This window comes from Helobdella robusta (assembly GCF_000326865.2).
Source record: "Helobdella robusta unplaced genomic scaffold HELROscaffold_4, whole genome shotgun sequence".
Classification (NCBI taxonomy): domain Eukaryota; kingdom Metazoa; phylum Annelida; class Clitellata; order Rhynchobdellida; family Glossiphoniidae; genus Helobdella; species Helobdella robusta.
The window spans coordinates 1,890,128-1,962,216 of record NW_008704902.1 but is presented as its reverse complement, the minus strand read 5'-3'; the positions used below and the strand labels follow the sequence as shown (position 1 = coordinate 1,962,216).

The window sequence follows — 72,089 nt, the reverse complement described above, 5'->3', positions numbered from 1 at the left end:
CGATCAAAGTACTGGGATTGACGGTCTGCCACGAGTCAAACTTTTCAAAATCCAGGAACTACAAATTATCTAAACATTCTCAGAACCTCAGTAACAACTTGATTGACAATATAAAATAATTTAAAAACAATAATTAAAACTTTTGAAATTTCCTCGTTATGTTTTTTAAACATATTGATTTATCACTTGTCAATTTAAATTGATTGGATCAATTTTACAATAATTTAATCGACTCAGCGAAATCATCGTCGTATGACATTTATTGTGACCGTAAACAATATGGAAAAATGTAGCTGGTAAATGTCGTTGTTTGCTATTTATTGTCAATTTATTAACATTACGGAAACTATTATTAAATTTAACTTAGTGGAAGTTCAATTCGGGGGACAAAGGAAAAGCAAAAAATATTTTTCCATATCTTGCATTTTTTCTTTATAAAGTCGTTTTCAAAACATTTTTTGTAAAAGCCATTTAATCTCTTGGTCCTCAAAAAGATAGAAACGATTTTTTTATGAATAAATTATATTCATATATTTATGAATATATATATATTTATATATATAATATACTATAGAATATTTATATATAATATAAATATACGTTTGTATGTGTGTGTGTGTGTGTGTGTGAATGTTTGTGTGTGTGAGAATGTGTGTGTGTTTGTGGTGTGTACGTTATAATTAAATTATAATTCAAGAAAACTAAATCAAGGAAGCTTATTGATTTTTGTCATACAGTTTTACCGTTGAAAATGTTATTTAATAAGCCTTCAATTCAATGACGCCCATAATATATGCGCCGTAGTTTTAATTCGCCTAATATAATAATGCTACCATCTGCAACATCGTCATTATAATAATAATAATAATATTATTATTATTATTTTAATATTATTATCATCATCATAATCGTGCTTTTAAAACTGATTTGCATGCTGGACGAATCAAATTTTGAAATAAAAAGTTTGAAGATTATTCACGAAAAATTCTTGAAAAAAAATTTAAACAAAATTGTGGTTTGTATTTTCTGTCGGATCGAATTAAAATATTTTAGAAAATTTAAACAAATCTGTCAAAAATTCAGCTATTTATTGTGAGATCAGTCATATTTCTAACAATTTTTTTAAAGGCAGCATACCTCAAAAATGAGCATGATTTCAATTTGTACGCTCAACCTCATACATCCACACACATTTGTTTGTTAAACAGTAAGCAAGCAAATTTAGAAAAATATTTGAGGCCATAGTTTAACATGGGTCAGTGATGAATATGATTTTGCTTAGAACCTACCTACCTACGTTATGCGTGTGATGTGTTTTATCACGATGTCAATACGTTTATCTTTTTGTTTCTATTCAAATATCATTTTGAAATTAACAAATGAGAAAATAAAAAAATTAATTAATTTATAGACCATTTAATTTACTAAGTAATTTATTGATAAATGAGTAAATATAAATGGCGTATCAATATTAATTCATTATACAGCAATATACCAGCTCAATTACAACAAATCCAATTATTTTAGATTAGTTAAGTTATTTCAAGCTAAAAACAAATGACCAATCTCAGTTAAAACCAGCAATATTTAGATAAATTATTAATTATCGAAATGAATGGGGTGATGATATATTTATTTCATCAAATTCATTTATACACACGCATAAATATATATATATTATTCAATCAAAGCTTTAAAAATAATTGGTTTGAACTATTGTCAAAGTTTTGCCAAATATTAAATATTTACATCAATTAATTATTATCAACTTATGTCATCTTAATATATCTATATCAATTACTATTATCTGTGTAGCTGGCCTTGTTATATTCATTTCATACCTGGGTTGTTCTGTCCCATCAGTTTGTATATAATATATAAATAACAAAATATAAATAGACAAAGAGTCAAAGAGGCATTTAGGTAGTTTTAAAAATATTTATTACAAGTAAAAATATCAACTGCTTTTGATAATGCGTCATATGGAAGTTGAACGAGGCGTGTTTGTTTCTTCTATCTATCATATGATGTTTCATGATTCATGTTTGTGTTCCTCACAGTGTTTTAATGCACGTCAGGGGTTAATTATAATTGAAAGTTCCATTAAACTCGGAGGCGGTCATTCATTCTATCGCATCTAGCAGTTGGGACTTTGTGGCACTTCATTTTATCCGTTGCTGCGCTGGTTAATTATCAGGTTATTTATAGAAAGTAGTAGAGCGCAAACTTATTCAATGACTCACCACATAACTCCACGTTGAACAATAACAAAACTTTTTTGTTTTTTTTTTCTTTTTGGTGCTTTTTTGTGGTTTTTGATGTTGCCTCAAATAAAACAGAATTGTAAAAAGTTAATTTTTTCCGGCTCGTTTGTTACTTTTATTTATTTCTTAGGCTGTTAACCAAATTTTAAATTTATGTTAGCTGAGATAGTATTTTTCTGAACAAATAAAAAATTGCGTAATATGTCGTTTTTTAAATTCTCAGATAATACAACATAGCGGATCGGATCCGGAAGGGATGGTTTCAAAATTGTAAAATTGATGGTTTTTTTTGCTAATTCTTCTAATTCCCGTTATATCCTGTTTATTCTCGTTTTGGTGGGAGGCATGCGTTTCGAAATGTTTTTAGTTGATAACCTTTTTGGCCTATTTCCGTTCACTTTATTACTATACTGTACACAGACTCTTCAATATTTCCTTCTTTCATGGTCTGGGGGAAGATGCATTTCCGCATTCCTCTGCAAAAGCACTTTACTGATGGCAGATTTCTACATCAAGTTTTTAAAAAATATTAAAATATACTATCTAAAATAATGTGTTGCTTTAACACAATTTATTTTATTGTTATAATGTTATATATGTGTGTGTTTTTGTATGTGTGTGTGTTTGTGTATGTGTGCATGTGTTTGTAAGTATGTCAAATAATATGTATAGTTTCACTCTATTCTAACGCAAATTTTATTCAAATTTTTCAACCTCCTGTCAATATCTTGATTTGAATAATAATTTACGACAACTTGAGACCGTTGCCATTATAAAAAATACCATCTAGTTTGCAAATTTTCTAAGTAGGTTGTTTTCATTATTTGCTAAATGTGATTAATTGGACCTTGAGACGAGATGATGCACATTGCACAGCCCATAAGTTAACGTTATGTTTATCAGAGAGACTGCTCTTTCAACGGTATGATCGACTTTTATAATTCTAATGGAGCTACATTGACTGTCAACATTCGATAATTTTTATTTTTAGATTTGATCAAGGTTAGGCAAACTTTTTCACTGTGGGTTGCAGGTTGCGTTTGAAAATTAAATTTCATTTCGGGATTCCACATACACATGCGCACACATAAACACACACAATTACCGCCATTTAAAATAATTTAAATCCTTTTAATTAAAACGCATCAGCATTGATTGATTTATAGGTCCAAGCAAAAAAAATATTTGAACAACGATAATGTGTGTATTTAAAAATTGATACAAATTTTTGTAAAAAAAAGTTTAAAGGAGCTCGAACCAAAAATGGTCATAAAATTAAAAATATTTTATTTTGCAAACCGGGCTGGAGCGTCGTTGAACTGTAGTTGAATTGTAAAAATATACCCTTTATAAATATATTTGATTGATTGACTGGTTAATTGATTGATCGATCGATTGATTGATTAATTGATTAATTACTTAATTGATTAATTACTTAAATTAATTGGTTGGTTGATTGATTGAATGACTGACTGTCTGACTGACTGACTGACTGGCTGGCTGGCTGACTGGCTGGCTGGCTGGCTGGCTGGCTGGCTGACTGACTGACTGACTGACTGACTGACTGACTGACTGACTGACTGACTGACTGACTGACTGACTGACTGACTGACTGACTGACTGACTGACTGACTGACTGACTGACTGACTGACTGACTGACTGACTGACTGACTGACTGACTGACTGACTGACTGACTGACTGACTGACTGACTGACTGACTGACTGACTGACTGACTGACTGACTGACTGACTGACTGACTGACTGACTGACTGACTGACTGACTGACTGACTGACTGACTGACTGACTGACTGACTGACTGACTGACTGACTGACTGACTGACTGACTGACTGACTGACTGACTGACTGACTGACTGACTGACTGACTGACTGACTGACTGACTGGAAAGGAAATTTGTGATAAGTCTCTCATGAAGAAATCGGCGGGTCCCATCAGCGCTAAATTTGTGCACCAATATTTTCGTAATTGTTCATCAAGCGAGAGTATGAATGCAAAAAAGCCTCGTGTTATATTGATTGTTAAATGTTCGGATCAATATTTTTATGATGTCATAAACATCTTTGGTTTTCATTTGTTTCTAAAATACCATATAAATTATTTGAAATCATGCGATAGAATTGTCCTCTATTGTAGATAACGATAAATGTTCTTCTACAAACATTTTATTTCGCAAGCAAGTAAGTATTTAGGATGGTTTAATTAGGAAAAATTCGTGGCGGCAGATCCAGAGCTAATAAGAGAAAGGTTAGGTTAAGTAAATATTTATATATTACACCGGCTATGAGCTTCAATATTTTTTAAATAATTAAAGTTTGTGAAGGGTGAAAATTTTTCATGAACGATTATATAAACTTTGCTTATGTTCGTATAACCACTTCAATTGAATAATTTTTTAAGTTGCATTTCTAAAAAGGTTCTGTCGACAGTGTGCACACTGATGAAGAATTTTTTCAAAGTTTTTAACATGTGCTTTCAGCACTTTCAAATCGCATTTAGAAAAAAATTATTGACACATTTTATATAAAAAAATAAAAAACACTATTCTTATTTATTTGAAACAAACAAGAAGAAAAAAATTCTAAAAATTTGCGCGGTTTTAAACACGGAAGGCTTTAGAAATATTTTGAACGAGAATTAATTTGTCGTTTCGAGTAAAGTGATTTCGTTTTTTTTACAATTTAAATTAAATTTAAAAATAAAAAGGGTCGAAATTAAACAAAAATAAATAATTTCATTAAGGTGGTTGCACAAATTTCTCGTTTGAAAAAATCATTTAAATGTCTTTCTTATTATTCTTAAAAAAAACCAGAATCTGACAAATAATAGTATAAAATGATAACGATAAATAAATAACGGAGAAAAAATGTTTAAGAATGAAAAGTATGGAAAATAAAATAAAGTAATGATTTAAAAACGCAAATAAATAAAATAATTAATTAATTGACTAGTTAATGACTTTTGAAGTTAGTTCAATGATCGATAAGAAAAAAGAAGACTAAATTAAGTAAGTGTTTTTGATATATCATCATCAATTCATCATTGTGTTTTGGTCATTTCATTCAAATCATCAGAGATCTAATCATCGTCGTCGTCATTCGCATCTTTAAAAAAAGCGACAAATAGAAACCAAAAAAATGACAAAACAGTTAAAAATAGCAAAAACAACAAAACACAAAAATCAGAAAGGAGAGAGCAGCAAATAGAAATAGGCAGCTCTCAAATAATATCTCCCCGTAGCTGCCTGCATTGAGGCGCCCAGCAAAACCAATTACATTGCACGCACGCACATCAAAACATCTCATTCATTCATTCATTCATTCATCTGTTCTGCTGCTGTAATTCATTCCTTCATACACTCTTCACACATGTATGTATAATTGTATATACATATTAATTCATATATTCAAACCGATACTAGTATATACACAACACATGTGATTATATTATGTATACGTGTGTTGTGTGTATGTATAAACAAGAACGTAAAGAAATATATATTGTACTGCACAAACAACCACACATTTGTTTAAGCGCCGATAAATGTGTATTGGAAGCTTATATATGAACGTTCCTCATATGAAATAATGTAATGATATTACTCGGCTTAAAATAGAAAAAAATTCATGTTGAATACGCAATTAACGATATTGTAAACGTACGATGTATATGCAATTGTTTTCATTATGTAGGCATATTGTATGCTGCTCGAAACATTTCAATTGATATTTGCTGTTGTTGATATTTTATTGATTATTCGAGTTTTCATTTTTCAAATTGATCAAATAATGCCTGTCACTCGTTTTATTAATAGTTGTGGTTGGTGCTCAGCTCATTCATTATTCTCTATTTTGAAGCATTTGTTGTTTGTAGCACCATTGTTTCGTATACATGTGTTGATGAAATAATTTGTGTGGAGTTCATCTCGAGTACATCCTTGTTAATTTCGTGTAACTTGTCCTAACAACATTTATCAGCTCATGTCAGTCAGACGTAAATAATTAATCACTTCTTAAAATAGGTTTCTTTTCTTAAAACATCATAACCATCGCACACAACTTAATTCAATTATTTCATAAATTTTGTGAGGCTGTTTTCAGCCTATGTGTCGTTTGATGTTGTTTGAAAAGAAAAGAAGACGCAAAACAAATATTTTAGTTATTCGTTGTATTTGAATGTGCGTGTGTAATTGTGTATGGTATGACTAATGTGCATGCATATATGTATGCATGTGTGTGTGTGTGTGTGAGTGTGCGCGTGTGTGTTTATTGCTGCGCTTGCCCATTAGTTTATAAAAATCTCTCTGAACCATTTCGAAGAACCATTGAATGTCAATGCAAGAGACTCGAAATGAATTTTCATTAATACTTCCTTCGAAAAAAAAAGTAAAAGAAGGCAACTTTAATTGCTTACAAATTCAAACCAGGATAAGAAATAAGTTGAAGAAATAATTTACGTCAACTTATTTTGACGTGCAAGTGATTATAGAAGTAATTAGTTTGTGGTGTAAGTTTGATAGCAATCTATCGTCCAAAATGAATTGTACATAGTTATCGACCCAAAATAAATGTTATATAAACTAATACAGCCATCTCACTATTGTGTAGAAACAGATATCTGAAATCAATTAATATTGAAAATTAATGAAACATTCTATATTTTTGAACGACTTTACTAAAAATATTTAGCTATTTAGCTAAAGATTGAAAATTTTTAAGTTCTCAGTTCGTAGAAATTTTATTATCTTTATTATTAATTGATTCATAAATTTTTATTTTCTAGTTTTTTTTTAAATTATTATAATTGTGACTGTTGGTTATTGCTGTCATTGTTATCATTTTATTAATAATACGATAACATGTAATGGAATACCCAAATCACTCAACGATCATAAATGCGATTCTTGAGGGACGAATATTTTTGGAAAATTTGCGTGAAATACGTGCCCATGTAAGAAAGACTCTTGAGATTATAGTTTTGAAAATGTCAATAAGGAAGTAACAAACTGTAAAACCAGCATCGCTTATTTAACTGAAAATATACTGAAGAGTTGAAATTGAAATGTTTAGAACAAAATGAACTTCAGTTTTAGATGAGTAACGATAGATTTTTTTTCTCCGGCATCACCTATCTCGCAGTTTCCGAAAAATGTATAACCCGCGCGAAGTTTCGAATATATCTCAACAAAGCCAAATATATTTTATGTAGTTTGTCGCCGAGGTGCAATGGCTGAAAATCTGTTAAATAATAGACTTTTGTTTCCGTGGTTTCATTCCGACGAGTTGGATACTGTCGAGTTGGTGACAATTTTAATTGATTATTTTGGAATACATGAATGATATGCAAAAAAGCAGCTGCTCATATAAGAAGCTGAATTTCTGTCAATTCAGCTGCCAAAATCTACCAGCGTTAATTAAAATCAGGGATTTGGTGAACTCGTTAACATTGTTAAATGCATTTTCGATGGAGGTTTGGAGATTCAATCAATCGATGAAAACTGTATCGATTGGCAAATTTTGCTCCCAAATTTACAAAAGATAATACTGATTTTACTGATTGTAAAAAAGATTTTACGAACGCAAACAGTTGTACAACTGACGAACTCATTTAGTTGTTGGGAACGCTCTACGCAGTGAAATTGGTAAATTGTTAACAGCACGATCAGGTTATGGTAGGGGTATTTTGAAAGAAGCATCTAAAAAGCGTATTGATGAGCGTTGATTAAATTAAATTGAATTCAGTGAATGCAATTTTTATTTGAAGTTGAAAAGAAATTAAATTTTAGCTAGCTGTATATACTTAAAAATCAACAAACATGACGTCATTTTGTTGATATTTTATTTTATAACAGTAAACATTATGGTTAATAAACAAAAGTTGACACCTTTTTTAGAAATAGATTGAATAAATTATAAAACGTTCACGTACTCCGCCGTACCCAACAACCTCCATGTGAGACATTTCAAAGCTGAGTTTTCAGCCTTGAAATCTGTCAAATCTTTTTAATAACCCTTATTCCAAATTGATCCTCCCCAAAGGCGAAGCAAGTTGAAATCATGCGCAAGTTCTCCGCCACACCAAAATACGGGTTCGTTCGTTTTTTCACAGAGACTTTCAGCGATAGTTTTATTTTGAAATTTCCATTTTTGTGTGAACAACAATGCTATTGTTATTGTTATTGCTAATTTCCGGCGTATCAGCACAGAAAGGCTATCTTCACGCCTGGTGAGAAAGTATCAAACGTTAAATAGAATTAGAATTGGGCATACAGCATTAACTCACTCATGGATATACACAAAATCTTCACCTCCACGTTGTAATACATGCGGTACAAGAATAACCATTCAGCACGTCATCATAGATTGTCAAAAATATCAAATAAGTAGGAAAATCCATAATATCCCGACCAACATTCAAGAAATATTTGAAGACCCAATTAATATAGAGAATTTAATAAATTATTTAAAAGAAATAAATCTAATTGATAAAATATAGAAATAAATGAAAACAACTACATTCAAGTATAAACTCAGATAAGAACAACAATGCGGTAACGTCATCTTCCTAATTTGCTTAATTGAAAGCGAAAACAGGGTGTGTTTTGACAACAATTATAATTATTTAATTCGATAAATGAAACAGGCTACATAGTGTACTTAGTTTTTTGTCTGTGAGACAAAGACCTTTGAGTAAAAACCTTTAATTTTTCAGTCTTTTTTATGATGAATTTCAGTTGATTGAAAGATTGAAAAATTAAAAAAGAAAGATTGAATCAGTTAAGAAAGATTGAAAAATTAAATAAAAAATTAAGCAACTTTAAAAATGCTGTGACTTTTCTAAACTGTATATCTGATAGTCTAAATCCTAAACTTACCTACATTCATCTATATAAAGAAGAATGCATGTAATAAAACACTAATAATATTAAAACGCCATTAATAATAAAAGTTGTAGTAATAATAACTAAAAAATTTCCCTTATTAATCATTCAACACGGCTTTCTTTAAGCTATTATGCAAATTAATACCACAACACAAATTATTATTATTATTATTTTACACTGAATAACGTAATTTTAACAGTTTCTTGTTGCTAAACGTTCACACGTCCAGTTATAATTTGAAAAATTTAATGGTAGAAGTAGCACTATTGTAGACATTGGGCATTTCTGTGTAAGATATGTACAGTTCATCGAGATGTATGTAATGTAATGTAACAGCATTCTGAAAAGCAACTAAATGCAGTTGATAACGTCAGTAAAAGATCAAAACTATGTTTAGGAGAATTTCGAAAATGGCAAAAATGTGGAGAGTGTTAGATGAAACTGATCGGAAGCCTGTCGCTGTCTTGAATGAATATCAGTTGCACAATTTCCTGATTAACAAAAAGACAACTGATTAATTAGAAACATCTGTATAACGCCAGCCAACATTGCAAGCAACATTTGTACGGCTCTGTCTACACGTAGTAAATGTAGTGCATGTATTGAAATATTAAAAATTGAAGCACTTCAACTTATGAAAGATAAAAATTGACGAAACACATTAACACGAAGTTATGATTCACCGCCAGTTCAGCTTTAACACAGTGATATTAAAATTAAACCAGCATATACTTGTAATTATATGCACAATGCACATACCTAGCACGCATTAAACGCAGCGTAAAGAATTTTCAGGTAATAATAGAATTTCCATCTCTAGGGAATGAATTTTGTTTTTTAAAGATGACATGGCGTTAGAATAATTCTTAGAATAATTAATTTAAAAAAAATTTATCTTTCGAGTAAATATCACTTTGTTCGTAGAAAAGGGTTTAGAGTGTAAAAATATTTATAAAGTTTTTCTTAACTTTATTAATATATGTTGTCTTCATAACAACAGGTATGATGAATGAATAAAGGAAATAATGTTTTAGATGACGAAATGCGGATATTAATTGCTGTTTGTATTAGTTGCATGTTATATCATGACCAATTTAATTTCAAAATCGCTTGTTTTCATTTAGAAAGAATTTTATGCTTAAATTCATCGATTACTTCTAAAACATTTTTTAATTTGTAAAACCTGATAGTTGAACAAATATATCAAAAATCGTCGTATTTAAATACCAAATAAAGAAATTTAATCACTAAAGAAATTATGATAAAAAAAACAACTTTTAGTTGTGAGATAAAAACGACGCACATAATAAATTTATACATAAAAATCAAGCACACAGAAAGTTATGTAAGCAAGTACACACATCTACACATCTATTAAAAGGTTATAGCTTCAGACAAATATGTATATTAAATACTAATTCACTAATACTATACTGTACTATACTATACTAATACTCAACTAATACATACGAATACTTATAAACATATACTATACTAACACTAATACAATACTAATACATACAAATACTAATAAACAACTCATAATGTTGCCATGTAACACGTTCATTCTCTGTTTATATTCGTTTTGCAAGATCATTGTTATTGTTAATACGCTAATATATTTCGTTGTCTAGAATGAAGACGCACATAGCATAGCAGACATTTGAAATGCCCTTTCAATATTGATATTTGTTTGTTCGGTTAATGCTGCATATTATGAATGACTGTTCATTCACAGCGCTTATTATAATATTTTTATTATTTTATTTTTTAAGTTTCATGCTTTTCAGACAAAAATTTCAACTTTCTTGACAGGCTGATGCAAGAAAAATTTTAAATACAAGAAAGGATAAATTAAATGAGACATTTTTCTTTAAAATTAAAAATGTGTATCTACGTACGTTGTATGTACTTGTACACGTAAAATAAATCAAACGCATTTAAAATAAAACAGATTCATCGGTAGAGTAAGTAAACAAATTAACATTGTCTCAACCATATTCTTCATCTTACTAGATCATTCTCAACATCACCATTCGCAACCATATTTTTTTTTGAAAATGAAACCACATAAATTGCAGTAATCTTTAATTGATCACATATGTAAAATCCTATATTTTTTATAGGAACGAATAAAAATAAGTGTATAACAAAATTTGAGTGAGGTGTCTACAACTTTCAGACCGAACAAAGCACAACTCGATAGCATCCAATATCATGGCTATTAATGTCAGATGCAAAAAGCAGGAGAAATCGACCCACCGTTGCTTTTTAGATTTAAAAAAAATTATTTATCGCGATCTGGCATAAAGCGTGTGGGCAAGTCTAAAACGAACGAAACATTAGAAAAATTGGTCAAAGTATTAAAGAGATTTTATAAAGATTCCTAACTTGAAAATTGGATCAAAGCGAACGAAGGCACATCCTTTCTTTTGATTAATCCCCATTATTTTTGAAATTGTCTTTTTAGAAAAATGTTTCCGTATAAAAATTTGACAAATCTCATTGTTATTAGAAGGGAGAGCTAAAACAACTTAAGTCCCTTCCAATGAGATTCCAAAAATTAAAAAAACTAGGACCCTTTGAACATATGTGCAGAACGCTGGGTGGCATTCCTTCTTAAAACGGCTCTAAAGAAAAAGAGGAAAAAAGTTTAAATTTCATCAGTAAAATTAATCTTAAATCAATTCAGTGGCAGATCTGGAAGGAAGTGGTGTTTTTTTTTAAGCTAGTAAAAGCCAGATGTGAAAAAGTCGCCAGCTTAATTTTGTCTCCACACTAGTAGCAAATATATGGCAAATTTTTTTAATCTTTTTTTCACAATTTAAAAAAAATTGCCATCCCCCAGTTAACGTTGTCTAGATTCGCCGCTAAATCCATTTGAAAAATTCTTTATTTTGATTTTTTTTTAATAATGAAAAATTAATGATAAATGGTATGAAATTTATTTTTCAACTTGTTTTTTTTACGTTAAGCGCATCAGGCGATAAGAAATTCTTGAAATAGAAGAAAAAAAATTTTTGTTCAACCAAGAGAATCTCGATTCGAATGCGATACAATTTCAAATAGATGGACGGCGGCTTTAACAAACAAATCTCTTTCCCGATAACTTTGTCGTGTAAATCAAATTTTTATTAAATTTACTTTTTTCTTTTATTTCATGCCATTTTATGAATCTAAATGAAGCAAAATATTCAACAAACCATTGAAAGATAAAATGTTACAGTGAAAGTTGTCTTTCAAAAATACTCTGTACATAAAATGTGATTAATGATTGTCGCGTTTCCCATGACATTTAAAACATTTACACAACGAATTTAAAAATAAAGCGGCAAATTAATTTAAAATGAATAAAAATAAACTGTACAATAAAAAAATATCAATATTCAGCGTTTAATATCATCCGGGCTGAATAATAAAAAGACGAAACAGCAGAGCATAAAAATGTGAGCTATCAATATTGGATTAATTTGATTTATTGGACGACCTGGGACACATGTGTGTTGTTTGTTGGGTATGCACGAGATTTCACATGACATGAAAGAAGTTTTTTTTTAAAAAGTTCTCTTCTCTGTCGATGGGGACTGACTGTTGAAAAGCAGACAGGCAGGTCACATTTTCCTGTCTGTCATATTTTATCCGATCGAAAAATCAAAGAGCGCTGTTAATTTTAAGATTTTTAAAAGGTTTTATTTAAAATTTTGATAGACGATAACATTAATATTAAATGAAATTAATGTTACTTATTAAAGAACTATCAAGAAAAAAATTTGGCATTGGTTTATTGTTAATATCGTGATAGTTGGTTGGGGTTCTAAAAGTTGTAATATAAATTTCTGTCATTCTAATTGTGATAATAAAAATGGATTTTTATATACAATCATGAATCTAATCGATCTATGTAGAACTTTTACTTAACTTTTAGATGATTTCATGACTAAAAGTAAAATTTTGAAATAATGTGCCAAATAAAAAAGGTACAAATTCTAGATGGCAGAAGTGTGAACGAGAAGAACGATTAAAGATTGTATCAACTCTCAACAACTCCAGACTGGCTGGATTGCTTCATTATATTTGTATTTGTCGTTTTTTCATTCATCCTAAATACCTAAATCAAATTTAATTAAGTTTTATGTATATATATATATATATATATATATATATATATATATATATGAATATCACAAAGTAGCATTTACTGGTAATACATATGTAAGGATTTATTTATACACATTTAGAGGAGTATTACGTCAATAGTGTAAACCACAAACATGCAAGAAAGCGTCAACAAACTTGGCTTGTACATTCATACATGGAGATGAGTTATGTAAGCAGAAGAGAACGCGCATACGTACACACCATCGTAGTTTATATGAACGTCAGCACATCTGTACGTGTGGCTAGAAGAGAAGTAGATTGGCGAGGTGTGTAGTACGTACTGCATGTACAAACTTGTGTGCACGTGCGTGTGTGTATGTGTATATAATTGTGTGTGTGTGCGCGTGTATATGTGTGTGTACACTGGGTGGCTGTTGTGTGGACAGCAATGGCATGCAGCATCGTAGACAGCTGAATCAATCTATATGGACATCTTTTTGTTGTTATTGTGATTGTTGTTGTTGAGGTTTTTGCAGTCGGCGCTGTTCCCCCTTCTTGTTGCATACGTCGTTCAAATTTTCTTTTTAGTTAGGTTTGTTGCCGAGCATTTACCCGTTGTGCTGTTGTTGCAATGTTGTTGCAGTGCTGTTGCTGTGTTGTTGCAGTGTTGTTGCTACCGCTGCTGAATTTTGTTGATTTTTAAAGTTTTTGTGTTATGTGTTAATTGCGAGGCAAGTTACATGAAGATGACAATGACGAGGATTGCGGCTTGACTTGCAATTTATTAAAAATGTTTAACAACCAGTCAGCAGTTTGTAAAATATCTTCAATAAGTTCGTCATCTCTTAATCAGTTAACAGAAATAATTTAATCATTGAATATGTTTGCTGTTGCTAATTTATTAATTATTTAATTTTATAATTTTTTTTATAATTAAAATCAATTCTATTTAAACTAAAAAATTTTTTTGGGCTTGGTGGCAGTAGAGAAGTTAATGTTGAAACAATTGTTTGGAGAAAAAAAGCTGTTGAAGATTTTGTCAAAATAAAGTTATGTGAGAATAAGTTTATTCAGGTTCGTACAATTTCTGTTTTGATTTATTTTATAATTTATTACAGTTGTTCAAGTAATTTTTAAAATACTTCTAGGTCAAAATATAAATTAGTCGGCACATTTTTGACATTAACAATAAAATGGAGGTCATTTGCAAAATTTTTTATTACTGTTGTAAAAAATGTAACAATGTAATTAAATTACAATCGACGAACGAACGGAATTTTAAAAAATTATTGTTGGCTCTTCTCAAAATCATTCCCGTCTTGTCATAATTTAGAAAAGGCCCAATTTGTTGACAAAAGCAAGTTTTTGTAATAAATTAATAAAATCATTATCACATTTATATATTTCTAGAATGCTTATTTATTTATTTGCGCGTTTAATAACTATATCTAATTCATATGTTTATTGCATTTGTTTATGGTTGGATGAACGTTCAACTCTCTAAAAATAGATTTGGCGGTATTGGTTTTAATGTTTGGTTGTGACAAACTGGTTCATTGGCTGGTTAGCTGGCTGATTGGTTGGTTAATTAGTTAATTAATTTGCTGTTTGTTTGTTTCCTTGCTTAGTTGGTTTGTTAGCTGATTAGTTAATTTAATGGATTGTTTGCTTGGTTGGCTTAAGTTGGTTGGTTGACTAATTGGTTGTTTGGTTAGTTAGTTGATTGTTTGATTGGTTTGTTAGTAGCCTGGTTAGTTCTGTGATCTGGTTTGAAAACACTTTTTTGTTAAAATTTTACGTTTCATTATACGCCATGTGATTAAAGTTCCATCATTTGAAGAAACTTCGTGAAATGCTTAGAAAGATGTTCCCTACATCATATCATGTCTAGAGCTTATGTGGAAATTTAATTAGTAAAAAATCCAAGAAAGACTATTATAAGCCCACGTAATCAATAAATTCACATATAGATAAGACGATTGCCATTCCATGATACCTGCACATACGAATGAATTTTTTTTGAGATCTTAAAAAAATTTAATTAATTTTTCAGGAAAGTAAAATTAAACGTACATTTATTTGCAAGCTAAAATAAAAAATAGATGATTATCGTGTTTCGGTTGTTGAAGTTTAACTAATGTATCAACTCAATTATAATTGCATTTTAAAAGATCAGATCGATTTATAAAGTATGCATTCATGCATTTTTAAATGAAATAAGGCTAATGTTTCTATAATATCAATAAAATTAGATTTTTCAAATGTTAACTTTTAGATGAAATTTATAATTAAAGTTATAAGTAAAAATTAATTTATAAAAAGTTGTTTAGTTTCAGAAGAGTTGAATAAAATCTCAAAACTATCAAAGGTACCTACAACATGACCTTACCAGTTTTTAGCCCATTTCACGTTAACGTTGTTATGATTTTTTTCTCCTTCTCTTCTGGTATTTTCAGATTAATTATGAAAATATTTTCATTTAAAGCTAAAACTTTTTTAAACCATTTTCATTGTAAACTGGTAAAAATGTAGATGTAACTGATGATGACACCATAAAAATGCTTTTGAAATAAATTAAACTGCCCAATGTAAAAAGCAAACCCAACGTTTTGTAGTTCAAGTACCAAATATTTTTCTCTGTAAACAAACGAAAGGTGGACACTAAAAATATCAATAGATATAAGCAACATAAATATTATTATCTAACAAAATCAGATCCAACATAAAAATTATTCATTACTATATTTTGAGTGATTGAATGTCGTGCCTTCTGAATAAGGATGGTGTTTTATTGAATTAATTGGTTTTAATTTATGGAAAGAAATAAATAAATTTACTAAAATTGTTTTAAATTTGAATTTTAAAGATGAAAATTAAAAAAAAATCAATTGTTTCAACTGTCAGAAATATCATCAATGCAGTCCTTTAATGTCGCTTAAATGTCTTGTCGTTAGTTTAAAACGTCACCATCGTCTTCATTCTGCTCGCCTCTTACAAATTTCATCATAATACCAATATAATCATCACATTTCTGTTGGACAGCATCAAACTTGCAGTTTAAGGAGCTTGATAAAATAGCCGCAACTTGACAATCGTTAGAGAATAGAATCAGTAACTGCACATCAGATAAACTCTTTACTATACATCTATTTCAAACAATTCAAAACCGGTCTGCTGCAGCAACAGTTAAAAGCAAACGCTTCAACCAGATTCAATTTTCAACAATAAAAACGAAACAAATGTTAACAACCAACCACATCTTAACAAGCAACTGGCCATAATGACTATAAACAAAACACATTCTCTTGAGAACGAAGAAAAAATTCCTTCAAAATCATCCGTATAAATAAAGCATAAGCATCGTTTTGCTAGATAGCTGGAGAAACATTTGAGAATGCCGGAATGTTCGAAGAGGGTTATCCTGACAGTTGCCACCGGCGTGTTTGGAATCACCTCGTTGATATGCCTCACTATTGCCATTTCCACAGACTACTGGCTCTTCGCCATCGAAAGGTTCGCCGAAGATCACACAGCCACCAACCTAACCTACAAACTGACCGTCACTGGTCTCTGGAGAAAATGTGTTCACATGGAAACAGGTTAGTTACTTCTTTCTCGATATTTTTAGCAGAAGCAAAACTTGATACTTTACTGTTTCCACTCTTTTATTTTAAAATATTTTGTGATTCTTTGCAGTGGCGGATTTAAGGAAGATAAGGGGTGTTGTATACCCCCTCCGTTGTAAGCACTATTTTTATTAAAAGTCAGTTAAACTCAGTTTTTACACAGAAAAACATTGAAATATAATGCAACAAAAATTGACGTGGTAGGTAAGCAAAAACAGGTCGCCAGCCTAATTTTGACCACACAACCACAAATTTTGCTAGTATCTTGGCCCCGCGTCAAAATTTAAACTTTTACACATTTTTGCCCCTTCTCTTTATAGTTGCCTTGATCCGCCACTGACTCTATTTGAACTTATAATGCTGCAAAAATCAAAAAATTATAAATGGATCTATTTTGTCCATGTCTGTAATAGTTTTGTAAATTAGATCTGGACTAGATCAACTCTGCTATTACGTTGATCCAACTCATTGACTATTCAAATCATTAACTCTTTTCATTTATTCGCACTAATTGAATTTCATCCATCGTGTTTTAAATCATTCACTCTATTCAATTGACAGGTACATCAAGATTAACTTGCTCGCAAGACTCAAATAAATAAAATTCATTCTATTATTTATATGAAACTTATTTATCAGTCAATTTTAAATTAAAACGCTAAATTGAATGTTGTGGACGAACATTTTTACTGATCTTTCTACTTACTTCTCTAATAGAAACAAGGTTCATTCATTCTGCGTAGGTACTATTGGAGAATAGTCTTCATTCAATATATTTAAATCATTACAGATTGTATTCCAATGAAAGTTTTTAACTCCAAATATTTTTTATTTAACGAAAAACTATAAAAAATATTATACTTCCACTTAAATAAATGTTTTTGTGGCATCTCTAGAAGCATCCCAGCATTAGCTTTTCGACCTTTGGCTAAAATATCAATCATATCGTTTTAATGTTCAAGATGCCATAATACTAGCCCACTCTCCTAAATTAGAAGTTTTCTTCCTTTAAATTGAAATTTCAAAATTTGAAATCAGTTGCTGTTGAACAATATAAAGATAAAAGTGATTTGCAAACAGAATACGAGTTCCGTGAAGTGCTAAACAAAATTTACTCTGAATTAAATTGTTAAACTGTATTTAGAAAGAATATTTTTGGAAGAATTTATTATATTTTAAAATAAAATGTTTCATTTATAAGCATTAATATATTAATAATCAAACGACAACTAAAAACAATATTTTTAAAGATTTTTTAGATGCATGTACAAACTTCTGATTTCTTTCTAAATTTTTTCCGAGATTTAAGGTTGTGCGACATTAAGTGATGTTGAAAAAATAAAAAGCATTTGTTAAAACCATCTTCACTTTATTAGTTGTACCAATATTTTGATATCTCATTTGAAAATTAAGCTAATTTTTCAGCTTTTTCATTTTTGATATTTGTAAAAAAATTGACTTTATTGAACTTTTTAAATAAAGTTTTTTTTGAAATATTAAAAATGTAGGTTACCAAAAGTGTGATCCAAAAAATAATTATACATGTGTTTAAAAAATGTTAAACATTAAGACAGTTCTCTTTTATCCAAAAAATAAATAACCTCAATTATTTTATAATTCATTATGAAAAGAAATTTCCAACTAATTTAAAAATCAGCGAGTGAGGCGAACTTGAGTGCATGGCACGAATTTGTGAAGTCACTGAGGAATAAGCTGAGAAATAAAACGGCCCGATATAATATGGATCCCTCGGGCAGGTGGGCCAAACGCGAATGCTAGTTATGGTGATGATTCTTTTTTATTTTCAAGAAATCTCTTTTAACAAAACATACTACAAAATATATATTACAACCACCAACAAGTTGATATAACGTTCCAAATCTCAACCATGCTGAATAAAAAATTGGTTATTGATGGGAGAATTCCTGTTTAGTTTACTCTGTTTCTCCAACTTTTATAAAGTAAGATTAAATACGGGGGAACTTTTTTTTAAAAAGTATAATAGCTAGTGATCTGAAACGTCAGTTTTTGGAAAAAATTGAATTACAAAATTTCACTTGTTCTCATTGGTTTACATTTTGCAGATCGTCACCTTTTGCACTCTTTCAACGCAGCTGAAGTAGTAGGCACTGGCCGTGCAGCCATCAGCAGATCAGCACGTTGATGTTGAAGCTACTAACCATCTCAATTGATTTCAGTTTTAGAGTTTAACCTGAAGAAAACAATGGTGGACAAATTATGGCAACTGTTGTGACTCAATAAATGAAGATGTTTAACTATTTAGATAAGAAACTTATTTTAGTGAGACACTTGATAGTTTGACGGACGATTGACATGGGACCTTTTCCACTTTTCTACCTCACAACGATCACACATCAATATGAGCTAAAAGAACAACTCCATAGCTCTTAGTTTAATTTTTATAAAATCACCATCGTAGGATCTAAAAGTGTCAAACGGAAAGCATCATCATGTGAAAGTTTCCCAACTTAATTCTTGGAAGCAATTTCGTTGTAAACTTTGTTTTAATCTAAATATTATTAATCTATCGGCAGTTGTCTTTTTTGTCTTTATAGCTTGCAACATCGGATGGGTTTTAAATAGATATATTTAGGAGATTTTTTATTGCAAAAATTTTTATTTATTAAAATGATATTACACATAAATTTTATTAATTACAAATGTAAAAAAATTAGCAGTGACACAATGACATAATGTTTTTCATTTTGGTTCTTACTTCATCTCAATATATAAGGAAAGCGATATTTGAGGCACACTTTTTTCAACGTTAACCCTCGAATGAACGAATGAACGAACGAACGAACGAACGAATGAATGAATGAATGAATGAATGAATGAATGAATGAATGAATGAATGGAGATAAATAATTGATAAAATGCCTCAATAAACAACAGAGGTCGTCAGCCAGACGGGAAGAAACTGCAGTTACATAAACTATTTCAAACAGCAAGACAAGGACGGCCTGGGACCCACGGACGCCATTTTGCGTTAGAGATTGAATTTCTGATTATCTAGCAACATTCATTCGTATTATTTTTCTTCAATCGGACTTTGTTATTATTACTGTTGTTACTAGTTTTTAATATTATCATTATTTTTATTATTATTATCATTTTAAATACATTTTATTATAATTCATTTTATTAGACATTTCTTTTTATTATTTGATTTTCTTGTTTTGATGAGTGAATAAAAGTAAAATATATTTCCATTATTATTATTATTATTATTATTAAATTGTTTCCTATTTTTAACTAGTTACTAGTATTTATAATTATATTATTTCAAACATTTTATCGCGAAATCCTGCCTGTAAATTACAGACATTTGTTCATCAAATGAACTGTTATTTCAATTTATATCGTATATAAATAGATTTTCATAAATAATTTTTTTAATTTTATCAAAAAATTAAGTTATTAAAGTGCATACATGTTCAACTTAATCTTCAAATGAACCGTCGTCATAATTTAGAACGCATACAAATAGAGCAGACATACACATAGACATAGAGCGGGAATACATACACACATTTCAACCGTGTGACTAATTCATCTATTATAATTATTATAATAATTAAACATACCTACAACAATAGATGCATGCAAACACACACGCACACATTCACACACGTACACATACACATAAGTACACACACACAACATACATACTACTTGAGCATGTTCACTTGCCAAGGTGTTGAAATGTTTATTTTTAAAGTCACCAAGGTACACACACTCACATTTCTTTCAACCACAGACTACTTGCTCTCATGTGAAAGAATTTCAGGATTTTGATTTTTTTTTCACATACACGCATGCACGTGTTACACAATAATCCATCCATGCATGAACGCAAACAATTCAACTCAATGTATACACGTACATAGTTAAACACAACATAAAAACGATTTAACAAAACCCTCGTATACACGTGCAAATACTGCATATTACAAATTGTACACAGACCAACATATATACCATCCAACCAAGCATCCGAACATATACACACACTAATGTAAGCAGTCTTACCCTTAAAACCGCCACTAACTTTCCACCACCAACGACAGTGTCCCTGCGTAAATCGACGTTGTTCCCACTGATCAGCTTGTTGATCCTGCTGGGCGGCCAGGCCGTCTACATCATGTCTCACTGCGACAGAAACAAAAAAGTCTTAACTTTTGTGTCTGGCATCGTTTTCGTCATTGCAGGTGAGCATGGTGTTCATTTCTTGTTAAATGTGCTGTAATGGCTCTTAAATCTACATGAAATTGACATAAATTATTAATTTTGCGAACAATTTATACGGCAGACAGCATGAACACACATTAACTATCCACAAACGCCACTAACTACCACACAGTACACACACACGCACGCACGCACACACACACAAACACGCACACACCGAGTAGCATGCATTACCAAACTGAGTGACCTTACTAGACTAGTACATTGACAACAAACTCGGGATGCTTTCGACAATTTTTTTATTTTCAATTTGTCCACATAGTGAAATGTTTTTAGGGCATTGACTTTGATGGAATATTTGTCTTACATTTTTAATTACATTTATTCATTTTTTAAATTATTCTCTAACACAGTTTGCTAATGAATGAACTTTTATTTATGATTTTGCATAATAATAATAATAATTCTCTTTTCATTTTTTGAAAAAACCGTTGTGTAAAATATTTCATTCATTCATTCAATGATCCTCTGTAATCCCTTAAGGGACCGTTGAGGCCGATGGTATTTTTTTATCTCTCCAAAATCCTTTTCTTTCCCTCGCCATCTTCATTGAGCCTAATGTTCCAACCCCCGTCCATTCCGTGATATCATCCATCCACTTCCTCACAGGTCTTCCCACTTTTTTCTTCCAGTCCCTCTTTCTCATCAGTACTTTTTTGATCAGTCTGTCGTCTGTCATTCTGCAGATGTGCCCAAAGATACCCAGCTTTCTTTCCTTGACACTTTCATACACAGTTTTTTGTCTTCCAAGTTGTTTTCTTATGGCATTGTTTCTTATCTTTTGTCTCCAACTGATTCCCAGCAACTTTCTATAAAATATTTAAATTTTAAAAATATTCTAAACTTTATAACGTGTACACACGCACAGCTTGTTTTTCAATGTAGAATTTTAACAGCAAAGTTAATTATAAAAATCAAACAAAAAAATAAGCAATACAAGTGTAATAAAAATAATTCAAAAAGTTCTTCAACTTGAATGTTTATTAAAAGTCGATTGGGACAGTTCAATTTCGACACTAGATATATGTATATCTATATGTATAATATATATGTATAGATGATTTTGTGATGAATGGCCGATAATTTTCTTTTTGATGAATTATATTTTGTGTGGCATTTACGTTTGTCCAATAGACAAAGGTCTCTATCCTAACACTTCAACTGAAAGCTTAGAAAGTTCAGGACTTCATCGAAGGTAGAACGTTCTGAGGCATAGTTTTCAGTCATTGTCACCAGAAATGGGTCTAGTATGGTCACCGAGTGTGTACGGGTCAGAAAGAATGGATATTCAACAGCCAAAATTAACAGAAGTATAATTTGAAACCGTCAAGTATCTGCGACGAATGAAGATAGATAGTGTTTCAATTTAGGCCACTTTTTTCGGCAAAGAAGTTGTCCATGCTATTTTCAATAAATAAATTGTTAAATTTTGTGAGCATTTTCAGATAAAAGTTATAATTTTTTTTATAAAATTTTAACTTGCAATAAAAAGTCTTAAACCTTAATATGCAGATGTTCAAATGTTTATAATACGTAAGTTATCCATTTCATAAAAGAAATATGAACGAATAATTAAAATTGTTTATAAATACTTGATATCACCTCACCGGCAACAATGTAAAAAGATTATTTTAGAAATGAACATCTAACGACGTTTTATTTCCACGACGTTAAACATCTAACATCTAACGACGTTAAACCCAATTATATCTCATAAATGATGTTTAGATAATTGGGTGACTTGATAGCTTGTGATTACAGCACAACTGCTGCCGAGCCAGCTGCTACGTTGCGTTTGTGAGTCTTGCTAGTAGCTTAACTGTTGTACTGATTATGATTCTGATGATGATGTTGTTGTTGTTGTTGATTATTAATCATATTGCTCCATATTCATAATTTGTTTGTTTAATAACTGCGTCCAACCAACCATAGTATTGAACAGAATATTCTTACACCAATCCAATGTATCTTAAATAAATGTTTATTTCTTTTTTTGAAAAATCTCAACATTTAAGCATTTGTTCTTTGACAGCTATCAATATAGCGTTAATTTTTCTTCAACGTTTAATATCGACCACATCACCATTCTTTTTTTGATATAACTTTTTTCTATTTCATTATTTGTGGTGAGATTTTTAAATTCTGCAGAATGTGACAATTGTTACATATCGGTAGCAGTGAAATGGTAAAGTGGATTATTTTACAAATACTCATTTATTCACGCACGCACACGTACACATCCCACACACAAAAAACACACACATACACGCACACACATACATTATATGTAGATGTTCTTTGTTTTGTAGCGGAGTGTTTAAACAGATAAATTCTGGAATCTGTATGAGGGATTTCTGTTAATTATGCAAATTAATGAGGAACAAGTAGATAAAGAACGATTCAATTTTTAAAAAACTCCTTCATGGTCGTGTTGTTACGATCGTACAACATAAATGTACATTTGAAATTTAAATCAATCGTCCCACTTTATTCACTTGCCGGAATATTAAAAGCATGTAATGAAACACTCAAAATGTGATTGACAAAGTGGCAAAATGATCTTTCGATCGAATAATCACATAAACTTTAAATAATGCACCTGTCTGCTTTAATGCACTAAATGTACTAGCTAGCAGCACACTACCGCACACACACACACACACACACACACACACACACACACACACACACACACACACACACCGCATACTCGTATCGGGGAGCCCATGATGATGTGAATGAAGATGTGTTTAATTGATCTTTGGCTTAGTTTATTATTTTTATACCATGATTGGTATATATATATATATATATATATACATATAATATACATATAATATACATATATTAAATATATATATTTTTATACCATGATTGGTATATATATATATACATACATATAATATACATATATTAAATATATATATATTATATTTATATATATATATATACACACTTATATCTGTGTGTATGTGTGCGCGCGTCTTTGTATGTATGTGTAAACACTAATAAATATGCATCCGTGTCTTGTGTTTATGTTTGGATGAATTCACAGTTTGTTGATAAGTTAGTTAATTATTTTATTACAATTTAAGAGAGCAAGCAAAACGTGTATTTGGAATTCTATGCTCAAATTTATACAAAGAATTTAATTATTATTTAAATTATCTGCCAACTGCCATGCATTTTAAGGTTAAGGTTTATCTACATTGGATTTTAATAAAACAAATTTATAATTTACTACGCAACGAGCATGTCTGAGCATGAAGTGATTACATTTCCATTTTGCTTCATTAAATCAAACACGTTCATTATAAAGGATTGAATAACAATTGCGGACATGTGAACTGCGACCTGCCTGCTTGTAATGTTTCGCATAATCAAGAAACCAACTACGTCCAACTGCAGTAATTCATGTCCACCGCAGAATATTAACAACACAAACTCGTTCGGACACAATGAACTTATGAAGTCACGATGTGTGTTGCGTGTGTGTGAATCTGTGTGTGCGTATGTGTGTGTTGTGTGTGTATCTGAGTGCGTGTATGTGTGTGTGTGTACCGTGCGAGCAGCTTCTATATGAATAAGTGAAAGAAAACAGCCTGCACATAGCACAGACACACAATGTTTATGTGTGCATGTATGCATACATATTTACATAGACACACACACGCACGCACGTACATATATGAGTGTATGTTGATGAAGTTCAATGTTTTGTTTAAGCATTTCATTACATGGCATATATATATATATATATATATATATATATATATATACATATATACACACATATATATATATATATGTGTGTGTGTGTGTGTGTGTGTGTGCGCGCGTGTCTTTATGCGAAGTATGCACGTATGCATGTACGTATATATAATATGAACGTACGTATGCATATACGTATATATAGTTTATACGTATGCATTTATTTATTTTATTTCATGTTAAAATTGCCCAAAAAATAAATAAATACTTTATCCTAAATTATAGCTGTGCAACTGAGATTTCGTAGAAACATTTAGAAATATTTTAAACCGCCTTTGGCGAATTTTGTATCACATTAAACGTATGATGAACGTATAATATATATACAGGGTATATATAATTATGGATGTATACTATTATATATATGCTCGTATGTATATATGTATATACATACATATGTGTATATGTAAAAACGTCTTTATACCTTGTATACAAGGTTCAGTATTTACAAAGTTTGTTTTGTCTGTCTACAAATAGGAACATGAATATTCATACAGCTCCGTGTCCATTCAACAATAGGTAGTAGTTGGCCGGCATGTGAATATGTTAATAGCTGCGTAAACGAACAACTATTTAAGCCGACTCGAGCGTTGTCGTTATTTAACAACACGTGTTTCCAGTAAAGTATCGTTTTAGTTTAATTTCTGGATTAATTATCAAAATTGTTCTTCTAGTTTGGTAGGATGGAGCAGATTCTTGGAGTGTTGGGTAAGATACCGAACACAAAAACAAGAAATGATGACGATTTTTCGGATAGACTGTTGTATCGTCACACGAGTGCTTTGTTCGTTCTCTTCGCCATTGTTGTGTCGACGAAGCAGTACGTAGGAGACCCCATCCAGTGCTGGGTCCCTGCTGAATTCACAGGCAACCATGAGGAGTACACCAACAACTTCTGCTGGATAAGAAATACGTATTACCTGCCGTACGAAAAAAACATTCCAAAGGAATACGAGCACGACAAACGACAAATCATTCCGTACTACCAATGGATGCCCATGATTCTGGCCATTCAGGGACTACTCTGCTATCTTCCCATCCTTCTCTGGAGGTGTTTGAACGACAAGTCGGGCATCGACGTCAACACAGTTGTGGAGGCAGGAGAGGCCTTCACGAACGCTGAGATAGCCGAGAGCAGGGAGAAAACTCTGACTCACATGACCAGACAATTGGATAGATATTTGTCAAATCAAAAAGATGTGCCCAAAGGTTGTACAATAAGTTTGAAACAATGTTTTTCACATGCTTGCTGCTCATTGTTTGGTCGTCACAAGGGAAATTATCTGATGTGCCTTTATCTGATTGTTAAGGTACTCGCACTGGCATCTGTCTTCGGTCAGTTATTTGCTTTGAATTTTTTCCTCGGACAAGATTTCCATATGTATGGATTTGATGCTATACACAGCATGATTACGGGAACCGACGTTTCAGCCTCTCCTCGCTTTCCTAGAGTCACCATGTGCGATTTTAAAATACGTCGTCTGGGAAATGTTCAACGTTACACGGTGCAATGCGTTCTGCCGATCAATCTCTTCAATGAAAAAATTTATCTGTTCGTGTGGTTTTGGTTGGCATTTGTGTCTGCAATTCTTTCCTTTTCTCTGATTTCGTGGATCGCTAGGGCTGTAATGAAATCTGACAAGCACCGTTACATTCGCAAACACTTGCACCTGATGGAGAAGCTACAACGTGATTCAGACAAGAAGAATGCTGTGAAGTTTGTTGAAGATTATTTGAAGCAAGATGGCGTTTTCATTCTGAGGTTGGTCGGTCACAACACCAACGCTCTAACAGTTACTGAGTTTGTGGGCCACCTCTGGGACAACTACCGCGTCAAGCCGCTGACTGATCGCATAGAGAAGGAACTCAGTGAGGTTTAAACTCATCTATATACAAGTAACCAACTAAACTGACGTGTTATTATTTTGATATAACTACATATAATATATATAATATCTTACATAAAAAGACTAATTTTTTAAAACGTATTTGCGATTTTTTATCACTGTTTTTGTTTTTATTATATGTAAGAAAGCTTCCTAATAAACCTTATTTTTGATCGTTGCCTTATTTATACGTTATAATTCAGGATTTTTAATGGATCACTTTTATAAAATTGATTTTAAGAAACTGGATATTTGAAAAAGTATTTCATGCAAAAACCTTTTACTATTTTTTATTTAATGTATTATAAAAATATTTTTTCAGCAGTTATAGGACTGTTATAGACCTATAGACCAATGCAATGCGAGTTATAGCCATGTTCTTAAACGTTTGAATTTTTATTTTTCTGGAACTGTCATCTTTAAACTGTTTCCTGTTCATCCATGTTTTTCCGTGTGTATATAAAGATGTTTTCAATAAACTCTATCTGTTTCAATCTCAGCATTTCATGATTTATTAATTAGATTTATTGATTATGTTTAATATTTTAACAGATATTTTACTGAATAAATAAATAATTTAATGTAAATATTTAACGCAAATTTGTCTTCCAGTTTTTCAGTATTTTATGTGTCGTAAATGTTTCATGCAGGGTATAAATTACATAGACCTTGGGTGTTTTCTTTATAAATTTTTAATTATACATAATTTTTTTTTATCATGAACATCGGATTTTCAGACGCGATGAACTTGTGCGTTAACTAATTACATAATAACTATTTAATGATGAAATTTCGTATAAACCCTGTTAATATATTTTTGTATTTAATTGGATTATTTATTTTTTACTATGCGGAAAGTTTTCATTACGTACTTGTGTTCATTGGTTTAGGAAACGATCATTCGTATTTAAAACATGAAAAGTTACTTTTGACATTTTTTTAACCTGCGTAATTTTAATTTCATATCATGTTTCTCTTCAGTTATCACGTTGAAATGGAATGTGGGAACGGTAAAAACTTCGAACATTAGCATTATTTAGCATTATTTAACGAATATGCTACGAGTGCTTGATTTTGTGACATTTGAATTAAAATTGAAAAAAGTAATATTTTTAATTGTTTAATATGAAATAATTTTACTCAAAACAACGTACGTTTGTGTGTGTGTGTGTGTGTGTGTGTGTGTGTGTGTGTGAGGAGGTAATGACGAGTTACGTCATCTTGACTGACCCGACAATAAACGAAAATGAGTCAATTGAATTAATTATAACAGAATTAAGGTTGGCCCACAGTAGCATATTATCTGTGACTTAGGTGCATAATTTTATTATCTTGCTATGTGTGCTTTTGCATCTGTCACATTGCTACCATAAATACGTTTCTATCTATATGTTAATACACGCTAACATGTAGGTGCTTAACTTATACAAATTTACTTATTTATTTAATTGCTATGAAGTACTGAGTATCATGTAACTAACTGGTTAATTCTGAACGAGAAATCACATAATTTTCATTAAAACATTTCGGAAATTGAAGATAACAAGACAGCCATCACAGTGTTTTATTATTAAATTTTAATTTTTTGGGAAATTTAATGTTTCTATAAAATTAATAATGTTTGTTTCGATGTAGATAGTTTTAATAGAGCTATTTGAGTCATGTTTTGGATAGGGGTCCAGTTTGATTTTATAAATTTATTGAAATGAATTATAAATTAGTTTTTATATAATTATTTGCAATATACCTAATTAATTTGTCAAGGCTATCAACAAATTTATTTTTGTTAATTTTTAGAAGCTAGGAACAATACCATGACGCTGAGTAAGACTTACACTTTACACGTTTTTTTTCTACAATAATAAAATGAAGGTCCACTCCTTGCAAAATTGTTTTATCAATGTCCAAGATTGCAAGAAAGTTTAGCCTTTCTTCTGATGTTGTTGAACGCAAATAGCGCTTTGAACTAGAGAAAGACCGCTCGGTCAAACAGTTTTTTTTAGCAGGAATACAAGTGCACATCCGAGGTGCGTGCAATGCCTACATTTGGATATATTATACACACTGCAACTCATTCACTCTTATCTATTTGAATAAATAAATTAATGTGTTTAGAACTAAATTTTGGTCTAAGGAGGCCAAAAAAGACTTTAAATGCAACAGTTTGGAATTTAGGATGGCATCTAGATGGTTGGGAAATAAAGATCTGGACGACAAATTTATTTTTATTTAACTTGAACATTTTCAAATCATTGGTTTTCAAAATTTACCGCCCCTCAAAATTGTGTCCTTGTAGTATTCGGATTTCGCCTTTCACAAAGTGTTGAAGGTTATACTGCCATCTTGTTAAAGATTTAATAAAAGATCTGGATCAGCTCTACTATGCAATTTTTTTTATTTCATATCAGTTTTAAAACGAACAACCCCAAAATTGCATTTAACAGGCAGTATTGCATTTAAGAATAACAACAACTATTTAGATAAACTATAACAGAAGCAATAGCAACATCTGAAAACAAAAGAACAACCACAAAGCAATATCATTCAACCAACACAGCGCATCTTTAAAACTCACATCTTGTTCTTTGAAGAGCGAATAAAAATTTATGTTTTCTTCTATTGTATCATCGTATTGTTTTGTACTGTACTGTATTGTATTGTATTGCACACACACACCTCACACACATACATACATACAAACACACACACGCACATACATACGTACACAGATACATATTTTATACAACTACACACACACTAACACACACTCATGCCAGGTCTGTTAATATTGATCGGAATCATACTGTACATTGGCGCCATCACAGAAGAAGCGGGAAGTAAATCGAAGCCTAACATGGAAAAACCGAAATTTGAATATTGGTACGGCTATTCATTCGTGTTGACCATCACATCATTTAGTACTGCTGAGTTAACTGGCGTTCTATCTGTCTACCTCTACATTTCGAGGTGAGTGCATGCTGTCCTGTTGTGATATTCTGTTGTGTTTTAGTTGTTGCGTTTTGGTGATATTCTGGTGCAGTGTATTTTGTAGCAGCATGTTGTTGATTTCATTTTTTTTTAAGTTTTTCTCTGGTTTCATCGAATGCTTTTTCAACAATGTTTTGGTTGTGTTTGTGTTATTTTCAGCAACCATCGCCATCGTTGATGTTTCTCATCGTCGTCTCATCACCATCGTTTTTGTTAAAATCCTCTTCACGCATCTTGACAGTAACACCCACAGAAATGTAACTAAACTATATGTACATCTAACAAACAAACATTTATCCAAATCATCTTCTTCTCATTTCATTCCATTATCTTCTCTGGAATATTTAGTCAACAAAGTAGCAGCTGTGAGCTAACTTAAGTTCCATGGTGATGCCCCCACCACCACAAAATTCGTATTAGATCTAATAAAATCAGTTGCCATGTTGTCGTAACATGTACAACGATCTGATGACGTCATCATCTCGTCATCACACTACTTCACGTGACATCTTACTTCATTGCAAATTATCAAGCCACGACCGTCATTCCGCAGCACTCCACTCTTCATACTCCATTCCATCTAATGACAATCCATTACGTGCTTTCAGTTTTCTCTCAAAAATATAATATATACAAATGCAAGCATCAACTAACATCAACAAACACGCAATCACATCATCATGACGTCATCTACAACAGACACAAGCAATAATCGCAAACATCCTTCTTCCCAACATCCAGACACAAGCACTCATACCGAAAAAAAGCAGAACGCCTCCACCAAAACCAAAACTACACCACATCTTTCAACCAACTGCACTCGCGATCTGCAATTTCACTGTCGAACGTTGTAGAAGTCAGTCAGAAGCAACAGCAACAGCAACAACAACAATCATCTTCAAACGACCCTTACAACAACAATGCGACAACAACAAACACTTCTCGCTCCCCCAACACAATAAGATCGAATGGTAGGGCAAACGGTTACATCGGCGGTTTGGGAGCATTCGGCTTGCGAGCAGATGATTGCGCTGGCTACGTTCAACAACAGCAACAACAGATGTTTGCAAACAACAACAACAACAACAACAATTTGCCTGCATACGATGCATCACCGATGTACGTCGTTGACTCGAGGGACATGGAAGCACAATCATCCTATCAACAAAAAGGTTTGAAGCAACACCCACTCACGAGCTGGTCGTCGTCTTGCTTCCAGCAGCCACAACAAACGCAACAAAAACTGCTTATGTCAAAACCGGCGTCATCGGCATCGATGCTGATGATGATGAGCGGCCACGTGCAGCAACCACACGAGCAGTGGCTCTCGAGTGACATGCCACTACACGCCACGCTACACAACTCTAATCTTACTGCTGATTACAACTATCACAATGATGAACGCTTGCAGAGAAATGACGTGGACGACGACGACGACGATGACGACCTGGAGAGCACCAGCAACTATGAGCAATCAACACCGAGGATGCTCGTGTCTGTAATGACGGGAGCGCCTATTGCTGCTGGTTAGTGACGTCATCCAAATAAATTATTACGGAGCGTCTGTGTGAATTATTATGCACCATCTAAAAAATTATTTTGCGCCACCTAAAATTTTTTATCGGCTATCTAGTGCTGACAAAACACAGTTTATCAAATGAAAATTCCGACATGGCCGGTGATTTCAACATTCCTCTAGAAAACGCTGATGATTTAAGTAGCAAACGAATAGAAATTTTTTTCAATATTTGATATAGTTAGATTGGTTCATGCTATCACTCATGTTATGGATGGAATGTTGCACAGTGTGACTGCTGCGTCTAGCTGCGGAAATGTTGCTGTTGCTGCCGAAACATCGAAAGATTTTTCATGTAACTTTTTGCTCATTTCGGAAAAAAAACGAAATCATGACTAAGTTAGTGCGATGTTGGAAAAAATTTAAAAAGCTGTTTTTTCCATTCTTGCTGGCTTTATAACTTGATGAGATTTTACCTTTCAGAATTAATTGAAAAATATGCCCAATAACTTTTTGGTTTGACAAAGAGTGCATGTTAACTCGGCTAAAGTTAAAACAGTCTGAACGAAGATTTTGTGGAACAGGAAATATGATCGATAAAGAAAATCAGTATGATGGTTTGTAAAACTGATGGTTCAAACGAGAAAGTACGACCATGTGACTTTGTGAGTACCTGTAAGAATTCAAGATGGATAAGTGCTAAACAATTTCATTAGATGGAGGGTAGAAAAGTGTTGAGGATCCGGAAGGAAAATGATTTTCAGGGAGCGCGAGTGGAATCATGAGTATCTTCAAAATGTGCGATCCAATGATGTAGAACACTTTTCCCAAAATAAAAAAATTAAATAAAAAAAAACTCTTTTTAGAAAAAACTCAAAACATTTTCATAGGAGAGAGGGCTTTATGTATAAACACTAATAAAATTGTTGTCCCATCAAAATAGATTATTATGTGCTATTTGAACCAATTATTAAGTACTGCCAGAATAAATGAATCGTTAGATATTATCTTATTAAAATATTATGTACTATCTAATAAAAATATTACGTACTACCTATCGACATATTTGTAAATACTCAGCTAATAGGGGATGTGATTGTGAACAGTGTAGTGACTTAGTCAATTTATTTAGTTAACTGCCACAGTAATGTGAGACACATGGAAGTACAGATTGTACTGATTGTACTGATATGATGTAATGACTAATGGTTTTGCTGATATTTTACTGAAAATGTTTGCAGACATAATCAGTCTGCAATATAGGTAATGATGATTTGAGTCATGTTAAGATTGATTTATGATTTGGGGTTTTAAAAAATATATCAATTTATATTAACAAAACGACGTAACCAGATCAAACTGCAAAAACCATCATTCACGTCCTAAAAACACGCTATCACATGAAAACGAAACTGACAACCTCACAATTTTCAAAAAACAACACAAAAACAACAACTAAACCATAAAAACAACAATATCACCCAACAAATCAACACTAACAATTCAACAACAATGCCTCGCAAAAATAACTCAACCACACCGCACCACCGCAGGCTTGAAATCGAGGGAGTCGTCGAAACACGCGCTGGCGTCTGGGCTGCCGCAATCAACGACCAACATGAACACACCTTTGTCTTCAGAGCGGTTCACTCCAAATCACGCTAGGAACTTGGGCACCCCTGACACCATGTACAGAAGAACTACACCGGTTTAAAAAGTGGATGCAACTAATTCCTCTCTGGAATATTTCAACGTGTATATCGGGCTTTCAACACGAAGACATACGATGTCGAAATATTTCAAGAGCTCCGCACGAATTGCAAACTCGGAATTTTTAATTCTAAAATTTCACAACAAATGCTGTAAATGTCATTAAAAATTGTGAGACTTGATCGTCACTTTATTTTTACTTTTATTTTTTTTATAGGGTATATAAAGTGCGTGAGTGGATGAGTGAGGAAGTGAAGATGGATGAGTGAGGAAGTGAAGATGGATTGACACGCGCGTGAAGTTGACCGAGTGCCGAGACGTGGCAGATGTGGATAACAATTTAACAACAAATGCTGTAGACGATGGTCCTTTAACAACCAGCTAAACACTCGATCACCTACCTACTTACTGCTTAAACATGTAGATACATAGATGTAGTGCATACAGACGTTTGAGCGACATATATCAACTTAATAAGACTGATACGCAAAATAACAAACCTTCATTTATGTATGCCCAAAATTTAAACCATATATATATATATATATACATATATGTATGTATATATTATATAATAATGTAGTATTCACAACAGTAAGTAATCATTTATTTATATAAACAACTATAGCGAACAGCATGTATAAATGATCGTATGCATTAAATGGGAGGTTTCATATTCATTAGCGGATGCATGAACATCGGTTGAATTTGTAAAATATTGCATTGATTTTGGCCCTCTGGCATCATATGCAGATGAGTGTACACACACACATAAACATACATACACGTGCACACACACATACTACCTTATGCACACAGAGTCAGGAAAGAGATTATTTTTATTTTCCTGCAGCGAGACACACGTTGTCATTTCTGTTTGAACCCATGTTGTTGTTGTTGTTGTTGTGCATGCATTGGAGTACGTGTGAACTTGTGTGCAACTACGCGTGTCTGTGCGCGTATCATTCTGAGTGGCCGCACACGTTGCATCCGATAGCTGTGATGGAGCTGGGAGGTTGTCAAGATGCGACCAATGTGCTGGGCGTTATACAAACGCATGCTCTCATGTACGCGTCTACGCCTGCGTTTCTGTAAATGTGCATGCATTCGCATATTTAGGCGTGTCTATAACCATGCATTAATGCGTGTCTATGCATGTACATACATACATGCATTGATATATGTGCGTGCATGTTTGTTGCATTTAAGAATCAGTAATCAAATGTGAGCCTACAAGGTACAAGCATCTCTTTCAACCTACAGTCTCGAAAATGCATGTTTGCATGCCTGTCTATGTATGAAAGCATGTATGTAGTATGCATGAATATGCATGAAGATGTTCACGGTACGTATGCATGAATGTGTGTACGTACGTGCATTCATGTACGTATGGGTGCATGAGTGCATGTATATATTGAAACTTGATAACCAAAGTTTACAAAGCCACATGAATTGGAACCGAATAATTACAAGTCAATAAAAAAGCAGACAATACAATACATAGAGTAGAGTTGAGTTCATTCATATGCAAGACCAACCAATGACCGACACATTAACACATCTGAACAATTGAAGATTACAAACAATTTCATTTAATACACTTTTATTGCATATTTGCAAAATCAAGCAGCCTATATTACAGCGTAATGTAACGTTAACATTAATGAAGCAACCTCTAAGACGAACGATGACTTCAAATTCTTGCTAAAATATGGATCGATACGGTGGTCCTATATATTGGTGTGTCGGTGCACTGCACAGACTCATTAAACGTTCACCCTGACTGACGTTCTAACAGAATCTTGAAGCCTAACTTGTGACAATTTGCATTTAATATATTAATAATACATTCAACTACCGTTAATTGTTATATAAAAATAATTTAAATAATAAACATTATAAAGTTAACTCAGCACTTACAGCACAAAAAGATATTTATTTTCTTCTTGTTAACCGTTGTACTTAGAATCATCATCAACATCTTCAATATCATCATATTATATCATTTTATTATCATCATCATCATTATTATTATTGTTAATATCATCAATCATTTTATCATCATCATTGCATATGTTGTATTGTTATTGCCAACAACGCATCAAAATGTAAAGATTATGAACCGATGATGAACCGATGATGAACCGATGATGAACCGATGATGAACTGATGATGAACTGATGATGAACCGGTTAACCCTCTTTCCCATTCGATAAAAATTTGGTCACACGTCAACCTCAACATTGTGATAATAATTATTATTATACGCTTACATTAACATACGATAATGAAAGGATATTGAGCTGATGATAATCAATTCAATTAAACAATCAATCAATTAATTAATTATTTCATTTAAACAATTAATTAATTAATTAATTCAGTAGAATACAATGAATGACATTTATATCGAGTGATAATGTTGATAATGAATGAACGAACGAACGCAATGTGACTAACAAACGAATCGTAATAAACTCAGAGATTAATTAACTTCTTCACTAATGAATGATGATGATTATTATTATTTTTATATATACACATATATTTGTAGTTTAACTTGCCACAATAACTTAATTTATTATTTTCTAACGTTTTAATAACTTTTATTCACATATATAAATACATGAATGTATGTATGTGTTTATATATATATATATATATTATTTGTATCACGATGAGTATTGTTGTATATACATATAAAATGGAAACGAATGCAGATTGCACGTGTGTTAACGGTCATGTTACATAAGCACCACACAAACATTCTACCAGAAATGTTCCAACGTACTAATGCATCGGTGAATTAATACAAATTAACGTTAGAATACAATTAGCCGACATGCCGGTGCATTAATGCGTTGTTGCGTATGATGAACTCGTGTAATGTTTCTTAATGTGATGGCAAATTAATGCAGTGATTATTACAAATTGTTCATATCTTGTAACCACCATCCACACCACCATCATCATCATCTTCGCCATCATCATCTTCTTCACCATCGCATTCATTATTTAATCTAAAAACAAATAAGCAAGCACCAGTTATTTTTTATTATTTATATTGTTAATATTACTGACGCGACCAGGCACCCAGCCATATCACACACATTGTAACATCATCACCAACAACACATCACCGTACCCTTCTTAATGATATATATATATATATATATATATATATATATATATATATATAATTATTATCATCATCGTAGGATTGTTATTCACATTTTCCTGTTCACCAACGAAGTTTTAACGTACGATATTTCCTTTTTTAATTTATTATTTAGCATTCAGCAATACTGTATGTGCGTTTGTCATTTTGTCTAGAAACATTTGTACCGATCAATAATGAACACTTCAATTTGAGAAGAGAGATTCAACTAAATAAATATAATGAGAAGTTGGAGTTGTCTTGCCCGCATCTGTTCTGCGTCTCTGTATGTCAGTTGCGACGCAGAAAAATTTGTTTAGAAAATTAAACAAACCGTGTGAGCGGGAAAGGTTAATTAATGTAAATAATAATTACCATACCTAACCATAATAATAATAGCAATAATAATAATAAATAATAATAGTAAGCAAAAGAATAAACAATAATAATTAATAATTGAACAATTTTTTGATAAGGTGAAGTTAAACTGTATGAAGAAAATAGTCTTCAAAATTTGGCTTCGTGATTGAAATGAGTCGCTAGACGTTATCAAAATACGACAATAAGAATAGAATGCACGATTAACGGTTATGTGAGTGGTTATGAATGAATTACATTTTAAATAAACATAATTATTTTTTTCAATAAAGAGCTAGCAAGTTAGGGCAAACATTAAATTAAAAATGGCAATAAAAAGTAAAAGTTAACAACGGATTCACATCAGATCATAAAATAACTTTTACACATTTCTATCAACATTCAATAACTGCACTGAATAAGAATTCATCAAAAATTTTTTGAAAAGTTATCTTCACCGTAATTACAGTTTAGAAATTAACAACGTTTTCTATCAGTAAAACGAAATTTTACATTACGAGCTGCTTCAGAGCAATAAATTCAATTATCAGAGATGATATCATTCAGTCAATTATCGCAAATTTTAAATCAGTTTCACTTAACTGTGGATTGTTAATTATAATAATAATGGCAGTGATAATAATAATAACAATAATATTTCGAATAATAAAAAATGCCATCGATAATAATAATTAAGCCTTCGAAATGATAAAAAGAACAGTACAAGGCAGTTTCAAACAAGGAAAGTTCAAAAACTTCCAACAAACGAACGAGTGCAGGCAGGTACACGCACTGTAACGTTAATCGAGCAACTTATGCCAAGCTAGTTAATTAATTCACACGTTATAGTGTGGTGGAAAATGAATAAAATTTATTTTAAAAAAACATTTCAACAATACTGTTTGATAAGAAAATAATAAACAATACTAAAAATTATCGACACAGGATTATAAAGGATGTGAACGTGAGAACCGGCCAGGCAAATGGATTAACGAGTTATGATAAAAACTATTCTGAACAACAACAACCATGACAAGCCACGGAAACTATGTACATAGTACGTACATACAATGTACATTACAGTACAGTACATAACTACAGAATGTTCAGGAACCACAAAATTTAAATCTATCACACCAGGTAAGGTAAAAAGTAAAAATCAAATTTGACAAATTAAATATGTATATAATATATTTTTACACGTAAATATTCATTAATTTTATTACAAGTTTAATAGCTGACAAACAAATATGAACATTTTGACGAGCCCAATTTGAACAACAAAGTCTCTAAAATAAACAAGCTGACTTATTTTGCACAATTATATGGAACAGAAATAAACCGATTTCTCATAAATGCAAATACTTATACATGCATATACAATACACACTCTCTCTCTCTCTCTCTCCTCTCTCTCTCTCTCTCCTCTCTCTCTCTTCCTCTCTGCGATCTGTTTTTTGTTTCTCCGTCTAATTTTTATTTACAAACAAGCATTGGATCAATGAAAAAAAGTTTTAAGTTATTTTTAAGAGCATCATTTCGTTTTTATGATATTTCCTGATTAACTGAATTCCTAATTAACTAAAACTAGACAAAGCACTAGAAAGTAAATTAAATAAATGAAAATTAAATAAACAGGAAAATAATTAATAATGTAGAATAATGAAATCACGATGGTGCTAGGCTAGAGTTTGTGCTGTCGAAGTTCAGTCAGAAGGTGCATCACCTGAATACAGAATAATGTTCATGGACATGTTCAATCGTCAGTTTTTACATTGCTTACCGAATTGAGAAAAAAATAGAAAACATTTAAAACACATATTCGAAAAACAACTGAATACAATATAAAGATAAAAACTAAGATGGATAACCCTCTCAAAAACAGTCCAGGAAAGCGCAGATGTCAACGTTTTCTTGAGAAGTCGCGGGGGCAGTCCTTTGAAGAAGCCCAACATCCCACTATGCTGTATTGAAACAAATCATTTTTAGCATGATCTTTCCTTCTCTAAATCAGATTATAACGTGTTCAGAGTATATTTCAGCGTAAAAAAAGCCTTTTAAAAATTCTTAAAGTTAACTCAGACAAGCATTCAGACCTAAAACCAGATGTGGCACAAAAAAGGATCACTGAAAAACATGAAAGTGTGTGGTTATGTGAAAAAGCCTACCCTGACCTTTCAACAACATACCCAAATTTGCATACTATTTTTACAAAAATCAGCTAAAAAAAGCTTGGCTATAACAAAATGGATATATTTAAAAAAATCTGTAAAATGCCCCTAAAAAGCATCTGTCTAAAAAGGTATAAAAATTAATTACAAAGCTATAATTCAGTCAAACACTTGTAATAAAGTACGAACCTTGTATATGTGTCGGACGGCTTGTGTGTAATTATGACAAATGGATGGATATGTTTGCACTTGAGTTTTGACCACATCCGGTGGATGTGTGAGCAGTGAAGACAGGAAGCCAGATACTAATCCACAGGACAAATATAAACTTGTAGAAGAAGAACTCATGCTCAAATCTGTAGCATGTAACAACGTAAATATTTATAACATAATTATTACTAAGTAAATCACAATTGGGAATATTTGAAATAGACGTTATTGGAATTAAAATAGTAAGGTTTTTTTAATAAATGCCAAAAATGGGACAGTAAAATAGAGCGACTGAATAAGAAGAGACCTGACCATCAGTGAGGAAGTGTTTCAAAGAGTTGTAGAGGACAAAGTAGATGCCAGAGTATGGAACGTCCCGACACATGGTGGCAACCAGCCCTCGATAGCTCCCTGCATAATAAACGTTTTTTGTTTTGTTCCCTGTCAAATGTCTTTCAGAATTAAACCGTGGCAATAATTTCTTCAATAAACTTTCTTTTATAAAGTTGAAATCATAAATTAGTTTAAACATTGAAAAACTACTTCTGAAAAATGTTATCTGCAACATATCATAAATAATTTTATAGTAAAATATTGAATAAATTATGCCGCAAGAATAATAAATTTGGAACCTTTGATGCCCTCACCCCTGTAGACTCTTAATAAGGCGTCTACTGTTGAATGGTAGGAAAAAATTCCACTCTATGTTTCAAATGGAAAATTAATTTTCAATTGAGAATAATTGGCTGCAACTTTTCAATTTTTAAAATTATCATTTTTTATATATTAAAATTTAATACAAAGTTTTAAAAAACAAACAAATAAATGCTTAAGTAACATATCTGCAATAAATGGATATAGACACACCCACACCCACATACATACACAAACACACCTACCTCATACCTCGTCTTCAACAGAGCAAAGGGCATGACAGCAGTTCCAGCGATGGTTCGAGATAACATTGCGAGGAACAACGACTCGCTGACTGACGGTTTACTGTCACTTGAATGATATATAATTTCCATCTTTAAATATTTTTTCAACTCATTATAAAAAACATAAATTATAAGAATTCATAATTATCAATGAAACTTGAAATATATATTTTGAAATGAGAGATTGTATAAAAATTATGAATAACAAAAAAAATAGAGTTGAAATTTGTTCACACATTTTCTCTGATACAAAATGGCATCAGAAACATTTAAAGAGGTGCTTTCTAACCAAAACTCCTTAGTCATCCAGTGCAGTGATGTAAAGTAAACACCAACACCTGGTACAGTTCTTAGCAGAGACTTCAAGTAAAAATAAATTTTTGTATGTCAATTTTATTTTAAAAAATTGACCAAATTGAAATTAATGCTACATGTTCAAAATAGTCAAAAAACTTACTGGACACAATCCTTTCCATAGTCCTGTGTAACCCTGTGTTAGCAAAATTTCTTTAACTATTACCAGAGAATGGCTAGCAAAAAGTGGAATAGTGTTTAATTTCATTTATTATTAAATATTATTTTTTTTAATATTAAATATTTAATATTAAATATAATTATTAAATATTTATTCTTTATTAAAACATCATTCACATGCATTTGATTTATTTCATCTGCTAAAAAAATAAATAAAAATCTATTAAATTCACACATCAGAAATTGAACTATGGGCTGGGAGTAGCTATTATTTTCCTACTAAACTTTAAAATAATAACTGGACATCATTTAGTTTTATTTATAATTTTATAAATTTATTTTATATTCACTGAATGACTAAGAATACTCAAGCTAAATAAATGCACTTGGAAAAAGTTAGCAAACGTTCATCAGTAAAAGTTCAATTTTAACTTTTTAAGCAATTTTCAAAAAATAAAAATTATTGTAAATTATAAAAATTTTTATAAAATAATGAATAGTTTTAAAATTTAAGTTTATACTTTACAATGATATCTAGTAATAATTGTGAGTTGGTTATGATTAAGAGTAAGGGAACATTTGCTAACTTTTGACAAGTATAAATTTCAATAAGAATATGATTAAAAAAGGAAAAAGGTTTTTCAGGAAATCACCAGGTTAGATATTCTACCTTGCAAATTATATGAAAACTAAATATATTTTACATTTACACATGAAACACATTAATTGAAATAATTGCAAAATTAATTAAAAGAAACAAGATGGAAATTAATAATTATTAATATATATAATAAATAATTTATTAAATAAATTTTTTAATTTAACTTTTTGAACTGGAGATTATTTCTGTGAAAACCAATTGGCAATCCAGCTTTATTATTTGTATTTAACTTGTCAAACAGCTGAAGCCTTGTTTTCACGACGTCCAGAGGCTGCAGCAACATCGTCGACAGAGCTCCAGACGATGCCCCGATAAAAAATGGCTCAATTATGGACATTTTTCAACAAATAGGCATAGACACATTTCGAAAATGTTTACAAATCAAAAGTGAACTGATAAACAACAAAGCAAGTATGGAAAACTGAGGTGTATGACATTGTACTCTTTCTAAATTTGATTCTTCAAAATATTTTTCTAATATACTTATAATACCACATTTTTCCCATATGTTAACATTCTTAATATACTTTTAGTAAATATTAGTAAATGTTAGTAAATCATATATATATATATATATATAAACAAATCATCTGCATTCAATTAACATAATTTTTTTATTAAGTTCCATTGTACTTATATAGATTCAGACAGTTGCAAAAGAAATAAATTAGGATGAATAATTGAAAATCGAGCAGTTGGTTATTATCACACAAACCCACACAAATTGTTTGAAAATAACAAAATTGGTCTTATGTCTTAAATGTTGAACAGTGGTCACTGGTCATTTCAAAATACCATAAACCGCGCTATGATGTATAAACGACGCTAAACGATATAGGTACATAGGTACATCCTATATAGTAGCTCGTTAAACGTAAAGAATAGAACAGAAATTTAAAAATAATTTATAAATAGATAAAAATCCATCAACGCTTTATCATTCATCATTAAATCGGTGTGTTTTACTTCATACATGCTCTCTCTTATTTATTTATGTACATTAGTGTAAATATATATGTATATATATATATATATATATATATATATTTTACTTCATACATGCTCTCTCTTATTTATTTATGTACATTAGTGTAAATATATATGTATATATATATATATATATATATATATATATATAATGCACAACATACATAGACTACGTTATTACACGAATATAATAATAAATATAAAGAAAACTAAATAATCATGAGCTTCTTGCAAGCTCATACACATACAAGCTAAGGTAGAGAATGGGTTACTTCGATTCAATGACTTTGTCATATAAGATGTATCAAAATATGAACCGGATATACTTGGGGATATATAGTCTAACATATTCAATTTTAATATAATTATATATATATATATATACATATCTATAAATATATATATATATATGATAGTTGATGGTATATATATATGATAGTATATATATATACCATCAACTATGATAGTTTGCCAGTTTGTTTCACATAAATTTGTAAACTATATACGGCAAAGCATGTAAATAAAAAATTCGTAAAACTGGAATTTATAATGATCGAATTTTTCGAAAATTTAATGTGATTCATTTGATTATTTAATTGTGATTATTTGAAACTCGTCTGTAATGGAAATTGACGCAGCTTGTCAAGATAACGGTATTTATTCACTTTCAGAAGCCAGAAACGAAGAAATAAAGAGAAATTTTTTGGAGATTTATAAGAAGTTCATTGACGAAGTAGAACCAAACTGCATACTTGATTGGTTGATCCAGGAAAGAGTTCTGAATATTGAAGAAAAAGAACGCATATCCAGCCAACCAACAAGACACGAGAAATGTCGAGTTTTGTTAGATAAACTTTTCATGACATCAAATAAAATGGCTTTCATCTTGGTGTACAAAGTTTTATATCAAGATTACAATTGGCTCGCTAAAGATATAGACGATTCGATCAATAAGGAGAGAAAATGTAACAATATAAAATTTATTTCCACTATCTACTGTTGTTTATTTTAGTTTTCATCTTTATAATTAAATCAAAATTTAATTGTAGGTGTTCTACCAGCCCCAAATGAATTACAACACAAGTTAAATGCAGCAAATGCTACTATAGCAGATTTACAAACTGTATTAAAATTAAAAGATAAAAACATACTAGATCTTGAAAACAGGCTTTCTAAAATGAAAGAAAAACTCGAGCAGCTTGAACAAAGGCAGAACAAAGTGAAAGACATGTCACAATTTGCTCAAGAGTTGAATGCAAAAACAGAAGAAATACAAAAGCTAGAAAGCCATATAAATATTTTGCAGGACCAAATAAAAAATGCTGCATCAATGAACAAAAGCAGTGATGCCTTGGATGCAAGTGAAGCTCAACTATTATTTTATTAAATTAATCTGTTATACTATTTACTTGTTTTTTGTTTAGAAATTGATAAAGTAAATTATTAGCCAAACCAGTTGGTTGTTTTGTTCTAAATTATAATGTGAATGTTGCATTACCTTAATTATCACTTAATAAACTTTTAATGCATGTTTTCTTTTAATTAATAGGAGTTTCTGAAATTTCTATTGAAATTAAAAAGTTGGCTGTAAATGGATCCTCAGACATTATATGCATAGGTAAAATTTTGTCATATTCTTGTGATCATGTTTTATAAGATTGTAAGTTAACTAAAAAAATTAACAACACAGATGAGCACTTTTCAGATGCTCCAATAACTGATGACACAAAGAAGCAGAAGTCTCTTACGAGAAAAATAAAACTTGTGAATTACAGTGGCTCATCTTTTGATTTGTGGCAAGGAACATTCGGTTAGAAAAAATATCTTAATAAATGAACAATACTTAATGACTAATGTTACCGTTCAAATAAACAGGATCATGCAACAAATTGGTGATGATAAAAGACCTGCTAGACAATACATCTGAAACTCATATTAGTAATTTTATCAAGGAAACCGAAATTTTGAAACAGTTAAATCATCCAAGATTGTGTAATCTTTTAAATAGTTCCACAGTTGGAAGTAATTATTATATGGTTTTTGAAGGTACAAATTTGCCAAACGCTTTGACTGTCTTTAAATGTAGAACGTTCCCAGTAGATGGAGATGACATCCTCCGATGGGTTGTGCAAGTATGTTTTGATTCTTATTAAATAAATTTTCAGACTTAAAGTAACATTCAAATTTTAATATAATTCAAAAGTTAGCTTGTGGATTAGATTATCTTCACTCACACCTAATACTTCACCGAAATGTTTATATTCAAAACATCATCCTTCACAATGGTTTAAGATCTATCAAGCTATTCAATTTTTCATATGCCAAACAATTGAAAACATTTCAAGACACGATTGTGGAAGGTTACATCTTAAGTAGCTTCTTAAGTAGCTTTCAGTTACAATTGAATTTGTTCTAACAAGTTATTTTTCAAACAGAAAATCAAAATGTAAATGCTAAGTCCACTGCCCCGGAAGTCATTTTGAGGAATGAATGGTCTTTAAAAAGCGATGTGTGGTTATTTGGAATGACTGCGCTAAAAATATACTTACGTGGATGCAAGTTATTTCCAGGTTTTTCCGATCGATATTTTTTTTTGTTAACCACGTTATAGTTAGATAACACAGTTATAACCACACACACACACACACACACACACACACACACACACACACACACACACACACACACACACACACACACACACACACACACACACACACACACACACACACACACACACACACACACATATATATATATATATATATATATATATATACTTATATATTTAATTTGTTAACAATTTTGTAAGGAATGACTCAACGGGACATTAAAAATTATATGTCTCGATGGACAGCTGAAGAGTTCGATAAACAATTTTGTAACGCGAAAAATTTTAGAAACACAAATCGTACTCATCTAAAACGTTGTCTGGAGCACGAGTGTTTGGAAAGACCGGACATGTTACAACTTTGCTATTATTCTTGTTATGTAGAAAATTTAGTTCCAAGTATGATGTATTTCAATGTTGGATATGCATATTTTAATGACAAAAATCATTTTCTTTATAGAATTTTCGGCAACACACTGTTTTGAACAAACAATTGTTCACAAATGCACAATCAAAGGAATAACTACATTGAAGAACATACTCTATGTTATAGTGGTTTCTTCAAGTTCAATAAAATGTTTCAAAAAGTCTAATAAGTTTCAACGAATTCAATCAATAAAACTTGGTCAAAAAAAATCGAAATCATTAACAAACTTCATAAAATTGCATAGGACTAGTTCATCATCTTCGTTTGATTCTAGCCGGTCAAGTATTAAACAAATTACTTATAGCAGCAACGTACTAACAAGTATAGCATCATCTGAATATGGCCAATGCATATATGTGCTGGATGGATTCAAAAAAATAATTTTCCAAATAAGTGCCGATAAACGTCGAATCATTAATTGTTTTGAAGCATGTCCTGGTGCACACAGTCTTTCAGTTACAGCGGATAACAATCTTCTTCTTAACTGTCGTCTAGATGAAAACTTTATTTTAGAATGTAATAACAGTGGTCAGAAAACGAGGATCATCAACACAGAATTTCCAGATAGTGAACCACGCAAAGCTATTAAACTTAATGATGTCCAATATTTATTTTTTCACAAATTAAAAAATGTTAGAGACGATGTTTTAACTGTTAATGTAGTTGACAACGACGGTATTCCATCTTCTGGTTATGGAAAACTATGTTTGAAAAATATATCTGATGTTGCAATTCATCGGCCATCCAGAACAATATTTTTAACCGATTACAATGCTAATAAAGTGATGTTTATAGACCAATACATGAACTCCGAACCTCGGGAAATTTTAAATACTGAAAATGGAATATTTAACCCCGTAAAAATTTACGTAAGCGATGAAGGTCAAATTTTTGTTGGTCTGATTTCAGGGACAATAAGGTTTTTTCAATTTCACTGGAAATAAATTAAACTGATCTACCTTTGTAGGTTATTATATTTATCTAAATGTATCTCAAATGAAATAACTTAAAGTTACCAGAGTTTGAGTTTGACATTTATAAATTTATCATTTTCGAATAATGCTGTAAATAAAATATCATTGTTCTAAATGAATTAATGTATATATGCTCTATTTTCTATATACACTCTAATTTCTGTATCGTAAAACTGAGCTTACATGTGCTTTTGAAGTATTGTATTTAAAAAATGAAAAAAGAAGAAGACTGTAGTGGAATTTTATTCATTCTACTTGTCTTGCCTCTTTAAGCCAAACACGAAATTGCGTAGTTGCCAACCGTCCCAAATTAGCCTGGAGAGTCCCGAATTTTGCCCCCATGTCCTCTTTGGTGTCTGCGGGACGCATTTTTGCGAAACCAAAACAAATAGTTTAAATAATGAAATAGCAATTTAATAACAAATTTAAAAAAGCCATGGACGCCAATTTTATTTATGTTTCTAACACAAATACATCAATGAAACAATTTTTTAACTTCAATGCGATGTCAGTGATAGTTATGTTCTTATACTGACAACACACATCAAAGAAAAATTTCTTAGTTTGATTTGGATTTCGTTAATGATGTTGATTCTAATAAAACAACAAGAAAAACAACGTCGAATAATTATTTAATTTAATTGTGATATTGATGATGATTATGGTTGTACAAAAAACATCAAGCACTGAGAGACACATGGACTTATATATATGTATGTTGGAAGGAGAGCATAATTAATATATTATTGTTAAGAATTCTATGAATTGTTGGTATAATGCCAACTATTTGTAGAATTCATAAAATATTGTAGTATATATATATATATATATATATATATATATATATATATATATATAAACACATTTGTCCCGCTTTTAAACATCCAAATGTTGGCACGTGTGAAATTGTGAATAACGGTTTGCGCACGACACCTCGTACAAATTCAAAAATGTTTCCCACCAAGCTGACAAATCATGTGTATAAATAGCTTACGTATAATTATAATAGGGACATTAGCTAATTTCATCTATGCCATGTCCGCCAAGCCATTTAATTACGCCCGCGAGATCATGTATAACCAAGAAAGGTCGTCAGCCACAAATCAACATCTTAAAAAATTCCCTTTCGGTCGACGGTCGAAAAATGTTATTTTTATATAAATATGCGGTCCTCCAAATAGTTTTCAATGCGGCCCTCACACCAAAAAGTTAGTCCACCCTGTTTTAAGCTAACAATTTCATTCATCAATCGTCGATACTACTATACAAGCAAATGGACCCTTAAAATACATAAGTTATCGCCACCGTGTTATTTATTTATTTATTGGCACAAGTATTTAGAAATTTTCTTCTAACTGGTTATTGTCTCCAGAATCATGTTAATAAATAAAATATCTATAACTTTCGCATTTTTAAACAACTGATAAATACACAAAACATTATTCAACGAGATAACGTAACACGGAATAGTGAAGTTTCAATCAAATACATGAAATAGGAGCTATTTTTGGATTAATTCCAGCAAAACAAACCCCGGTTTTTTTGATATCCTTTCAGCACAGTAGAATATCAGAAAACCTCTACGTTTTCTTTAGTGCTTTAACCGTTTGATGTGAGATGGAAAAACTTCTTGCAGTTACAATTGAAGAGAAATCTAACTTAACCGAGCAAAATAAAATGCAGCGGGTGCACCCAAAAAGAAGTTTGAGGATATCACTCAAATAAATGAAACTCAGAATGATTCATACGATTTTTTTCAACATGTCACGATTTTTAATTTTATCACTAAACCTAATTTCTTGAACAAAGTTTTGTTAAAAAATGATCGCAAGTTGTTTCACTGAAAAAAACGCGATTTCAATTTAATGAGAAAACGTTTTCATAATGATAAATTCTTAAGTTAATTAGTTTCTATTTAGGCGCGGTAGCAATATACTTAACGATTTCATTTGAAATTTAGTGAGCTACAACTTTTAAATCATGTTTCATAATTAATAATACAGTATATTTCAAATTATCGTGTCGTTGGAGAAACCATGTAGATATATAATGACCATGGGAGAAACTAGCGAACAGTGCGTGGACCTAAACACTACTTAGAATCTTGTTTTGTTTCTCTCTCTCTCTCTAACACACACACACACACGACACACATTTACATGTTACTTCGAATGAATACATTTAAAATACCGAGAGACAGCCTGATAGTTAATGCTTCAGGTAAAAACTTGTTGCACCTGAATTGGTTATTTAAAAACAACTCCGTGTATGTGTGTAAGTTCATTTTAGAAACCTAGCAATCGGGCAGCAAACTGTTTCAGTTCTTTCAATTTTTAAATTTGCATGAGTTCAAGCAAACAAATTCAAAATTCAGATACAAGATTCCCTTCATTAATTTAGTACTGATTGATTCTACTGTTAATTAATTGTGAATTAAGAATCACAGTTGGCTCGCAAAATCGCTACATGGGCAACTGCTGTGAACCACCAAACAAGATAGATCATTTCTTGTACGTTAAAACAGGGGACATCAAAGGCAATTTGTCTAATGTGAAACTACGTGCAAAGCTGCAAGATATAAATGGCAAAATAAGCAATGAGTTGAAACTGGATCTTCATTTTGGAATAGATTTTGAAAGAGGGCGAATGAACGTGTTTGAAGCTGTATCTTTGAACGGTTTTTCAGATATGGTAAGAGTTGAACTATGGAGAGAAGACAGTGAAGAAAATCAAGGAGATGATTTGACGGATGGAGTAGACTGGTTTTGCGAATCTCTACTTGTTAATAACAGACAGACCGAAAAATGCTTTTATTTTCCTGTGTTAAGGTGAGCAAAATAAAATAGCATACCGTCACAATTGTCAAATACATGACTTGATATAGGTAATTTTCGTTGATATAATTTTAGCTTACTATATCAGATATCTAATCCAATGGGACTATCTTCCTTTTTCTTTACTATTCATCCACTTAGGACAGCTTGTCTTTAAAATCTAGATAAATCTAATTCCCAAATAATGTTGAAAAATGATTTGTCTAATAATTGTTTTAAGCTTGTTCTCAGTCAGCTTAAAATTTTTGCTTATCAGCCAAATCTCATGTCATTTGTTTGCTGAATACCTTTGAAATAATTTACCAAAATTTAGATAAACATCCATAAGCTTCATTCAATTAAAAACTACTGACCTTGCAATATATATTTTTTCATTCTACATCTTGTTTGCGTTACGGTTTCTATTTTAAAATTAATACTTGTTGCCTTTTTTATCCAGTTAATTAAGTTAAAAATTAAATTATAATACTCGAATTAAGTATTTTATAAATTTTTTTTGCATTTTCAAGGTGGGTTTTGCTAAACCAGCACTACAAAATAGAGATAAATGACTCATTGTTGCCTCAAACTGATCCAAACGCAGAACAGAGAAAGGAAGAATTAAATCATCTTCAAGAGCTTTACCAATATGGCCAATCTGCTCCTGATTTACCAGTTCAAGTATTATTGATTGTTTTTTAAATTTTATTTGTATTTGATTAAATTTGATTCCATTTAAATTATATCAGGTCAGTACACTACCTCCATATGAGCAATTTTCAGATGAATACAAGGTCACTACTTTTCTTATTTTAATATTTCAATTATTTAGAATTATAAGTTTATTTTTTAAAATCACAACAGTGGGACATAATAAATTCACAATTCCAAGTGCTTGCCAAAGCAGGCCTTTCAAAACTGCCGGCCACACCCTGGGACTCTTTAGAGGAATTGCTTGGAGTATATGTTCCTGAACTACCAGAGCCTGTGGTAAAAACTATTTGGAACTTTTTACATTTCACTTGTTTGCATAAAATGTGATGATCCCAAAATGACATAAAAAATTAAAAACTTTTTTACCATAATGTGTCAGTATGAAAAACATTTAAAATTTGGAAGGGAGTAGATAGATGGAGCAATGACCTGTGTTTTGGAGCCCAGCGATTAATAGGATGTAATCCAACGATGATAAAACTGTGCACTGATTTGCCAGAAAAGTAACAAATGTTCTCAATATAAATATATCAAATTCAAAAAATTATATTAACCTGATTACAATTTCAAGCATATAGTTAATTTAAAATGTACAACCCCAAATAGCATGAGTGTCACAGCAGAAATGTTAAGACCGTTTTTAGAAGGATGGACTATGAAACAAATTATTGAAGCAAAAAGATTGTATGTGGTTGATTTGAAAATATTAAAAAATATCAAAACTGTGCCAGGACACAAGGTTTTAAAAATAATATATTCTATTTCAATAAACTACAAAGCTTTTTTGGTCTATGTTAACAGGTATGTGCTCCTATAGGCTTATTTTTTGTAACTGGAGATAAACAGTTTGTACCAATCGCTATACAATTATTTCAAAACATAGCGCCAAACAATCCAGTAAGTTTTCTTATCAATTATTATCAATTTATTAATGAAAAATGTGTAATGGAAATGAATTATTTGAAAACTAACAATTTAGGTCTTTTTGCCTAATGACCCACCCTTCACATGGTTATTAGCTAAAATGTGGTTCAACAATGCCGATTCTGCTGTCCATCAAGCCCTGACGCATTTCTGTAAATGATAATTATTATTTTGTTGATATAAGTTTTATTAGAGTATGTTAAAATGAATTTGACAAATGTCGATAGTGCCTACATATAATTTTCAGGTTTTACTCATTTGATAATGGAGTCTGTGTGTGTGGCTATGCATAGAACAATATCTCCAAGCCACCCAATCTATAAACTTTTAGCTCCACATTTTCTTTTCCTGCCTTCCATCAATGCGTAAGTTGTTATGTATGATGGTTATTGATTATAATAAATCTACAATTGAGTACGTTAAAAAGCAGGGCCGGATTAACAAGATGAGGGGCCCGGGGCCTATTTTGGTGGGGCCCCTTTCAGGGTATGAAATATTAAATGTTGAAACATAAAACAAGACAAGCAAGTTTTTAAGGATAATTAAACATTAAACACAAGTTTATTTAAAAAATCGTTTATATTACACTATCAGTAAGCCAAAATGATGATTAAAAATATGTTTATATTTCCAGTATTCCAGCTATTTTATAATAAATAAATTTTGTCGTCGCGACACATTTGAGAGTTAATGCTGATGATAAATCAGTATTTTCCATAGAATCAATCAGTAGTTGATGCCGATGTGTCGAAATTGTAAAAAAAATACCATTTCTAAGTTATCAAAAAATGTACAGTACTTGAGCAGCTTTGTGTTGCATTTTTAGCAACCAAATTTAATAAGTGTGCTGTACAAGGAATCCAGAAAGCTAGATTTTTTCTTTAACTTCGGTTTGCAGGCCGTTATTCATTGTCATGCGTCGACATAGTTTTGACCGCGGCAGTTTCCCAGATCGCGATTGGCTTGAGTTTTGATATGTTATGCATGAAAATCATCGTACTGGGCAATGAGTTCAAGATTGCCTTAAAAGTTTCCGTTTCTAGGTGATCCAGTTAATTCGTTATCTCCTCTCTAAAACGCCAAACCATGCTCTGCAATAAATTAAATAACATTTACCACTCGTTTCAATAGTGACTGCCGGTAGTAGTCCTGAGACTCAATTTGTTGCGATAACTTTGTATCAATTCGACCAATTGCTTTCAATCTCATATTGAAAACAATGTTGGAGTTCATGTGTTCAGCTGACTTCATGAATTTTTATTCATTTTTGAGAACGTTTCCAATTACAAAATCATAACTCGAAAACATTGAGAAATTTGCTGTGATGAAACACATCAATTTGCAAGTGAAACAGTAAAGTATTGAATAGCAAGCTAAAAAACAATCAAAATTTCGGATATTTAAAAAACTAAAACTTTCGAAACTCAAATATGGCGACAAAAGAATTCAGACTAAATTTACCATGGTCTATCTATTAATAGCAAAGATCATTTAAATACTTTATCAATTTATATTGTAAGTTAAGAATTATAAAGTACGTTATTGGCATATGAAATTGAAATAAAATAAACTTTAAAAATAAATGGTTTGGAACGTTCATTTTTACCTTGGTGGGGGCCCCCAAACATATAAAATCCCCCTGGTAATAAAGGCTCTTTAATTCGGTCCTGTTGAAAAGTATTTTTGTTAACTGATCAATGAAGGAGAGGATTAGATCAACTGATCAGTGAGAATGGTTGGATAGACAGAACGACATCATTAGGAAGAGAAGGCATGTTTGAACTGATGAAAAGAGGGTTATTAATATTCAAATGATTTTTCGACATACCTTTGTTGGTTGATTAAAAATTTATTAAATTCTATCCATAACGTATTTAAAAAGGATGGATGATTGGAGGATGGATGTACATGGCACGTTCCCAAAAGAATTGGAAAGCAGAGGAGTAAGGATTTTTTAATACGCAACAATTTTTTTTTAAATTTTATCATACTTTATTCTAGATTTTGTTTAATCTTTTGTTTTCATTTAATTTTCCAGCTACTCGATTTGAAAGTACTGAATGATTATGGATACAGAGATGATGGAATGCTGGTTTATAAGGCCCTGGAAAGATATGTCAACAAAATTGTTTTCAAATGTTATGGTAAGAGAAATTTTTTATGTAACTTTGAAAACGGTTCATTTTTAGCAGTACCTGCATTAGTTTATAATTTCTTTTGACCACATCCAGAAAGCCTTGAAAAATTAAACAATGACATTGAAATCCAAAATTTTGCCAGAGAATTATCAATATCAAAAGATGATGGAGGGGCTGGTATAAAAGTAATTATTAACTTTTTGAAAAGTTTTCATTGCTTTGTTTCTTTCTTTTGTGAACAAACGTTGATTTATACAAATATAATTTTCTTTTTTTCGACTTTTCAATATTTTCTGTCAAGCTGTAATAAAATTACCGAAAGTTTCATAATTTTTCAGGGAATTCCTGGGAAAGACATCAAAAAGAAAAACGGCACGGAAATTTGTAAAACATTTACAAGGGCAGAGGATGTGTCCATGCTGTGCATCAACGTTATTTTCACTTGCACAGTTCAACACGCTGCTTCTAATTTCCCCCAATACAACGAATACGCATTTCCGCCTAATTATCCATCTATTCTTAATGGTGTTCCGCCAACAGATAAAGTAGATAAATTTTGCCATTTTTTCTAAATACTGAATTATATTTTTATCATTTTCAATTTTTAGTTATTAATTTTATAATTTTAAATAATTTTTCAAGTCTCCGCGTACCGAAGAAGACATACTTGCAGTGATCCCAGATAAAGCCACTACTCTAGAGATTATGTCCATTACAAAATTATTTAGTACGCGTCCACCGAAAAGTTTAACACAATGGGACTTTCAAAACCAGTTTGATTACACAGCAATAACGGCAGAAGCTGAGTATGTTTTAAGTTTTGAATAATGATTTCAGTTAACGAATTTTTTTCAATAAAATTGTTGAACTTCTCAAACGCAAACCACTCACCATCGTACAGACTACGCAAAGAACTTGAATCGATCAGCCAAACGATTAAGCAAAGAAATGAAACAAGGGACGATATTGTTAAATATTTTTACCTTGATCCAAAAAATATTCCTAACTTCATATCCGTCTAGAAATTATTTTATGTGATTTTATAGTTTTAACAAATATTTTATTTATAAGGATTTTTTTACTCGAAAACGTTGTAGCGAATGTTACAACGTTTACGGTTTTAACTACGATTTCTTGCGATTTTAACTTTCCAAGTAACAGTATTTGAACTTTAGATCGTGCTTGTGCTGAAATTGTTACATATGAAACGCAATTATTTTTTTAAGACATTCGTTCTTATTTAATCACATCATTCCATTTGTCGCATTAATGCCGTTAGAATTAGTCTTCCATTTCATTTTCATAACAAATAACGCCATTATTGAAAGATATAATAAACTGTGTTAATCAGGAGACATTTTGCAGAATTATAAAAAATTTAATACGATTTGAAGCATCGTTTATGAAATAACGTTTGGTTTACAGGAAGTAAGATGAAAAGCAAAGTGCGTGCTTTAGAGCAGAACGTGATTGAAAAAGGAACATATGAATGAAACATCGAAATATATACACACAATACGCATATATATGTTGAACGTTAGTGGTATCAAACAAATGAATTGAAATATAAAATCTAAGTGTGGTGCAGTTCATCGTGTTCGTTCAACATGTAGTCTCTTATATACCGTAATCAATCCTATGATTTTTATCCTATAGAACGCATTTTTTTATAAGTAAAACTTTGAATGACGAAGAACCCGTACTACATTAGAGAATTATCAAAGTAACATACATTGGAAGTTATTGAAATTGGAAATAAAAATTATGCAAAAACATAAATGCTTATTAACAAGTTGAGGAAAAAATCTGGTAGCGAAGATGTTAAGTATGTTGAAATGGAAAGGCGTTCGATTGAGTAAACGTTAAACGTTCGTCTCGCTCATTCGCGTTAGATGTTTATGTTGAACATATAAAAAAGTCTGTGAGATACAAATTTTGTAACAACGTGGCAATTTTTTCCCCTAAAATTAAGAAATAAACGCTAGACCATAAAATAAGGAGCTGTATATTCATAATTGGAGGTGCACAGTAGTTGAAAATAATAAACACAATAACTAAATGCTAACGAATTTACAAAAAATGTTTAACATGACGTTGACGGATTGCAATTTTCGGCACGAACGTTGTCAGCTGATTAGTTGGAGTGGTTATTTGGTAGAATTGTTTTTGAATGAATACATTGTGAAACTGGATTAAATTGATGAGGTGAGGATAGTGAAGATGCTGAAACTGAAGAGAAACGAACTAAGAGATTTACGATGTAGTGCCGTGCCACAATTTTATAAAGTCGAATTGATACGGTTATTTTTTTAACCCTTTACAAGTGATATAGTACGCAGTATTTGCAATGATTTTGAAATTTAAACAACACGTTGGGATTTAATCACTCCTCAAATATGACGATCAACACCTGTTTTGCAGAAAACAAATGGTCATCAGCGATGTTTTCTTTTGTAAATTCAGCTGAAAATTCAACAGTTAATTATTCCGGCAGGTTTGATGAGGTTAGTTTTATTTTTGTTACTTTTTCACTTGATGTAAAATTATTTTTCACTTGTTTACTTGTTTTTTTAAAGACCATTTGTAACGTTTATTTTAAATTTGATCACTTAAACACACGTTTTTTAAATTGATTCTAAATTGTGTGAGTGGCCACACAGCATTGTTATTTGCACTTCAGGAATGTCTTTATTAAATGTTAAAAATGATGCTCGCATTCGTTACAAATGATTTCACTATATAAAAAACATAGCATGCAATAGTTTTAAAAGGGGATTTTACATTCTAAACAGTTTTTTCAAATGAAATAGCTAAAGTAACCATTGTAAAAGCTATAAGAAAAAGGAAATATCGTCAAATAGAGATAGCATTAAAGTATCAACTCTCTAACTAACCAAGATGAATGCATTAGTGTTACTGACTGAGAATGAATATTTTTAGACTCTCACAATGAAATGCAGCTAAGGACATCTGTACGCCGCATGGCATGATTAAGTGCAAGCGATCGTCCAAAAAACTGATTTCCTCATCCATCAATCAGCAACCATCGGTGTGAGCTTGCTTGGAATGAATGGGACAGGGAATGCCACAAAGCACGTTTGTCAGTATTCGATATTGATAACTGTTCTTTTAGTAATATTTTATGAAGAAATTTTAGTTATAAATGTTAATGAATAAAATTTGAGTATTTTAATAATTCTCATTACTGATAATAAAAATAGTGTAATAGAGTGTTTACAAATCTTCCTCGTTTTGGTGCCAGTTATAAGTAAGTACCCTTGTAACTGCTGTTATTGATATTGATATATAAGAGCACCTCGTAGTATGTACGTACGCCGTTCTTGATATCCAGCGAATATTCGTTAAAATTTAAATTAATGACCACGCATGCAACAAACCTCTTCCATGTTGGAGGAATTATTTCCATCGCAGCTGCGTCGAGGTTATGCAATCAATAAGTTCCCTATCACTTCAAACCACATGCAGTGAATCAATTTGCATGGAAAACTTCAACGCAACTGAATGAATGTACGTCAAATTTATGGGTCCATGTGTATGTGTATGCTCTGTGAGCAAAGAACATGAGATATGCCGAAAGACATTTAGAGCAGGTGAATGTTGCTCTGATTGCATGATTTGATCGATCTCAATGAAGCCGACTGACTAATCTTTCTTCACACTTGATTCTATAGCAAATGAAAATGAATTGCGCATTTCTGTTCGAATTTATGAAATTTAAAATACATCAAAACTAAATGAGGAATTGATAGCTACGGGTCATTCTACTGTCCACCCTATAATTTGAGGGAAGCAATTTGATTATAATCTAGCTTTAATGCTTTTGCCAATGCTTTTTAAAATTATGGTACCTACAAGTTTGTTTATCTATTTTTTTTAACCAAACTGACCAGAGGATCTCAACAGAATAGCCAGAAAAACAAAAATATAAAATTTAAGAATAGAAAAATTAAGTGTTACTACACTGTAGTTTAAAAAACATATCCTTACATCAGATTCAAATAGCAAAAGACAACGGTTGTTGCCTTGTTAATAGGTAGATTAATAGTAAATAATGTAGTAGTTAGTAAATAATGAAAATAAACAAGATTAATAGTAAAAAGTTATTACTAAAATTATAAATCAATTTAAAAGTTGAAGCAATAACAAAGCAAACAGGTACAAGTATAATCGTCAATGTCACTTTACATAATGTAAAAAGAGAATGCGAAATTGTTGCTATTAAGGAAATAAACTTTTAATGAAAAAGCACACAACTTGTGAGTTGTATAAATGCTAATAAATTTGTTTGATGTAAGGCCATCCAATTAGTAATTTTCAGTGAAAAACTGACTCAATAGAAATGTGTTAAAAATATTCGAGTAAGAATGTATGAAGACCGTCAGGATATTGTAAGCTACGTTATGTTATCCTGTTTGGTAGGTAGCATGTGATGTTTAGTGATCTATCGGTTAACCTCCGCGGTCGGGAAATGATAAAAGTACTTGCCAATCACTGCGTTTGAGTTATCATCCATAAATTTTCTTCTTTTAAGAATTTAACATGAACATTATAACTTTTGCAGATGTTACTGAGACTTAAGTGGAATAATATAAAACAATTACATGAAACTTTATTAAAATGTATAATTCAATATAAAAAGTTAGCCTCGACTTAACAACAGTATCGATTTATATTTAGATTAATTCATTACCATCAAAAACAACAACCACAAAAACAACCACAAAAACAACCACCACAACAACCACCACAACAAACAACAACCAAACAACAACAACTATAGCGTACAATGCCTTCCAACACAAACCACTTGAAACAAACAACGTATGTTTATTCAAGTTGCATTTCGTTTCTCCTCAATCTAAGGCATTGCTGCTTTATTCGATGAAGAAAATCAATTGGTCTCTTTTCAGGTTTCAACTTAATGGTTGTTTCCTCTCTCGTTAACCAATTCAAATCTAAAAACTGTTTAGTTTTTCCAACTTTAAAGTTGGTGAGTTTGACGTTCACTCCATAGCGAACAAGAAAATGTTGCTATTTTGTATTTGGCTATATATTGGCTATATAGTCATTGTAGATGGCTAGGGTTAAAATAAAAATCTGTTTGCAAACTGTTCTTTAAACATTCTTTGCTGTTTATTACGTACAAATTTATCATTCGCAACCGAACACAACAAATGTTATCACACGTAATTTTGGGAGCAATTTTTGCTAAAGTAGAAAAGAACATTTTCATATCTGTGGTCATTATAACACGGATTCTATTTTCAGGTTCATTTCGTGAATGATACATATCTATTCTTATAAATTTTGTCTTCCCTCGTTTATTGTTTAGTAATTATTATTCGTTGGTGTTATTATTGTTGTGACCAGCTGCCGTCTAGAGCTCTACCGCCAACTGAAGACGTCAGCAATATGTAATGTAATGGCTGTTGAGTGTATTTGATATAAAATTTTATGAGATTTTGCACGATCGCACGATTACCAGATAAGAATAGCATGTATTGTGTAAACCTCTTAAAGGAAACATTAATAAGATCTCAATAGTTCACAGGACACTTGAGCAACTTAACATGGAAATTTTCTGGAGACCTTCAACAATCGTTTTGGTGTGTACGTACAACATTCATGAAATCTTTACAACAATGGAACTGCAGGTTGCAGTTGTTTTGTTATTGTCTTCTGTTTTATAACGAGTTTCTAGAGAAAATCAAAACTAATATAAAACAACAATTTATCACCGGCATGTATGATGCGTGATGTTTTATTACGCCGATAGAACGTCCCTTTACGATATTCTTTAAGATGATTTGAACTGTTGAAGTTGACTACTTGAGTTATATTTTAATTCGCAGAGGTTTTTTTAATAAAAAAGATTGTTCACTGAAACTAACCTAGGCATATACGCAAACGTACATTCACATAAAATAACATAATACAATCACACACGTCTACTTGCTACGTTAGCCTGACGCAAAAACAAACATAAATAACGCTGCATGGTCACACATAAAAACATCACAAACACACACAAACACACACAAACACACACACACACCACACCACAACACACACACACACACACACACACACACATACTGCAATCGGTCCGATGCCTGATTTGACTTGTGTTGCCATTGAAGAAACTATTGAAGAATTTCATTTATTGCGTGCCGATTCTTCAAAAAATATATCCTCTCTCACTCTCCATCTAACATTTTACATTTTTATATACATTTTATTTATTTAGATTATGCTGAATCTTGTGACACAAATTAAATTAAAGAGTTATAAAAATACATAATCAGTGGTTTCAATCAGAAATTTAGTTGTTTTTTTTAATGTTTAAAACGTTAATGGTCTACTGCATTACACTATTCTTGGGTTCCGACAGAAGATCAACAGCACACAAACAGCGTTATGTAAATATGTGCTAAACGACGCATCCCACACACAGCTTGTCATTTGAGGGGATCGTTTGTCGTTGTTTAAACCTGGTCACTGTATAACAACACCAGGCGACATTAACCACCAGCTAGACCATCACGCCAGCCGCCCAAAAATCATGTTTGCTTCAAAGATGGTGTAATAATAAACACCAGATGAGCTGATGATGTGATCATTTTAAGATATTTGCTTGGAACTTTCATGTTACAGCAGAAGAAGGCTTTATTCAATCAAATCAATTGATTCAGCTTATTTAGTTTCCAATAAAATTTTGACGGGGTGAACTTCTTGACTTCAAAATCTTTAATAATGTTTGAATGGAAAGGAAGATTCGTGAACACACCGATATTAACGCAAGTCCTAAATGTAACTCGTTTCAACAGATTTTTCCAAACACTTTTACACCATCATTCCGTATTGGAAATTTTTTTTACAAAAAATTAACTAGATTATTCAAAAAAGTGAAGTGCCTTCAATTTTAAAGTAATCATGACTAAAAAATATATCAAAGGCTCCATCGTTCGCGAAAACAAGAAAAAAAAATTTATTCGAATAAGTTATTCTCTCCAGAATAATGAAAATTTATTTCGAAAGGAATTTTTTGTTTAATTTTTCAAAATGTACATTTGCTTGTTTACAATCTTCAGGTTCGTTCAGTTACCTAATACATTCTCATTTGTTTGGATACAAAATTTATTGCATTGGTGCGACATACTTTTCTTCCAACTAAATTCCTTTTTAAAAATTTAAAAACAAATTCATGAAGAATGTTTAAAACTTAAGCAGGTAGCTTTCAAAATAAAAATCAAATATTTTAATAAAATTCCACAACAGTATGACTTTTAAATAATTTTCTCAACAATAAAAATGTAAAATAAATACGAGGTTGTTATATACCAGCTTGTAAATTAAATTAAAGTTAAAAACACTTTTGCGTCTGCCACTGGGTTCGTTAAGAAAGTCTTCACGTGGTCCTCCACATACAATGGGGCCAGTCGATAAACAGCCAAGAACAAAATTATTCGACAGACACTTTTAGCATGTTAAATTTTTTTGTAAAAAAAACCTTTTTTTAGACGTTCAACTGCACAAAAATGGTTTTTAATGCTCTTAGTTTGATAAATACTTTTTTGAAAAATTTGTTTTCTACACAAATTTTTTGTCACAGAAGAAAGATTTGTTTGGCTAAAGTCTTCGTTAGCTAGTTTAGTGCCTGGATGTTTGTTTGATCGATTGATTGTTCAGTTTAAAGTTATAGCATCATCCTATTTTGTTATTTTATTTTGTTGGGTGTCAAGTTCAACTTAATGATGATAGATGACGATGAACATTATTGAAACTAATTAAAATTGCTATCAAAAGAATAAATTTGTTTTTTTTAAGTGTTCGAATGTATCCGTTTAGAAAATTGTTATCAAGAAGTTTGTCTAAAATTACACTGCATGACATTTCACTCCCCAAACCATCATGTCTGAAGTTTATGCAGATTTCGATTTTTAAAAATTTATTCATTTTTGTTGTTTTTTTTTATTAGCTCGTTGTTTGTTTTTTCATTTTTTTTCTTTCTTTCATTAATCAGTTAGGGAATGTCAAGTTTTAGTGAATTGTTAAACAGAATTTTACAAAATTTTTATGTTTCCATGGATTTTTATGACCATGATTACAAGAAATTTATCCTGTAGTATAAAAATTAAATCTGGACAGAGTGTTAGCACAAAAACCTTCAGGACAATTTATTTTTTCAGAATATGAAACCAAATCGTTACGTCTTTTGTAATCGCTGCTGAACAGGATATAAAATTAATTGTTAATTTGTGTCATTTGTGCAGCATGGAATTCTAGATAATATAAAAATTTATTAAAATTCAATTTGTGTGTGTGTGTGTATGTATGCACGTATGTATGCGTGTACATTATATCATATATGGCTGGTTTGGTTAATTAAAAATGCATGTAATCAGCAGGCAAGCAGGATGAAATTGTAGGGATGGTGATTGACGTGAACACTCGACATCTGACAGGCGGCTATTTGCTTCAAATAAAATTTTTTCTTCATCAACCTTTCCAAATATTTTTGAACGTTTATTATTATTGTTGTTGTTGTTGTTGTAGTAGTAGTAGTAGTAGTTGTTGTTGTTGTTAATGTCAGGAATACAACAGTTTAACCCGAAACTGAAAAAGACAATAAACGAAGATTGGATTGATTATTATTATATTATTATTATTATTTTATTTTTAATTTAAAAAAGAATGATTTATTACATTTATGTTCTTTACAATGTAGCACTGACAAAATCAGAAATGTTTACTAAATCATTTTGTATATAGTTGAGACATGTAAATGAAAGAGGTGACGCACATCAACAGAATTATATACATACACTAATATCAACTATGACATCAAGGCAGACATCCATACAGACATCCACACAGACATCCACACAGACATCCACACACATCCACACAGATATCAACACATACATTACACAGATATCAACACAGACATCAACACAGACATCAACACAAACATCAACACAGACATCCACACAGACATCAACACAGACATCCACACAGACATCAACACAAACATCCATTCAGAGATCAACATGGACATCAACACAAACATCCATACAGAGATCAACACAGACATCAACACAGATATCAACACAAACATCAGCATAGACGTAAACGCAAACATCAACATAGACATCCACACAGACACAAACACAGACACCAACAGCACACCACAATATTTGCGGATACGCAAACAGACGAATGATATTACAACGCCATCACTCATAATGTAAACAATTTTAATCTGTTTTTCTAACCATAATAACGTGTGTCGAATTAACACCGAGCATTTCTTTGGAGACCCACACAACACAACAACTACTTTCTTGGTTTGCTGGTTTTGCACTCCATGTCGTTTCTCATGATTCTGCTTTTTTCTGTTAAAACAACTTATGTTGATTCAGTTATGTTTTTATTTTGATACAATTGTTGCTGAAACATTTGTTGTTGATACACGTGGTGAAGTTTTAGATCTATCACCGTTGTTTAGGATAATTTTGTTTGTATGCATTAATTTTTCAAGTTAGAACTATATAATTTAAGTGTATATAAGCTTATACAAAGATTTGTATTTCAAACGTATGTTCGATTGTTGAATGTATAACATGATGAAATTGGAAAGAGTTAGAGGAAGGAGATATGAGACGGCGCTGCATTGTGTTTCGACCGGCACGTGCTTTCAATAAAGAACGAAATCACATTGTGGTCAACAGTTAAGTAGCATTGTTGCGTTGCGAGACCATTGAGCAGGTTGTCATTGAAAGCGATTTGCTCTTTGTATGAAAGATTTATTAGTTTTGAGTATTGAAATAACGTTTTAGTATAATTTGTTGGATCTTCCACAGCGTTGATTCAATAAAAAACACGTACATTTACGAAAGCATATTTACGTTACATTAGGATCAGGCATAATCAGAAACTGCTTCCAGAAAAGCCATGAATAAATGTTTGATAATTTCCATTGTGGTACTTTTCTGGTAACGTTTTATATCATTATCGTAATATAATTCCTCCAGCAAATTGGTGAATAGAATCATGGAGCTCTGGCGCCAGTTAAATCAGTCATGTATTAAAAATGTCATCCACGATTGACCACAACCAGTCACAACCAGCCTCCAACTACTTTTTTATCAACCACAACCAGGATCAAACACACACAATCACAGACACGTTCACGCACGCACGCACGCACACACACACATACACACACGCGTACATACATAACAATATCTAATATTTATCTTTTGTCAATTACAAAATTTTATGAAACTTTGCGTTTATCTATTTTACATGAAAATGTTATAAAAATATTAAAATAATTTTTTTTGCAATATGGCGTCCGAACTGAAAGCTATTAAATAATGAACAATGGGAAATAAAAAGGACGTTCCAGGTGTCGTGGCTTGGGATCTTTCCATGTCGAAAATATTTTGTAACAAGCAAGTTTTCAAAACGAAACTTAATTTGTTTTCGGTAAGATGTTTGGATAATTCGCTACCTGTATCTATGAATTTATATTATAAATACCTTGAAATATACGATCAAATCATACAAAATACAAACTTTACTAAAATATTTATGCAACCTCCTTAATTTTGAAAAATAAATTATTATAAATTTTTATTAACATTTTTTTAAATTAAAAAATTTTCTTGCTACGGTTTTAAAATGTGAAAACATTAGCAGGCATTCAGTTGAATAGCTCTTGAAATGTTTTTTTTGTTCCAGCTTATTTATTTAATGTTATGATACGATAACTAATGTATTGATGATGTGATTTTTATAGTTATGAAATTTTTCAGTAAAATTATTTGATACGTTTCAGACAGATATCAATCTATCGATGAAATAATAAGCCTTACATCAAAACTAACAACAGACTAAACATCCATAATCTTAAATCAGAAATAAACTTAAAGTCAACAAAAATATCTTTGACACCAATAGAAAAAAAACCATCCACACCCCCACCAAACAGTAACATCAATCCCAGCAACAATAACGTTGCATACACGCCAACACAACAACTGCACCGGTATTTTAGGATCAATACATACCACACACAGCTTTACGTATTTTTACAGCCTTTTTAATATCTTTAGCATTTGGGTATTTTTAAATTTTTACGGCGTTTTGTAAGTTCCTTGTTTTATGGCGTCTCTGGAGTTTTGGGTTTTTTTTATCTCCTATTATATTTTTGATGTTTTCAGATTCTCGCTTCGAAGGATAATCTCCATTAAATGCCTTCTTTTGTATACAGACGCCACCGCGCTTGATAATTTATTTTATTTCTCATCAGAAACGAGCCGTGCCAACATCAGAAATGTTGCTAGGAACTAGCAATCATGAGTCATTGTTACGATACAGAATTTTCAAAAAATGATTCTTTGATTGTCTTTTAAATGGTTATAGAAGAAAAACTGAAAACAAATTATTAACTTTGACATGTCCGTTAACATGTAAAATGAACTAGTTGTGAACTGTTTAGTTAAAAGACGCACAAAAATTGAATTTAAATTAAATTGAATTTCCTTTACGGTAGGTACATTACTTTTCAGAACACTTTCCTCCGTGTTTCGCAATTTTTAATAGAGATTTTTGGACGATTTTGTTTGTTTGTGTTTATTTATTGATAATAAATATTTTATTGGATAGGCGCAAGAAGCTTACTTCTAAGCTCTTACAGAAAATTGGTAAAGTAAATTGCTGCCAATCGTAGAAATTATTTCATTGGAGCAACTGAATGATTAATTGGTAGATAGAAATACTGATGTTATGCTACGACCATGATGATGAAAATAATAGTCTGGATGGAACGAATGTAAGAACATGGTGGTAGGGATTATATGGTGAGAGGATTGCAACGATGAAAAAGATGAGGACATTAAACAGAGAGCAGAAAATTATGATCAGTCTGACGAGATGAAGAAAATGATGACGACAATAAAGGTGTATAATCGTGACGTCGTGTTTGGGCCTCTATGAAGTATCGATCTGAAATTTGATGCCTCACTAACCGATCATTTTGTATCATATTATGAATGGTTATAAAATGTTGTTTTTATAGTTTAAAATGTTTATATTGATACTATACTATGTGCGTGGCGTTCATTATTCCTTCAACCTCCATATTGTGATAACCTAACAAATGTTCAAGAGATGTTTACTTTAAAGGTTTGATCTTTGGTTATGTTTCAGCGAACAAATTTAAAAAGTTTTTACCAGTTTTTAACATCTGAGTTCAGTTTTCATTGTTTATTCAAGCAGAAATTTTATTACAAAAATTGTTCAGTGAGACGCATGAAACTTTTAATGATGCGCGAGAAAAAGAACTCTGCCATTACAATAAACAGACAGATCCACAACCACAAACAACCGCACAACCACAAATAAACACACAAACTCAATCCAATCAAATATTCAAACATTAGCAATGAAATAACTGGTAATAAATAAAAATGTTAGAACAAACAAACAAACAAATGAAACCGATAAAAAAGATTCCTGAAACCACCGAATGCGTCAGAGTTAAACTCATAAAGCACTAAAAAACGCAGTAATAAAGAAGCTTGCATCGGCAAACAAATGCCACAAAAATGTTTGCAATAATAAACTACAAATATAAACGTATAAGAACAAACAAACTAACTAACAAACATGCGTTAGTAAACATGCATGCATTAGTAAACTTACATGCCACAAAGGGCATTAGGTCAAAATTTAAAAAAATAAAACAAGAAGCAAATCAGTACACCAGAAACTGCAATAAAATAATATGCTGTATATAAATACCACAGCAAACAAACAACGAAACAAACAAACAACGAAACAAACAAACAACGAAACAAACAAACAAAAATCGAAACAAACAAGCAAACAAACAAGCACACAAACAGACGACACGTTGAGATTACTGAACCACGGCGTTCCACAGAGTCGCACATTCCACAAAGGTTCTGCTTTTTCAAAAATATTTTTATTTTCCAAAATATTTCTTTTTTTCAATTACAATGCAACATTCAAGTGTGAAATGTGTGAAAAAACAAAATAAAACAATATAAATTAAAACCAAATAATTAAAATAATGAAAGTATTAGAAATAAAAAGTACATCTATCTATAAAACTGCAGCGTTAAGGTAATATAATAGTCACATAATTAACACCAATGTTAGTGTTCGATTTTATGATGAGATGGCCACTCTGAATGAGGTTTATACGGGTTAAACTTTCGTTGCAAAGCAGTGTTATCATATTTTTATTTCAGAATTTTTTTTGGTGTGTGGCATATTTTAGATTGGAATATGTTTGTTTATTTTCACATGTTTACGTTTTTATATGTTTTTAGTAATGCAAACATTTTTTAAATGGCATTTTTGTTAGTAAGATATACTGACACATCTGGTTTTCATCATAACTGCAGTTTCAAAAATATTAACCCCTCCACAACTAACAATTGTAAATTAATGTTGGAAGTAATAAATGAATGGTTGTATAAAATAAGCATATTTGATGGGATTTAAATTTTTCAATAACTTTTCTAAGGAAACTTAAAACTTCACCATTTACTCTCCTTTTCAGCATTCCTTTGTGATTTTATGTAGATTGAATCACCCTCCATATGCATATGTGTGTTTAAGGTCTGATTCTTGCATTTGCGTAGGTTTAAATTATTTAAAGGTTTATAAGAAATGCGACGGTTCTGAATCTGGTTCCATTTTCGTTTTGAAACAGCATTTTTGGTTTTAGGATCGTATGCAAATTAGATCCGAATTCGAATTCGTCCGGATCCATCATCAAGATTCGGATTCGGATCCAGATACCGTGGATCTCAAATTTATGGATTCGTCCCATTTCTAGTGTTTATTATGTATACAGAATGCCATCAATGGGTTAATGTTTTGTACATCGTTATTTGAAAGGCACCAAATATTCAAGTTCTGCTGAAGCTTGTTTGTTTGTTATGAAGTGATGAAACTTTGAAGTTACATATAAGTGTGAGTAAGCATTTATTTCTTCAAGTGGTTGTTAGTCAATCCAAGACATCCTCTTATTGTTATTTAAAAAATGATTTATCAAAGTTTGACATAGTAATGTAAGTCATTTATTTAGCAAACGAACAAGAATGATGCTGCTAAGCGGCCAACTAGAAGCAGATGCTGAAGAGGAACGTTTTAAATATTCTGTGAAAAGTTTGAAAGTGATGAAATTTTAACTTTTTTTCTAAACACAACTTTTCGCAAATGCCTCTGAAGCAATCTTTACTTTCCAGGAAATAGATGCTGTTTTTCATCCACTCGACATTATGAATGGTGGAAGAAGGGAAGAAAAAAGAGAGGAGGAATGATGAAATGGGGAGCGAACAGTTGTTGAGAAAGTTATGCTAATGTTCGAATGTCTCCATCAATATAACCGCAAGTGGATGTGAACAAATAAACTTAATGAAAAACTAACGTTTATTGCTTCATGTGGAAAAATAGATGTCAAAATGTGGATCAATTTAACGAAGCTTATTTGCAATATTTAATTAACATTTTGACAAACAAACTCACCAAATAAATAGGAAGATGCAAACACGCTTACAAACAAACAAACGAACGAACAAGCATGTGGACAAATAGACCATCCAATAAATATTTAATTAAGCAAACAGCTACCAATACCGAAGACATACAAACATGACAGCACAAGCGCAGAATCACGCAAATACGATATAACAATAAATAACATACACAATTGTACGTACAAGTGATTGAGTAAACCTGAAGTAATATAATATAAGACTCTGTGTGGCTGTGCTGCTGGGCTGGTGATGACCGTGGACACTCACCCAACTCAATAAACTAATAAACAAATGAACGAACGATCGAAAAAAGAATATATGAATGAATGAAAGAGTGGAAGAGTGAATGAATGAATGAAAAAACAAATGAGTATACATATGGTGAATGAATGGATGAACAAGCAACGAGATTAATGAACTAATGAAAGAATGAGTAATGATCAAAAAAATCACCAAATATATGATACTAAAAAAAATAACCAAATAAAATTATTAAAAAAACAAAAAAACCCAAACAAAGCAAAAAACAAATGAACAAACAAATGAATAAATGAACAAAAGTGTAAACGGAAAGACAAACAAATGAATGAATAAACAAAAAAAACAAGCAAGTAAACGAATGAACATAAGAACAAATGAATGAGCCAAAAACGAACGAGCAGAGAAAATGTTGAACACGTACAGTGTTCATCGGCAGAAATGCTCTTTAATGAACAAACACAATCAAACTGCACTCCAGACATGACAGCATAATGACACGATAACAATAGCATTAATATTATGGCTATTGTTATTACTTCTGATGTTATTATTGTCATCGATAATGATGAAAATATCAAAGAACTTGTTGGGACATTGACGGGCCATAATATTTTTATTTACCTTCATCGTCGTCACAAACAAAACAAAACATGACTGACGTGTGTGTCTGTGCAAACTGCCAACTGTGAACATTTCATGTCTTTACCTTTGCACTTCTAATTAAACGTAATATTGAATGATATGTTGTTCTTAACGCAGATTACATAAAGTGTTAAAAACAAAGATATTAAAATTTTCAATTTTTAAATCTTGGAAGAAATTAAACTTTAAAAAGTCAAGGAAAATTTTTCAGACCTGACTTAAGAACAAAATAAAAACACTGAGCGTTTTCCACAGAACCAAAATGTTGCATGAACACAAAATTATTCAATAAATATTTGACGACCAATCCTACATATCAACCGTTCATAAAGAAATTTTATTAAAGTTGTCTAAATCGTCAAAGCATTAAACGCCAACTCGTTCGCTCTACAGATATAATATCACACTGTATGTCAGAGATGATATTCTATCATTCGTACACCACTTTTTAATTTAATCAAGTTCACGTGAATTATCATGCGGTTGATATCACAATGTGAATTATATCATAATGTGAATGATCATCTTGTGAAATTTTGTCATCATGTGAATTTTATCATTCTGTTTTTTCCCATTAGATAGCTTGTGGGAGTGTGTTAAGTGCATATGAATGTTCACTTTCCAATACGTCATCCTTTTCATCCATCCTTATGAAATTTGCTCAATGCCAAACATACGTCATGTTTTTATCTGCAGTAAATAAAGCTGTCTCGTGTTTGTCTGCCTGTCTGTCTTTCCGTCTGACTGTCAATGTGTTTGGCTGCTCGTCAGTCTGGCTGTCCGATTATCTGGCCGTCCGTCTATCACTCTTTTTGACTGCTGTTCTATGTAACTACCACTATGTGTGGATTAAAATTAGACTAGTCGCGATTGTGTCCACTCTACCGTAAATTGTTGCTCTACATTTCAGAGAACTCTCTCTCATTTCTAATCAAACGCTGACACATTTACACAGCAACACAGAGCGACACGCGACGACACGCAACGACAGGCGACGCAGGATGACAAGACTCAGGATGACACACAGAACGGGACAAACAACACGATGCTCATCGTCGAATGTGTTGATGAATATTCATTCAGCAATAAATCAACGGACGCATACTTTGCATATAAAGCCAGGCTGTAAAATTGGCATAACGGCAACAACGTCAACAGTAACAACGAATTTATTTTGGTTATAACCAATAAGCAACAGTTGGACTAAAAGATGTCTAGTTTAGTCATTTTACTTGATTAAAATAAACAGATACCAAATAAAAAAATGATTGGACTATTTTTATTGTTAAAAAAACATAAACAAACTAGGCAGCAGAAATAATAATAACTCCACGCCATTACACAAAAACTTTTCTAACGAACCGTACTTTTTTCATTACACACCATCATGTGATAGATACTGTGTTTCAAAATACTGAAGATGCGATACTATACTGATGGTATGATACAATATCGGTGATGTGATACAATACCGATATTCCGATACAATACCGATGCGATTGTGATACAATACCGGTACTGTTCGATTCACTTCTATTTTTATGTTTGATGTTATGTTATGTTATGTAACTAATGGACCGAAACTTTAAATAAAAATATTTATAGATAAATTATACATAAAAACGCATCAACGACTTTATTATTATTTTCTTCATCGTCGTTATCGTCATCACCATCGTCATCCTCATCATCATCATTATCAGGATCATCACTATCATCAGCACCAAGTAGCGACTGCAGTAACAATGAAATGAAATTCCTCTCAAAATAAGATTGCAACAACAACAACTTGAACGGATTTGTTCTCCAAAAAAATGTTCACGAAATTGATGCTATTTCATATCTTTGTTTCACTGACCTTTCTATCCAAGTTTCTATTTTATCGTTGTTGATGCTGATGTTGTTGTTGATGTTGTTGTTGTTGATGTTTTTGATGTTGATGTTGTTGTTGATGTTGTTGTTGTTGATGTTTTTGATGTTGATGTTGTTGTTGATGTTGTTGTTGTTGATGTTGTTGTTGTTGATGTTGTTGTTGATGGTGTTGATGGTGTTGTTGTTGATGACGTTGCTGCTGCTGCTGAGGTTTTCGTTAATAATGTTGTACGTTTGCTGTTGTTGACGTTGGTGGAGCTTTATATCTACTCTTGATAAAAAATACTGAACCATTATTCATGCCCGAACCCTATTCCGAATTTTTGCAGCATCGCCATAACTGAACATGTTAGAACATTCGCCAAACGTCACAGGTTCTTAAATAAGTTTTATCTATTTTCATTCTGACCATTTTAATGTTGAAACTTGCGCCTAAAAATATCACCAGACAAATACCGGTTAACATTCAATATCATCGATATACCAGACTACAACAAAACACGTTGAACTGTGTCTCAAGATTTCTCATTGAAATCGAACCTTCACAGTTTTGGCTGTTTGTCTACTTTGGCTATTAAATATTTTTTTCTAATTTCTATTAAGTTTTTCCCTAAACCTCAATTACAACGCAGACACAAGCACACATACACACCACACACACACTCACACACACACATATTCACAAACACACACACTCACACACATAATCCATACCCAACTGCACACATTGCAATGTGATAGACGGGGATTTTCTTTGCATTTCAAACCAGTCATTCATTTTAATCGTTTCGACGAGCTGATAAAATTTTGTATGCAAATTTTTTTTTTGTGTGTGATCGATACAGACTCACACAGATGTGCCAAGTCAGTTCAATCAATGATTCAGCAGGGTACTACCCTAATGTTAGAAACATCATTCCATGTCTTTAAAGAACATTCTCAGTTGCCTTACAAATTATGAAATCAATTTTGTTCAAAATTTTTTGTTCTTTTATACATTTTTTAATTGATACAGCAATTATCATAATTTGTTAATAATTTTAATGTTGAAAATGTTAACCTTAAGAAAATATAAACATTTTGGTCAGAATTTTTTAAAATTTTATCATTCTTTAAAAAGATAGATAGAAATCATTTTAATAATTGTTATCATTATTTAGATTTATTTATTCATATTTTTATGTATTTATTTATCTCGTTACATCAAAAAAACCAGTTGACTGGCAGCAATTCTTTTTAACGTTAATCCAACACCTCAGATTAAATCTCCATTCCCAAAAATGGTAAATGCTAAATGGTACTTGCACGTCAATAATGGAAACAAACACGAGTTCAGAGTTCAAAGTTTAAAGATGAAGGTCAGACTGGACATGAGATCGTGGCAATCGTGATGTAGTGTGGCCAGCATTGGAGAGTATTAGCAATGCTGTCACTGTGTAATATTTTTATCTGCTAAGGTGGTTGTGAAATATTCATTCTGTGAAAGAACATTGTCACTTTGGGTTATCTAGGAGTTATAATATAAAAACATTGTTGTGTGTAATAATGTTCCTCTTGTTGAAACATCTCTGACTAAAAAATTGTGTTTTACTCTCTTTTTAGTAACATTTCCACTGCTAGGAACTTATTAATTTCATTACATTTTTTAAAACCTGTTTCTTAGACATACACATAGCAAAATAAATTCTTCGGATGAAGCATGACGGGTGTGTGCTGCGTTAAACATTTTATCCTCATATGCCTCTTTCGGAAATTAATTTTTTTTTAAATTTTATTTAATCATTCTTATCAACATCACCATCATAATTCTCATTAACATCGTTATCATTCTTATCAACATTATCATCATCATCATCGTCGTCATCATCATCATACTCATTCTTATTAAATAGAAATAAAAATGATAATTGACCTATTTTTGTCAACATACTTTTAATAAATTCATTGATCCTTTTTTTTCATAAAAATTTTTCGAAGCAACCAAAGCAACCAAACAAAAAAATATGCAAACAAAAACCATTTAAACGCTTATATAAATTTACAAGTGGAATCAACTCAAAGTTTAAATAAATATATCAACAAGTATAAATAAATAAATAATTAAATGAGTAAATAAATAATAT

The 72,089-nt window shown here is 31.4% G+C and overlaps 9 protein-coding genes across 9 annotated transcripts; 7 read left to right on the top strand and 2 right to left on the bottom strand.

Moving 5' to 3' along the window:
- Window positions 1-7,510: 7,510 nt before the first annotated feature.
- HELRODRAFT_162232 (hypothetical protein) lies at window positions 7,511-9,686 on the top strand (the record flags this gene model as incomplete). The annotated part of the gene is made up of 4 exons (XM_009024498.1): window positions 7,511-7,581; window positions 7,640-7,754; window positions 8,324-8,373; window positions 9,566-9,686. 4 exons carry the CDS (start codon window positions 7,511-7,513, stop codon window positions 9,684-9,686), a joined length of 357 nt encoding a protein of 118 aa, XP_009022746.1.
- A 6,974-nt stretch (window positions 9,687-16,660) lies between these two features.
- HELRODRAFT_162231 (hypothetical protein) lies at window positions 16,661-18,671 on the top strand (the record flags this gene model as incomplete). The annotated part of the gene is made up of 2 exons (XM_009024497.1): window positions 16,661-16,865; window positions 18,550-18,671. 2 exons carry the CDS (start codon window positions 16,661-16,663, stop codon window positions 18,669-18,671), a joined length of 327 nt encoding a protein of 108 aa, XP_009022745.1.
- A 6,873-nt stretch (window positions 18,672-25,544) lies between these two features.
- Window positions 25,545-27,967, top strand: HELRODRAFT_185033 (hypothetical protein). The gene is given in 2 exon segments (XM_009024496.1): window positions 25,545-26,887; window positions 26,900-27,967. 1 exon segment carries the CDS (start codon window positions 25,619-25,621, stop codon window positions 26,813-26,815), a length of 1,197 nt encoding a protein of 398 aa, XP_009022744.1. The 5' UTR covers window positions 25,545-25,618; the 3' UTR covers window positions 26,816-26,887; window positions 26,900-27,967.
- Window positions 27,968-28,687: 720 nt separating this feature from the next.
- On the top strand, window positions 28,688-34,806 carry HELRODRAFT_188905 (hypothetical protein; the record flags this gene model as incomplete). Its single annotated transcript, XM_009024495.1, has 6 exons — window positions 28,688-28,741; window positions 28,815-28,848; window positions 29,599-29,788; window positions 30,551-31,335; window positions 32,879-33,033; window positions 33,855-34,806. The coding sequence occupies 6 exons, from the start codon at window positions 28,688-28,690 to the stop codon at window positions 34,128-34,130; spliced, it is 1,494 nt and encodes a 497-aa protein (XP_009022743.1). The 3' UTR covers window positions 34,131-34,806.
- Window positions 34,807-38,233: 3,427 nt separating this feature from the next.
- HELRODRAFT_162228 (hypothetical protein) lies at window positions 38,234-41,340 on the bottom strand (the record flags this gene model as incomplete). The annotated part of the gene is made up of 9 exons (XM_009024494.1): window positions 38,234-38,275; window positions 38,421-38,513; window positions 38,910-39,076; window positions 39,243-39,341; window positions 39,563-39,632; window positions 39,830-39,935; window positions 40,158-40,228; window positions 40,326-40,398; window positions 41,168-41,340. The coding sequence occupies 9 exons, from the start codon at window positions 41,338-41,340 to the stop codon at window positions 38,234-38,236; spliced, it is 894 nt and encodes a 297-aa protein (XP_009022742.1).
- A 1,272-nt stretch (window positions 41,341-42,612) lies between these two features.
- Window positions 42,613-45,972, top strand: HELRODRAFT_162227 (hypothetical protein; the record flags this gene model as incomplete). Its single annotated transcript, XM_009024493.1, has 8 exons — window positions 42,613-42,955; window positions 43,040-43,351; window positions 43,681-43,800; window positions 43,866-44,122; window positions 44,194-44,350; window positions 44,426-44,560; window positions 44,803-45,000; window positions 45,119-45,972. 8 exons carry the CDS (start codon window positions 42,613-42,615, stop codon window positions 45,970-45,972), a joined length of 2,376 nt encoding a protein of 791 aa, XP_009022741.1.
- Window positions 45,973-48,468: 2,496 nt separating this feature from the next.
- HELRODRAFT_66521 (hypothetical protein) lies at window positions 48,469-53,613 on the top strand (the record flags this gene model as incomplete). Its single annotated transcript, XM_009024186.1, has 15 exons — window positions 48,469-48,830; window positions 49,346-49,496; window positions 49,680-49,805; window positions 49,935-50,032; window positions 50,136-50,268; window positions 50,331-50,426; window positions 50,509-50,605; window positions 50,701-50,818; window positions 52,157-52,249; window positions 52,336-52,396; window positions 52,492-52,597; window positions 52,685-52,776; window positions 52,957-53,136; window positions 53,234-53,397; window positions 53,493-53,613. The coding sequence occupies 15 exons, from the start codon at window positions 48,469-48,471 to the stop codon at window positions 53,611-53,613; spliced, it is 1,998 nt and encodes a 665-aa protein (XP_009022434.1).
- A 6,061-nt stretch (window positions 53,614-59,674) lies between these two features.
- Window positions 59,675-61,863, top strand: HELRODRAFT_162224 (hypothetical protein; the record flags this gene model as incomplete). The annotated part of the gene is made up of 2 exons (XM_009024492.1): window positions 59,675-59,703; window positions 61,524-61,863. The coding sequence occupies 2 exons, from the start codon at window positions 59,675-59,677 to the stop codon at window positions 61,861-61,863; spliced, it is 369 nt and encodes a 122-aa protein (XP_009022740.1).
- Window positions 61,864-69,500: 7,637 nt separating this feature from the next.
- On the bottom strand, window positions 69,501-70,260 carry HELRODRAFT_162223 (hypothetical protein; the record flags this gene model as incomplete). The annotated part of the gene is made up of 2 exons (XM_009024491.1): window positions 69,501-69,627; window positions 69,953-70,260. The coding sequence occupies 2 exons, from the start codon at window positions 70,258-70,260 to the stop codon at window positions 69,501-69,503; spliced, it is 435 nt and encodes a 144-aa protein (XP_009022739.1).
- Between the last annotated feature and the right edge of the window lie 1,829 nt (window positions 70,261-72,089).

What these genes read in the sequence shown, in the direction of transcription:
- HELRODRAFT_185033 (XM_009024496.1), top strand. Translation starts at nt 25,619, where the DNA reads ATGGAGCAGATTCTTGGAGTGTTGGGTAAGATACCGAACACAAAAACA.